Below are 61,798 nucleotides of genomic sequence, written 5' to 3'. Positions count from 1 at the left end.
GAAACTTAATTTAAGATCAAGTATTACTCTAATAATATTCACTAAGACAAGCCCTTTTGCGGCTCTATCTTAATTTGAACCATTAAATGGATGGTCAACTGAAATAACGATTTTAATAATAGCTACTAGAGTAAAATTCCACAACAATCGTATAGCAACTCATAAGAACAATCAAAAACCCATTTTGATTATTTGTCACTCAACTGCAATCAAATTTAGTTCATACTTTGAAAGAGACAAACAAACAACAAAATATTGGTCATGAAATACATCGATTTAATCAAAGAGTAAAGAAAAAAACAAGTAGAGAATGATGAAAATTGAATCCAAATAACTCTACTGGATTCTTTACTAATGCATACTTGGTTCCCTTGAATTCTGATTATTTTCTTCTTTTCCTCTCGATTTTTTCCAATGTTATTTCTTGCCGCCGTTTTATGTGATGTGCGCACCTTTTTATAACTGAAAATTAGGGTAAACCAAATCCAAGAGCGCGCATGAGTCAGATTAAGAAACTGCAGATCGTAATTCTGCAGATATCTCGCACTAGGTTTTCTCTATCGTTGTTCCAGGATTGCTACAACAATGGTTGCTCCAGCAACAACTACAACACCACTACTCTAGATTTTGTTTCAATTCTTTTGTGGCCATATTCTTCCTCCTTTTTGCCAGCCTATTGCATTAGCATTTCTTTCATGAATTACAAGCTTTTAGAAACCTACAATTACGCATACTATTTGAGCACGAATTACTTTAAATCAAGCAAAACTTATTAAGACTAAACTGAAATAAATGTTCATGCAAAATGTAACAAAAATGCAATGAAACACATCATTTGCTCTATAAGTATTATTGATTTAAGTATAACATTCAATGAGTTAGAGTTTCCATATTCAGAATTATTTTCTTCATAATCATCTTTTGTTCTACTTGTGTCTGATTCATCATTTGCTTAAATCTCTTTCTTCCATAAGTTTGGACTTCCTGACAGTAACAATGAAGGGTCATCATTAGTTGTCTCAACTCTAGTATTGTCCCCTGCATCAAATTCACCTATTCCCTTCAGTTCAGTCTAATTTTTTTCTTCAGATCCTTTGTCCAGTCAGTCCTCTCATTCTTCCGCCTTCTTAGAACTTGCTCAAACCACACAACCCATATGTCCTTCACAATCCACCCATCCAATGATAACCAGAGCAAAAGTTGGTATTTTTAAGCTTAAAACCTATCTTGCAGTCATTCAAGATCTTGAACCAACTAGTGTTAAGGCAACCTTATAAGACTCTAAATGGCACTGAAGGAAGAATTTAATGCATTACAAAAAAATCACACTTGGACTTTGGTACCTCCTTATGCAGCCACTAAAAATGTTGGAAATAAGTTGGTTTATAGAGTCAAATATAATACGGATGGAAGTATATCTAAGTACAAAGCTTGTTTGGTAGTTAAAGGCTATCATCAGACTCATGGAATTGATTTCTTTGAAACCTACCGTCCAGTAGTTAAACCATGCACAGTCAAGGTAGTTCTAAGCTTAACTGTTATGCAATCCTGGTCTATCCGGCAATTAAATGTCAATAATGCCTTTCTGAATGGTGAGCTTACAGAGGATGTTTTTATGCATCAACCAGCAGGTTTTATAAATTCTCAGTATCCTTCTTATGTCTGCAAATTAAGTAAGGCCTTATATGGACTGAAGCAGGCTCCAAGAGCCTGGTATGACAAGTTGAAGTGCTCCCTGGTTAATTGGGGTTTTAAAGCCTTCATCCTTATTCATTTAGCAAACTAATAAAAATGTCTCTCTCATTCTTGTCTATGTTGATGATATACTAGTCACTGGTTCAAATCCTAAGCACATTGAATTTGTTATTCATCATTTGAATTTAGACTTTGCTCTCAAAGACCTTGGTGAGTTTAATTACTTTCTTGGCATTGAAGTAACACCATCAATGGAAGGCCTACATCTCTTTCAGACCAAATATATTGGTGATATTCTTAAAAAGGCTAACATGTTGGATTACAAAGGATACTCGACTTCTATGAGTACCAGTGATAAACTTTATAAAGATAAAGGTGCTGCATTTGACAATGCTTCCTTATACAGAAGTATTGTTGGTTCCCTCCAATATGTTCTCTTAACAAGACCTGATATAGCTTATACTGTTAATAAGCTTAGTCAGTTTTTACAAGCTCCTACAATTCTTCATTTGCAAGCCTGCAAAAGAGTGCTACGGTATTTACAAAGCACAACACATTTTGGGATTCAATTTTTCCATTCAGGCTTAACTGCATATTCTGATGCTGACTGGAGGTTTGATCCTGATGATAAAAGGTCTGTTGGTGGCTATTGTGTGTTCTTGGGTCCTAATCTCATTTCTTGGTGTTCCAAAAAGCAACATATTATATCTAGGTCTTCAGCAGAATCTGAATACCGTGCCTTAGCCTTAACAACATCAGAGGTTTTGTGGCTTACTTATTTGCTGCAAGAACTTCAGATTTCTCTTACTAATACATCAGTTCTGCTATGTGATAATCAAAGTGCAGAGGCTTTAGCTAATAATCCAAAGTTTCATTCACGTACAAAGCATATTGAATTGGATCTTCATTTAGTTTTTGAACGTGTTGCATAGAAACAACTTTTTATTAATCATGTTTCCAATTTTGCTCAGCTCGCAGGCATTCTCACCAAACCTCTTTCATTTGATCATTTTACCTCTCTTCGTAGTAAGCTTAATGTCCTTCCCAGACCTTAAGGTTGAGGGGGGATGTTAAGGATAAATTAGAAATCAGCTCAATATCAGCTCAAGTCAGCAATAGCTCAGCATTAACATCAGCTCTATGTTAGTTCAGAATAACAAACTTTGATGATGTGGCTGCTGAGTCAGCAAGTTAGTTAGAATTAAGCAGAGCTGTATTTTCATTATGTTAGTTAGTTTGTTTACTTGAGCTTGATTAAAGCACATGCTATGTGCTTGAGTAGAAAGTTCCAGATATATGTATAAATAGGCTTGTAAATCAATTTTCATCCGAATGAATATACATTAAGCTTAGTAAAATTTTCTTTTTCAAGTCAACAATTTCTTTCAACTTTCTCAGTAGCCAAATAGCTTTGTTCTACAAATTAAACTTTGATTCTAACGACATTGATTAATATTAATAGATTTGGTTTTTTTTAAAAAAAACTCATACTCAATAGATTGTCTTTCAACATCTACAAATACTGAATGTGAAATGCCAAATAGAGCAGGTACTTGGTAATCCCAAAGCAACATTGTGTAGAGCACTTTTATGAGAAGCAATTTATCCACTTTAGTTTCTGCTTCTCTTGCCCAACATGGAGCTGTACAAAATTAATGTTGAAAATTTGGGATAATCAACTTCCAGATATGTTTTCTCGTTTTCAAAGTCTAACACAATTGATTCAGAAATTGAAATACATATTTTCAGCTTCTGCTCTCAGCAGCTCCAGCACCTAGAGATATGCAGTTATAGCAAAACACATCAAAAAATAAAATGGGCCACTTTCAACTTTCGTTCCTTTCTTGACTCGTTGAATTTGTGGAATGTCATTCTTAAAACTTTTGATAAAACCACCATCGTTTAGTATCATTCATTCATTGCAATCCACAAGGTCCTTCTCTTGTTTGCATCCTTTCATCTCAATTACAATTCGCCCCTGTTTATTGTGCACACTATTGCGCTGTTTGTTTCTCAGTTTTTGCCATAAACTCTTTTGAACTTTCAATCTTGTAATCTCAACAGCACTTGGCATCATTTGATCTCCAGTCTTGTTATTTAGAATTGCTCTGCTCCCTATCTAATTGTCTTGTTGTCTTCTCTGTTTTGTTATGTTCTGTACCCACTCTTGTAAATTTTTTTTTTACTTTTTTCTACCCTAGATTGTTGTAGTCACTTCACTTGTGTTTAATCTCTTAATGTCAGTTTGCTCCCTAACTAGTCAATTGTTCAATGCTCCACTTCTTGTATCTGAGGTTCTGTTTCTATGTTATTAGTTGTTTTGTTTCTGTGCTTTTAGCTTTTAGACTTATAACTCCTATTTCAATCTGAATGTACTTGTGTTTTAGACTTAAAAAGTCTGACAAGCTTCTGTTGTAGCAATTATGCCTTTAAGTTTCCATCTTGGGAAAGATTATTGATGAATGGTTGCCCCAATGTGAAGATTTTATGTGGAAGATAATTGAGCACAATCAAATTACACAAAGTAACATTGAACTGAGTTGATCGAGGACACTGGACTTGGCAGTGTGACCTCAATAAAACCACGCAACAGCAGTCTTAAAATAATGGCACATATTCATTAATTTACTAATTAATCAAGAGATATTCATTGAAATGTATTTTCAGTTTTTTACAATTTTTTTATTTTGTCAAATTGTAACAATTTCATTGTTTTGGTGTTATGCATATATTGGCTTATATTTGTTGTTGATGAATCAATATTCAAAACCAGAACGAAAACGCTGCGTTTGGGAGTGTCCAACTTTTGGAATTCCTCATTTGGGTCCTCACGTGCTTGCATTGCGTGCATAACGTATTCTAACCAAGTCAAAGGTCAGTTAAGGGTACGTTAGGGATTGAGGTTGAACAAATATAGCTTTTAAGCTATAGTAGTAAAGTGTTTGGTAAACATTAGCTGCTGTAGCTTAAGAGCTCTATTAATATGATTTTTTACTTATATAATGGAGAATCTATAATATCTTTAATAATTTTGTTAAAATTATTATTTAGAATTTATATTTACTCATATTATTAACTTTTATTATATTTACTCATTAATTTTGTTAAGCTAGGAGGCCATGACTCTGTCCCCTCGATCAATAATCATACTCTAAAATTGTTCTAAAATTTTCATTTCAATTGGTTGTAGGGTACGTATAACAAATACATTAATCTACGAGGTTACCAAAGTTCCTTAAGTTACAATCTCTTAAGATAGAAGATCTTGAAAAGATCACTAGTTTTTAGAATATTTGCACATTGAATTTCCATCCTTCAATTGCATCAGATTCTTCAGCTCAGGTTGAATAAGAAAAATGATATTTAGCCATAAAAAACATCGTCGTCATGACAGAAACAACAACGCTGTAACATGAATAATGTTATCATTTTGTTGTAACATGAATAATGTTATCATTTTGTATACTACAGTGGCATAAATAGTACTTTTTTTGTTTGTTTTGAAAGTACGTTGATGAGTGTTCAAATACAAGTACTTTTTAAATAATAAAGGCAATACTCATGACTTCATAATAGAAAATAATATAAAACAAAAAATAACTGTCCTCCTTCCATCACCTTCCCTACATTTAAAATGAATTTGGAAGAAAAATATCAACTTCACATTCACAATATTAATAAGGTGAAGAACTTGACCCACAAGAGTCGTAACACCCAGGTTTTACGCCAATGAACTTTCTTTGACTGTGACACAAACCAATATTCAGCATAATTAACCAATTGTTCAGTCGTAGTCTCTGTTCTGTTTCTATTTGCTTCCCTTCACATTTTCGAAAATTCATTAAAAAAAAAAATAAAGGAAAAGTTTGAAGATGGCGGATATCATTCTTTCTGTTATTGTAGAAGCTGCAAAGTGCTTGGCACCTCCTATATATCGCCAAATTAGCTATTTGCGTGAGAGCAAGTACACTAGGAATTTGCAGAATCTCAAGACTGAAGTTGGGAATCTGGAGGCTCAGACGTGAGTAAAGAGAGTGAGGTTGATGAGCCTAAAAGAAGAGAGGAAGAGATTGAAGAGTACGTTGAGAAGTGCCGTGCGAGCGTGAATGATGTCATTGATGAGGCAGAGAAATTTATAGGTGTTGATGCCAGAGCAAACAAGCACTGCTTCAAGGGGTTGTGTCCTAATTTGAAGACCCACCGTCGACTGAGTAAGGAAGCAGAGAGGCAGAAGGAGGCTGTTGTCAATGTTCAGGAGGCTGGAAGGTTTGATAGAATTTCCTATAACATCATTCCGGATGATTCATTGCTTCTGTCCAACAAAGACTATGAGGCCTTTGAATCAAGAATGTCCACTTTCAATGATATACTTAATGCATTAAAAAGCCCTGACGTCAACATGCTCGGAATTTATGGAATGGGCGGCATCAGAAAGACAACGCCAGCGAAGGAAGTTGCTATTAAAGCCGAGAATGAGAAGCTCTTCGATCGGGTGATTTTTGTCGAGGTGTCCCAAATTCAAGACATAAGAAAGATTTAAGGAGAAATTGCAGATAAATTAGGCCTAACACTTCATGAGGAGAGCGAATCGGGAAGAGCAAGAAGTCTGTGTAACCGACTGAAGAAAGAGAAGATGATCCTTGTAATCTTAGATAATATTTGGGAAAATCTTGATTTCCACGCTGTAGGAATTCCTCACGGAGATGATCACAAGGGATGTAAAGTACTGTTGACGGCCAGAAGTCTGGATGTATTGTCAAGGAAAATGGATTCCCAACAAGATTTCTGGGTTGGCGTTTTAAAAGAAGATGAAGCTTGGAGTCTATTCAAGAAGATGGCAGGTGATTATATTGAAGGTAGTGAATTCAAATGGGTAGCAAAAGACGTGGCAAAGAAATGTGCGGGTCTGCCAGTTTCCATTGTGACGGTTGCAAGGGCCTTAAGGAACAAGAGATTATTTGATTGGAAGGACGCATTGGAACAGTTGAGGTGGCCTTCTTCAACTAACTTTAAAGATATACAACCAACTGCATATAAAGCTATAGAGTTGAGTTACGTTAAATTGGATGGGGATGAGCTCAAGAACATCTTTTTGCTAATAGGATATACAGCCATAGCATCTATTGATGACTTGTTAATGTATGGTATGGGATTGGGTTTATTTCAAGGCATCAAAAGGATGGAAGTAGCACGAGCTCGAGTGTAGACATTGGTGCACAAACTCAAGGCTTCTTGTATGTTGCTTGATGATATAACAAGGAGCAACGAAGACTACTTTTCCATGCATGATGTTGTTCGCGATGTTGCCATATCAATTGCATCTAGAGGCATCTAGAGACCTAAATGAGTTTACGGCAATAGATGAGGTGGTTGATAGGGAATGGTCAGAAGTAAGTGCAATAAAACTTTACACTTCAGTCGTCTTACCTGATGTCAAATCTAATGTGCTTCCTGAAGTACTGGAATGTCCTCAATTGAAATTTTTTCATCTACTTGTTGATAGGGAATCTTCAACGTTAGCAATTTCAGACAATGTAAGTCAGAGTTATAGACTTGACTTACATGAATCTATTGTCACTGCCTTCATCACTTGGTCTCCTAACAAACCTTCAAACGTTGTGTTTGTATTACTGCAAATTGCAAGATACAAGTGTCTTAGGAGAATTGAAGATTCTAGAAATCCTTCGCTTAAGAGGTTGTGATATTACGCAGTTGGCTGTATAAGTAGTTAATGAATTAACCAGAGCGGGTTCTTCACAACTAAAGCATCTCTCTGTCCGGGGGCTTCGCGCCTCTGCCCCCAATCCGACAGAGTCCGAGGTACGGATCTTCCCAAATTTTTTGTATACCAAAATTTTGTCAAATAATAGAACAATTCTACCACAGTATAGGTCCTTAGCCTTAGGCTTAAACTAGAATTTTCTAGTGCATCAACGTTAACTTTGAAAGGCCATAAAAAATTGTTTTTATACTCATTCTCGAAAGTAATAAATTTTGAAAGATGTCCTGGCCTACCGTTTTTCAAACAGCTTAATTTTACTGGTCACCAGAGTTTGGAACCTGGGAATAAGATGGTGAATCAAGTGTTAACATCCATTGAAATGATGAAAGGGTGGAGAAAGTTGAGGTTTCTGATAAACAAGGGGGTTCACAAAGTTTTGCAGCTTCTGAATCAATGAGTATTGAAGGCGATGACTTTAGTTCTAAAGAGTCAGATGGAGCGAATGAAGTTCCTTGTTTAATAACTTGGAGAGATTTCCGGTTGATTTGAATATGGAAAATTTGACGATTCAGGTGCTAACTCAGAAGTTCTTGTGTGATCAAAGCTCAAAAGAGAAGGAATGAGAATCTTGATAATAAGGGTGAGGCAAAAAAAGAAAAAAAAAGGGTGCAAGGGCAGCTCCAACTCCAGTCTTTTCTAGAGGACGTAGTAAATCTATCATTATTTATCTACTCTAAACCGGTTACTCATTTTTTTTTAAAGTAATAAAGCTTCCCTTATTCTGCTGAGGTTAATTAAAGAAAATTAAGAGAATATTTATTTTTATCTAATTTAAATCAGTTACTAAGTTTAATTTTTCATATTTTCATATTTAAGTTAATTATTAATTTTTTAAATATCTTAATTAAGGAATATAAAATAATAAATTTAGATCTAGTATTGATTTGAGTTGTATTAATCATTTATTGATCTTGTGCCACTATGCATCCAAGCTTATATTCACAATTAGCTCATGCTCTAAACTCCAAAATGCTTTCAATGTCCAACAGGGACATAAGGAGTCGACAAATAATATGCGGTTAAACGGAATCATTGTGGAGGACAATATCAATATTTCTAAGGCACTTTTTCTTGAGAAGATTAGTTATTAATAAGTCTCAATAATTTTATTAATTCTTGAGAATATTAGTTATTAATAAGTCTCAATAGTTTTATTAATTCTTTACTTATTTTATTTTTTTGGTTCTATAGTATTCTAGTTTGTTAGCAGTAAATATGGACAAGAGTAGTAAATAATCATATTCCGTTTTCCAAAATTGTTCTAAATTTTTCATCCGAGTGTTGTGAGGTGCAGCAAAAACTTATTACTCTTATTATTATTAATTGTTAGTAAATACTAATAGTATGGCGTTATATAAAACAAATATTAACAGGGAGTTAACTTTGTGATGGCGCAGGTTGCATTACCGAAGTTGGAGACCGTCTGCTTGTCTTCAATAAATATTGAAAGGATTTGGCAAAACCAAGTTGCAGCCATGTCCTGTGGTATTCAGAATTTAAAGCGCCTGATTCTATTCAACTGTTGGAATTTAACCTGTCTATTTACATCTTCTATAATTAGCAGCTTTGTTGGACTCCAATGCCTTGAGATATGTGAGTGCCCTGTCTTGAAAGAGATAATAGTCATCGACCAATAAGAAAGCAAGAATAATATTGTAATGTTCCCTAAGTTACAATATCTAAAGATAAGAGATCTTAGAAAGCTCACAAGCTTCTGCACAGGAGATCTGCATATTGAATTTCCATTCTTGAAAGAAGTACAAATACTACGATGCCCTGAATTCTTGTTTAAAAATAAAAGAGCTGCTCATGAATTGACAAAAAAGGTACGTACAAGATTTTTATAATTAATTGTTCAATTTTTATTACATATTTGAACATATTTCTCTAGTTTTACAGGGTTTAGAGTTTTAATAGAAGCCATCAAAAACTTTGTTTTTGTTTTCATTTTCTTCACGTTGGTTCCTTAATTACTAGCAAAATTAAGCTGTCCACAACTCTGTTTTTCTTTTTGTTTTTGTTTTTGTTTGTTTTTCAAAGGTATGAGCGTGTGGGAAAAATTGGACATAATTTTTTACCCTGTTATCTTTTCTAAGATTTAAATTCGGGTGACCTGTAAGTGAAAACATATTAAAAATTACTTAGCCGGGCCCTTAGGGGCAATCAACAATTTTATTGTATACCTAACAATTGTTGATAGTTAAATGCCTCACTAGCATGGATGTACTGTTTGGGGGATATACTTCGACAAGACCAGCCATGATGATCAGATATCTGGTAGCAGAATTTCACAAACAGGAATATTCTGCTCGTTCACAAACGCACCCTTCACGGGGCCACAACGGGAGCCGACCTCCTACAAGGAGCATAAGGCCATTCCTGCTAGAAGTTGAGGTGAGGAGACCCGATCAATGACGGTTGGCAAGACGTGCACTCCTGCCCGAGAATCAAGGCACGAAGTTCATTCAGCCACAACTACGATAATGGAGCATCCACTTCTGAGAGTGGGGGAGGTGATGGACGTGGATTGTGGAATGCCTGGATTCAGAGGAAGCCTATAAAAAGGTAACCAACGAAGGTAAAACTGTTAGACTTTTTCAGATTAAAACTAAGATAAAAAAAGAGCTTTCGATTGAGAGATTAAAAACGAGCCATAAGATTAGTGGCCGTATTCCTAGGAAAACGAAACCTACGTTTCTGACTTGAGAGTCGGAGGGTTTATGCCGAGAAAACACCTGGCGTGCTCTGACTTGTTTCTGTGTACGTAGGAGTCTGTGGAGAAGAGGTCTTACGAGGAGAGATCCTGGTCGTGGTCGAGTTAGTTGAGGAGAGATCCTGGTCGTGGACGAGCTGAAAACCAGAATCTCGCATCAATATTTTGGCGCCGTCTGTGGGGAGCTGATCAAAAAGCTTTTGTTGATAAAGAGAAGAAGAGGAAAGGAAGTGAGGAAACAATGGATGTAGGAGGGAGTAGTGCACAATGAGGTGACTTGAGGCTTAATGAGTCCGTGACGTTGAGAGAGATAGCCAATAAAGCATGGGAAAAAGCCATGTATGAGCGGATATAACGATTGGAGAAACAGATGGAGACCCTAACAACCATCCTACACGAGCTGAGGAATAAACGAAGGGGAATTCATGAGGAAGGGGTGAGAAGTGGCAGAATGACAACAGGGCATGATAATATGATGAGAGGTCGGTCCACCAGAAGATTTGGTGGTGAGGGGGGTAACTCATCTCTACGGGGGGAAAGCCATAGAAGAGAAGATCAATCCCCAGGGAGACAGACCTTTAACAATGATGACGGAGTGGCGAATGCAGAGGAAAGAGAACTCCGGAAACACCTGCATGATGTTGAGCAAGAGCGAAATCAGGTTACAGCATGTGACCCTGGTCGTGCTGTACAGTTGGAAAAAGAAGTGCGCAAATTAGCGCAAATAATAAATGACATGCAAGGACGAAGTAGAGCACCAGGTTGGAGGATAATGTTGGACAGATAATCCTCGCTCTCAGCAGAAATCATGAGGGCGGTCATTCCAAGGGATTTTCACCTCCCAAACCTCATATATTCTGGGCGAACCGATCCGTTGGTGCACATAGAGCGCTTTAACGACATGACTGAGGTGCAAGGATTATCCCAAGCTCAAAGATGCAGGGTGTTCCCACTATCTCTAGAGGGACGAGCATGCGAGTGGTACAGGAAACTTCCTCGGGGGAGCGTTAAATCCTTCGAGCAAATGTGCCAGAAATTTACGAGCAGTTTCGTGGGGCAATGGCACCGGAAGATGATATGATGGAGCTGACGAGCATGAAACAGGGAGAGGAGGAAACCCTTCAGGAATTCATCAAAAGGTTCCATCGCACTGTCCTTGACTTGGGAGCCTTCAACCATCCTCATGCATTAAGGGGATTGAAAGAAGGGGTGAAGATAGGACGATTGTGGTACAATTTGAGAAGCTTAGCTATTCAAACATATTCAGTCGCTTAGGAACAGGCTAAGAGGGACACAGAGATTGAAGATGAAAATGCAGCACATATTAAGATAGACCAGCTAGAAGGGTTGAGGAGGAAAGAGAATAGAGCTCTACTAGGAAGTGGGCTGATTAAGAGGAAGGACCACCATGCCTCAGGCAGTGGTGCAGAAAGTCGGGTCACCTCTTACCAACCTCATCAGAGGCCACTCTAATATCAGCGCAGCAGGGCACAACCTCCTCGTTCACTAGCCAGAGATTCATAGAGAAGACATGACCCGACATATAGTCATCCTCATCCACACCCACACGGTGGTAGGGGAAGCAGACTAGAAGCACTGCTACCCCTTCCAGTTTAAAACGGCACAAACAGGGAAAGGGCGGTACACATGATCGGCCAGAGCCAAGACTATGGGAGATATACTTCCATGGCACCCACGGTCATACTACAACTGAATGTAGAGATCTCAAGACTCACGTTGAAGATTTGGTGAGAAATCGATACCTGGACGAGTTCGTAGATGGGACTTTCCCGATGATGACCTCGTCAGGTGAAGGGGAGCAGAGTGACAGGAACATGAGCCACGAGCACCCTATGGTAAGAGTAATTGTTGAGGGCCCAACATTGGCGGGAGATTCCAACAGATCAAGGAAAAACTACGCTAAATATGTCATGACTAATAAAGAAGTGTTCTTCAACACCCCAGCAGCCAAGCGAGCAAGAATCAGGCAAGTTCTGATCATGTGGGCAGATGAGGATGAAGAAGGGATTCTATATCCACATGAGGATGCCTTAGTTATTAAAGTCACCACTGCTAGCAAGAAGTTTGATTGAGTTCTGGTAGACACGGGAAGCTCGGTCGATGTTTTGTTCAAGTCAACTCTAGAGGAGATGGGAATAGCACACCTGAGGTTAAAGCATACCAATACCTCTTTGAAGGCATTTTGAGGAGGAAAGCTGGTTCCTCTAGGCGTGGTATAACTGCCCATCACAATTAGCAGCTCCTAGATAGAAAAGATTATAATACTGGATTTTGTGGTGGTCGATAAAGAAGGTCTTTACCAGATGATTCTAGGCCGCCCCTTTCTGAGAATGAGCAAAGCAGTACTTTCCAACCATTACTTAGCTCTCAAATATCGGGTAAATAGGGTGGTTGGAGTGGTACAAGGAGACCAGAGAATTGCCCGAAGCTATTACTCCACAGCAGCAAGGGAAGCAATGCAGATTACATCCCTTGATACTCGGGTGGGAGCTAAGAATGGCAAACAAGAACCCGTAGAGGAGCTGGAGATAATAAGCTTGGAACAAGATGATCTAGGAAAAACAGTCTGAATCGGGTCGAGGCTTAAAAAAGAGCAGAAGCGCGAGCTGGTGGATTGCTTACGAGTTTATACAGATGTATTTGCTTGGACACATGAAGACATGTCGGAAATCGACCCTGAGGTCGCATGCCATAAGTTGGCCATAAAGAAAGGTGTTCGGACAGTAAGGCAGAAAATGAGGTGCTTCAACTAGGAGAGGTATGAGGTTATAAATGGCGAGGTGGAGAAGCTCTTGAAGGCAGGGTTCATTGGGGAAGTTAATTATCCTGAGCGGATATCGAATGTGGTGTTAGTGAAAAAGGCTAATGGCAAATGGAGGATGTGTGTAGATTTCACGAACCTCAATAAGACGTGCCTGAAAGACAGCTTTCCCTTACCCAAGATCGACCAGTTGGTTGACTCAACAGCTGGACATGGCTTGCTTAACTTCATGGATGCATTTTCGGGATACAACCAAATCCCAATGTTTGAGCAGGATGGGGAGAGCATGGCATTTATCACTAACCTGGGTTTGTTCTGTACAGGGTAATGTCGTTCGGTCTTAAAAATACGGGGGCCACGTACCAGAGGTTGGTGAAAAAAATCTTTAAGCCGCTGATTGAGAGAACAATGGAGGTGCATGTAGACGACATGATAAGTAAATAAAAAATTTCGAAGGAACATGTTGAGCACCTCGAGGAGACATTTGGACTTTTGAGGAAGTACAAGATGAAGCTCAACCCGGAGAAGTGTGCCTTTGGGGTCGAGTCAGGTAAATTCCTTGGGTTCATGGTGAGTCATCAGGGGATCGAGGCGAATCCCGAGAAGATCCAGGCAATCGTGTAGATGAGATCTCCTCGTAACCTGAAGGAGTTACAGAGCTTTACGGGGAGGTTGGCGGCCTTGAGTCGGTTTATATCCAAGGCGACAGATAAGTGCCAGGCATTTTTTCAAGTGATAAGGAGAGGAAAGAAAACAACATGGACCCCTGAATGCAAAGAAGTCTTCTAGAATTTGAAATAATATTTGCAGCAAGCACCTCTGTTATCCACGCCGCGGGATGGGGACGTACTGTTCCTATATATGGTGGTATCAGATCATGCCACGAGTTCTGTTCTAATGAGAGATGAAGAAGGGCTCAATATCCAATATATTACACGAGTAAGGCCCTGCTAGATGCCGAGATCAGATACCCACCATTAGAAAATGGGCACTTGCTCTTGTGGTTGCTGCTCGGAAGTTGAGGCCATACTTTTAAGCATTCCCGGGCTCGGTAATAACAAACCAACCGTTATGGCAGACTCTACCCAAGCCAGATGCTTCTGGTCGGCTAGTGAAATGGGCCATAGAGTTGAGTGAGTTCGATATAAGTTATAAACCCCGAGCAGCAATAAAGGCCCAGGCAATGGCCGATTTCGTGGCAGAATTCGCAGAGCCGGAAGTAGGTTTCGACCAGCTAGATGCTACTACAATCAACAACGAAGATCGAGTATGGCAGGTGTCGGTGGATGGATCCTCAAGGGAGCAGAGGTCTGGAGTAGGAATTGTCTTGGAAGGCTCAGAAGGGGAGGAAATCTTAGATGCTGTAAAGTTGGAGTTCACAGCCACAAATAACCAGGCAAAATATGAAGCTTTAATAGCGGGCTTGGAATTGGCCAATGCAGTGAAAGCGGATAGGTGAAAATCCGAACTGATTCCTAACTGGTTGCAAATCATGTCAGTGAAAGATTTCAATCAAGAGATGGAAAGATGGAACAGTACTTGAAGAAAGTCAAGCAGATGATTGGGAAGTTTGAGGCGGTTGAGGTGATATAAATCCCGAGGGAGGAGAATAGTCGAGCAGATATTTTGGCCAAGATTGCAGTTGTAGCAGATACAAAAATGCCTAAGTCAGTCCCTTTAGAGGTGAAGTCTAGCCCTACTATCGAGCAGAATTTGGAGGTGATGCAGATAGAACATAAATGCTCGTGGATGGACCTGATAATCTCGTACATTAGAGATGGGGTATTACTACCAGGTAAGCTACGAGCTCAGAAGAACATAGCTCAGTCGTCGAGGTACACGATGATTGATGGGGTGCTATATCGGCGGGGATATACTCTACCATTCTTTCTGTGTCTGGATGAGGACGACGCGGATTACGTACTGAGAGAGGTACATGAAGGAGTTTGCAGAAACCATTCTGGCGCAAGGTCCCTTGCCCACAAGGCTCTAAGGCAAGGATATTTCTGGTCGACGATGCACTAGGATGCGCAGGAGAAAACCAGGAGTTGCGCGAGCTACCAGAGTTTTGTAAATTTCTCTACCCAACCACCAGAGAAGCTCACTTCTATGGCCTCGCCATGGCCATTTTCCTAATGGGGAATTTATTTGATTGGGCCGTTGCCAAATGGACGAGGAGCAGCAACACATGCAATATTAGCGATAGACTACTTCACGGAATGGATAGAGGTAGAAGCACTCAGCAGGATCACCGAGAAAAAGACGACTGACTTCGTATGGAGAAACCTAGTCTGTCGGTACGGGATCTCTTATGCCCTGATAACAGACAATGGCAGGTAGTTTGATAACCATAACTTCAGAGATTTCTACCAAAACCTCAGGATAGAGCTGAAGTATTGCTCACCTGCTCACCCTCAGTCTAATGGACAAGTGGAAGCGACCAACAAGATAATAAAGAGGCTTCTGAAAACCAGGCTTGGAGCAAAATATGATGCATGTGTTAATGAGCTACCAGGTGTATTATGGACATACAGGACAACCCACAAAACAACAACCGGCGAAACACCATTCTCTTTGGCCTTCAGACATGAAGATGTTATACCGGTCGAGATAGGGGTGACCATGCATCGGACAGACAACTTCAATGAGTAGGAAAATAACAACCAGATGTGCTTAAATCTGGATTTGCTGACAGAGAAGAGAGAGCTAGCATCGAAGCGATCAGCCGTTTACTAGCAGACGGTTGCTCGTTATTAAAACCAGAATGTGTGTGTACGATAGTTTAAGGTCGGCAACTAGATACTAATAAAGGTGAATCAGAACACGAAATACTCGACACAAGGAGTACTTGGACTAAACTGGGAGGGGCCATATAGGGTCAAGTAGGTAGCTGGATCCAGAGCCTACAAGCTTGTTCGCGTGGATGGCCACGAGATGAAACGCCCCTGGAATGCAACACTACTCAGGAAATATTTCTAGTAAGACCCAATCATGCTTTAAAAGTTATTTCTATTTGCTCTTGTTGTTATGTATTTTATGTTAAATCAATCTCATGTAAGTTGAATTCAATAATTAATAAAACGTTGAGGAATTTCAGTCAGTTGTAATGGAGTAAAGTTTCTAAGGCATACAAAGGCTAAATCTCAAAGCTTATTTTATGGCAAGACCAGAAGCCAAGCATGCCAGGATCTGCTTGACCAAGCGAAGGTGAGCAGACCACAAAAGTTCCAAGAATTTTCTAAGGCATTCAAAGTTCACTAAGCCTAAAAAACTTATTTTATGGCGAGACAAGAAGCCAAGCATGCCAGGATCTGCTCGACCAAGCGAAGGCGAGCAAACTCTCAAACGTAAGGCAATAGAAAGTCGAAATTTCAGCACCTACTCGACCACAATGTAAGTGAACAAAAAATAAAATAATATGCCAAGAACTCGAGGTGAAGAAAGTAAATAAGAACATTCTTATTAATCTGTCAGTAATTATGAAAAGCTGTTAGACTTAACATACAATGTTCTAAAAAAACAACTACAACACAAGATACATTCAAGAGGACGGCGGATCAGTAAGCTGGGCCCCCTCTACTGGCTGCTCCACCTCAGGAGCAAGGGGTTACACCAGTTGCCCCTGGGGGGGTACTTGCATCAGCAACATCGGCAGGGACTGCTCGGGGAAGAGAGGCTCCCTCCTCTGTGGCATTCGGCTCCAACTCTTCGATATCTTCTTTAGTTGCCTCCTCATCCATATATTGAGTAACACCAGCAGCAAGCTCGTCCATCTTCAGGTCAGGATGCTATTTCCCAAGGATGGCCATGATGCAGCGATAGGAATGCCAAAGCCCTTGGTTATATTGGTTGTCAGCTTCCTTCTCTAGGTTCTCGACTTGAGTCTGGTGGAAATCCTTGAGAGATTCGAGTTGAGCCTCGTAAGTAGCCTTCTGCCTCTGCAGATCCTCCTTGACCTTAGTCAGCTCTTCCTCAAGGGTGATTGCCCTTGCCTGCACGAGAGATTCTCGCTCTATCAACTTTAGATTCTCAAGGTTCAGATCTCCTGCTTTCTTCTCAGCAGAGTCAGCTTTGGTCTTGGCCGATTGAATGTCCTTTCTCATCTTTCGATCATAGCGACCGACCTTCGCCTTATAGTAGGTGGCCATGCAGCCGAGGTAAAAAGCATTATACTGCATAGCCCCCACCAGCTCGCCCAGAGTGCTGCCATCAAAGTCCTCTAAGTTCTTCTTGCTCACGAGCCTAGAAAACTCACTAATATAGGGGACCAGATGCTCTGCTCGATTGTCGGGCAAGTGAGGTTTCAACCCAACTGGTGGAGAAAAGGAAGCGGGGTCAGTGGCTGCTCCACTAGTTTCTCTGGCTTTGGTAGGAAGAGGTGGTAGAGTCCTCAAGGGGGGACCTGCTCCATGATGTTCACCCACTTCGCAGTGGGAGCATCCTTATTCGGGTCTCGCTTAGCAGCATGAGGTCGAGGACGTTTCTGATTCAGAGCCTCAATCACAGAATCCTCCATCTTAAGGTCAGTGCACATTAAACGAGATTCGAACAAGTTGTAAGTAGTTAACTCTCGGTTCGAACAGGAATTGGCCAACACAGCCTCGACCCGCTTGAGTGGCTCAGATTTAAGTTGGTAGTGCACACCCCAAGAACCTGCAATTCAAGCAGATATTGGGTTAGAGATAAATCAGCAAAATGAGAACAACTTGGGAGACAAGACATCTAAAGCGAGCAGGCAACCTGGGACCACGAAACGGGGTGGGACGCGATAATTCTTCTCGTCAATCTGTGCAACTTAACCCCAGGGACCCCCAGCAAAAAAGAATTTTTTCTTCCAATTCCCACCACCAGTTGGAAGATCAGTTATAGGTTTCCTAGTCTTGATACTTGACTATACCAGTCGGCGTCTTCAGGGCTGCTCTTTAGCTGGTACAGGTGCTTTACCCCATCAACTATGGGCTCGTTCTAGCAGCATCTGTCCCACAATATGAACAGACCAGAAAGTACCCTCCACCCATTGGGGTTAAGTTGACCAGGAGCTAAGTTCAACCCACTAAGCATTCGGGCAAAGTAGGGTTATAGGGGGCACCTCATCTTGAACTTAAAATTGTCTAGAAACAAAGTAACGTATCCCCTAGGAGGCCGGCTGGGAGTATCTTTTTTTCCTAGGATCCTAAAAGGTATATCATCAGGAATATCATACCTAGCCCGAAGATCATCGAGGTCGTTTACTGTAGTCTTGCACGTGATAAAGGCAATAGCGTAATGCTCCGATAAAGCCATACCTTCTACTTTGCTCTTCTTATCTGGTCGCGATGTTCCTGGTGAGGACATTTCACCAGAATCTTCTCCCTGGTCCTCACTCAAGGTGTCTTCCGAACCAGAAGATCCCTCGTCCCCACTGATGCTGGTTGAGGAGGTTATTTGGGGAGACATCCTCCTGGCACTAGTCCCAACACTAGATCTAATAGGTTTTAAGATGATCCCAGGGTCAAAGGCAGGATCAGCGAGTAGACTAGGCAAGAAGTCTAACTCCTTGTCGTCAATATCAATTACCTTCTCTTTGCTTTTGGACATTTCCTAAACTATAACCAGAGAAATATCACCAAACACTACCCAAGCAAAACAGAGAGAAAATAAATTTTCTACAACTATCCAAGACCGAGGAAATAAAAATAATACCTGCAATTGTGGCCCGGCCGGATAGAGACAAGGATAGTAGCTTTTACGCCGAGGGAGAGGAATCACTCAGTCGCCGGAGAGACAGAAAAAGGATAAAAGATGAGTTTCTCTTTTAGGGGTTTTGGGTTCCCTAATGAGGAACGAACTCTTAGGCTGCTAGCATTTAACGGAACGAATTCCAAGGGTTTCATAACCATCTGTTTGAAATTCAAATGGAGGGATAGATTTCTACCACATCATCTCGTCCGCAATTAAATACGACACGACTCCTCGAAACCTCTTCCTATCATGCGTGAGCCATGACTGTTGAATTTTTATTGTCGGTCCACTGTGTTATCCGACACCAGAAACTGAGGGACCGGTTTTTTGGGAATTTACTTCGACAAGACCAGCCAAAATGAGCAGATATCTGGTAGCAAGATTTCACGAACATGAATATTCTGCTTGCTCACGAACGCACCCTTCACGGGGCCACAGCGGGAGCAGGCCTCCTACTCAAAGCATAAGGTCAAATTCTACTAGAAGTTGAGGTGGGGAGACCTGATCAATGACGGTTGGCAAGACGTGCACTCCTGCCCGAGAATCAAGGCACGAAGTCCATTTAACCACAACTACGATAATGGAGCATCCACTTTCGAGAGTGGGGGAGGTGATGGACGTGGATTGTGGAAGGCTTGCATTTAGAGGAAGCCTATAAAAAGGTAACCAACGAAGGTAAAAGGGTTAGACTTTTTGAGATTAAAACTGAGATAAAAAAGAGCTTTCGATTGAGAGATTAGAAACGAGCCATAAGATTAGTGGCCGTATTCCCAGGAAGACGAAACCTACGTTTCTGACTTGAACGTCGCAGGGTTTACACCGGGAAAACACCCGGCGTGCTCTGACTTGTTTCTGTGTACGTAGGAGTCTATGGAGAAGAGGTTTTATGAGGAGAGATCCTGGTTGTGGTCGAGTTAGTTAAGAAGAGATCCTAGTCGTGGACGAGCTGAAAACCAGAATCTCGCATCAACATGTACTCTTAACTAATAGTGTTATTAATTTCTAAAAAGAAGGTGTTTATTGGATAAACTAGTGGTATACTTCAAACTGATTCTATTATATTTTGTTAAATTTTCTCTGTAAAAAATAGTTGGTGAAAGAAAGAACATCAACTCCATTTTGGCTTTTTTTTTTTTGTTTAATTGATCACCCTAATATTCCCTACTTTAGAAGGTTTGAGAGTTGACGCAAAGCACATGGCAACAATATGTCAGCTTCCAAAGGACTTCATTTGCAAACTTAAATGTCTTGAGATCATGTTGATGGGTCGACTACTACATCACTTGATTTCCTCCAAAGATTTCATACCATTAAAATTCTCCATATAGTAGGAGGGCAATATTATATTGCGTACTCAGTATTTGAAAAGGTTGAAAATGGGATGAAGGCAATCATAAGTGAAGTAAACAAGTGCTATCGTTTGAAGCACATTTTGAAACAACAAGATCCCTCCTCCATTATGGAAAATTTGGAATGGTTGGAAGTAATCCAGTTTGATAATTTGGTAAATCTAGTGCCATCCTCGACATCATTTCGAAATCTAACAACTTTGATGTTATGGAGATGCAAAGGATTGAGAAACGTATTAACACCCTCAACAACAAAGACTCTAGTGCAGCTACGACGCATGAGTATAGGATCATGCCATAGGGTAGCAGAAATAGTGGCTGATGATGATGAGGGAGATAAAGATAGTGCAGTAGTAGCAAATGATGAAATTGTGTTCAGTGAATTGAAGGAGTTGGAGTTTCGTTCTTTAAACGATCTCACAAGCTTCTACTCATGCATAAATTGCGCCTTCAAATTCCCTTCTTTGGATGTATTAACTGTGAGCTTTTGCCCCAATATGAGGATTTTCTCCGGAGGAGAATTAAGCACGCCCATTTTACACAAAGTATTACATGAAGATTTTGTTAGGGACTGTTGGGACATTAAAGAACGTTGGATTTGGGAGCTCGACCTTAACACAACCATACAGATGCTATATCTTCAGAACAAGGTACGTATTTGTTTAGTAATTGATTAAGAAATATTATTGATTTCGCTCAGAGGTAATTTGTTGTTGAAAATAGAGGAGGACTAAATTGCATAAAATTGAAACTGTGCGATAATTTTATGATTTACTAAACCTAAAGAATTTTATTGATATTTCACAAGAAATACCACACAGCTCACAGCTCACAGCTTACGCTTCTTATTTTTCTCTTATTCTTCGCATTTCACTTGATGCCTTTTAAGAAAGAGTCTGAAGGTACTTATTGTAACTTAAAACTAATACAAACCATGTAAATATTAAATTATAAAAATAAGACAACCACATTTTACAAATCTCACCAAGTATTCAAGAAATTTCTAAACTTTTATATTTTCACCACCATTTGATAGTTTTTTTATTAATGTCATCTTCTATTCTCTACACAATTCTTGAATCTTCCATCTATTGAGCTTTAAACTTAGGCTTGGACAAGTGTAATTGAATTGAATCATAAAATTTGGTGTTAGACTTTTAACACGTACTAATCATTTTGAAACACACAATTTCTATTTTGATTCTTGTGCTGCATGTGCACGCATTTATCAATTTTTTACTAATTAACTTCATTTTTAATCTGATTTTTTGTTTGATCATGGCCATATCTTTTTTTTTTTTAATGTGTAAATACCAGGAAGACAACAAAGAAGAGTATGACAATGAAGTGTAGGACGAGGAGGAAGATGCAGAAGGGCAATGATAACTGGTAATAAGTTTTGTCTGGGATGCTCTAATTTTTGTGATGACTAAGGTTCTGTTTAGTATTGAAGTGTTATAAATTTTACGGCACAACAGTTATAAAAAAAAGTTGTAGCTATGAAATAAAATAATAAAATGTAATAAATATAATTTTTAAATAATAATTTTTACAAAAATAATAAATATATTGTATGCGTTTCATCATATAACTATAGGATTAAGTCAACTTAACTTTCAAGTCATAACAGTTAGTGTTTACCAAATATAAATTGGCGATAAATAAATAAATAAATAAATATATATATTAATTTATGTCGAAATTTGTGCTTATCATTAATTGATAATTAATGTCTCTTTAGGCATTTTAGAGGGGCTGCCTTCCTTTAACCTACTTGGGTGTTCCAATTTTCAAGGGCTGTCCTATCCTAAACATTCTTATTTACAGGCCCTAACTGACAAAGCTAGATCGAAGCTAAATGGTTGCAAAGGAAAGCTATTATCCTTTGCAGGGAGGGATAGTCAATTTTGCAGCTAGTGATGCGGTTTTTGTGTTGTAATTAAAGGACCTTATATTGGCGGTTTGGGATGTTCTTAGGTATTCAAACAGCTTTTTATGCTGAGCTCATGGCGTTGATTTGGGTATTGCGCTTGCAGCGTGCTTTCAGTAAATGTGATTTTTTGTTGGTCATTAATGACGCTCCTTTCTAATCCTCCACTTGGATACTCCTTAAATGCTACGTAATCTTTGGTACAATTGTAGTAACCTTTTTTCACCGTATGAATTTTCATTTTTCTCACACCTATCCGAAAAATAATAGTATGACTGACCTCTTGATTAGTAAATATGGAGGTTCGTTTATTGTCTTTGTGAGGTGGGTAAAGTTTAGACGATTTGAATTTGGATAAATAATTAAATAAACCTGCTTGAAAATCACTTGATCATGCTTTTGAGACATATTATGGGTATTAAACACACCCTAAGTTATACATAAAGTACAGGTGAGCAGGTGAGACAAAGAACGTCGGACTTTGGGACCACAACCTTAGTAAAAACCATACAACAGCTCAACCGGAGGGGGGGGGGGGGAATACAATTAAGTGACAGACATTGATTGAAACATACAATTTCTGTTTTAATTTGAATTTGTTTTCTCGTCTACTCTCCTATTTCTACAAATAGAATTAAGATTTATGAGCTTGCTAAATAATTGAATGTGCTCAAAGTATAAAGCTTCTTAATTTGATTTCGACCAGCAAGTATTTCTTTTCAAACTTCTTTAATTTCGACGATAAATTTTATCGTGGGCGAGCGATTGTTTAAATTCTTGAATTTTGTTAGTATCATATTTGCGAATGTAATTTTATTATTTACTATTAGTTGTTCTTTCTTTACCATTTCATGCCTTTGGAATGATTTGTAATAATACATTTATAATTTAAAGGACAAAAAACTATTAAAAAAATTTATGAAGGTTGAAGCCAGGGTTTCGGTATTAACTCATGACTGATAAAAGGTTAGAAAGGCCGTGAGCCCGTGAAAGAAAAATGATAAGGGAAATTGTGATAATTAGCTTACTAAGTGTATTTTGGGTATTAACATGCGTTTATTAAGTAAAATATTAGATTTTAAATTTTAATAATGTATTTATTGAGTAGATGAATTTAATAAGAGTAGGGCTATTTGAACCCAGCAATGTACTCTCTACATTCTCTTTTTAGTTAAGAATTTTATTATATATATAATGTTTTGAAAAATAAATAATCTCTTCTTCTGTGTCTCTTTTCAATTTAGCAAATTCTCATTAATTCATTCATATATGTTCTTTTAACTACAAATAATTGATATCATTAACTAAGAGGAGCATAATCCACTATTTAAAAATATACATCAACAAATTTTTATTAGCCAAGAAATTTAATAAATATAGAAATTAATTATTACGAAACATAAAAGCTAATGAAAAAATAATTCTTATAAATAGAAAGCATGAAATAAAGATAATGGTATACTAGGAAAGACCCACAAAAAAAAAAAAGATTAAGAAAAGTGAATTTGAATGTTTAGTTTGTAGAATATAAGAGTAAAGAGAGAATACATAATTATAAGGTAGAGAGAAAGAGATTAGTGAGGGTAATTTAGAGATTTCCAAATTTTAAATTTTTAATAAATGAATTTATTTTTTTAAAATGGGTGTAGAGAGGAATTTGGTGGGTTGAAATAGCTTTACCTATTTAATAAATATTTTGGTGTTCAAATAGTCCCCTTTTTAGAATGACAATTTTGCCCTTTCGTATTTTAATGAATTTATATTATTGAGTTTAGTTTATGTACGAAGATATTTTCCCCTCTATTACACTAGCACGAAGTCAAGGGACAACTAACTGTCTTGATCAAAACATAAGAAAATATAAGATTTTGTAATTCTTTTAGTAATAAAGCTTTAGGATACACTACATAGTATTTGTTGCACCACATTGTTATTTTACAATAACTTAACGTTGTGAGATTAGTATTAAAATCTTGACAAAATTACCTAACCATTAATTTTGTCATCGTTATTGTTATTATTATTATTAGCAACAATTACAAAAATAAGAACAATAACAATAATATAATATATTAATATTTTAATAGAGAATAAGAGTGCAATTATGAAATTTTAGTGGGTTAAAATAGAGAGTTTAAGGAATGAAAACTTGATTCCTAATTTTTTATCTTAAAAATATGTGGATTCTGTATGTTTCATTCTCATTCTCACCTTTTATTTTAATAAGTAAACATTATAAATTATTTTTATTCTAGATTTTGACTTCGCAATGCAGGAAGTAAACGCTCCATAATAGCAGAGAAGGTAGGTAACTAAGTTGGCAACTTTTTCAATTAAAAATATCTACCATACTTACCTGAGATATTTACCATCACATACAATCATCAATAGAGTCACAAATAATCATAATTAAAGTTAGGGTCTTGCTTTCGAATTTGATTCAGCAAGTGATCTCCACCATTTGGATCGTTGTTTCCTAATCCGATGGACAACGATTAAACGGCCATAAAGCTAAGAAGATTAATTAATTCCAAAAGACATGACCAACATTGGCTTTCCAGCGGTACTTAAAAATGCAGAGGGGTCACTTTTAGTGAAAATAATACGACAAACCACTATTCTTCAAAGTTGACCCATTCTTGAGATCAATTTTTAATCAGTCTTTCTTCGCATTCATTAATTTTCAATCAACAAACCCTTTCCTTTTTTCCATCTTTTGATCAAAGCCACACTTTTCGTCTGTCTATTTTATTCATTGTTGTTTTGTTATTTAGCCCTTTGCCGTCAAATCTTTTGAATTTTCAATCTCAACTTTGATGTTATGGAGATGCAAAGGATTGAGAAACGTATTAACTTCCTCATCAACAACAAAGACTGTAGTGCGGCTACGACAAATGAGTATAGGATCATGCCATATGGTAGCAGAAATAGTGGCAGATGATGATGAGGGAGCTACAGAACCACCACAACTCGAGTTTGGCATATCCTGTAAACTAGAGCACACACAAACGTTAGAGGTGGAGCCAGTAGTGGCCGGCGACCGCACTTTCACACTCAAGTAAGATTTTGCACAATAAGAGATTGTCTCAAGGTAAAGAATGGACCTTCAAACTGATAAAAAAATTGGTGAAAATACTCTCTGCGTGTGCTCTGAGGAAGAAGATGAGAGCAATATTTTTGGGTGAATGAAAGTTGGTTACCGTTGGAGAGTGTGACTCGAGCATTTTAGGAGTTGCCTGAGGGTCTTTCCGTAATTTCGGATACCCAACGCTAATTGATTTGGTTTCCCTCCCTCGGCTGAGGGTATTTTAGAGACTGTAATTGTGGTCCCGAGATGGTGATGTACTCAAACAAGGGAGACAAAAAAACCAATAGCCACCCTCTTGCTCCTTGGTTTCTACGCGTGGCCTTTCCTCCAACCAGTGGTCCTGCTGGTTTTTTGACCACTGCAAGGATAACTGAGGTGGCAGCTCTCTTATTCCCTTTTTTGCTTTCTTTTCCCCCATTGGTTCCTTGCCTTCAGCAGAAGTAAGATATTTTCGATTTGGTATATGAAGCATGTACTGTTGACGCGTGATCTTATCCACCAAGGACATCGATTCTGACTTTGCCCCTCAATTGCATATGTTTTTACCAAAGCTACGGGAAGCTTATCTCCTATCTTGGCTTAAGCTTCCCAGCCTTCTCAATCTAGCTATCAGGTTTCACTAATTTAACCCCACTAATGCCATGTGTCGGCATTTCATTACCTCATGTCTGTACTCGTAATTCCTCCCAAACAACAGTAATGTAACAGCAACGAATGATGAAATTGTGTTCAGTGAATTGAAGGATTTGTAGCTTCATTCTCTAAAAGATCTCACAAGCTTCTATTTAGGCATAAATTGCACCATGAAATTCCCTTCTTTGGATGTATTAACTGTGAGTTTTTGCCCCAGTCTGAAGATTTTCTCAGGAGGAGAATAAAGCACACCCATTTTACACAGAGTATGGCATGAAGATTTTGTTAGGGACTGCTGGGACATTAAAGAACGTCGGATTTGGGAGCATGGCCTTAATGACCATACAACATCTATATCTTTAGAAAAAGGACTTTAATACAACCATGCAACAACTATATCTTCAGAAAAAGGTACATATTCGCTTAACAATTAATAAAGAAGTATCATTGATTTCACACAAGAGTAACGTACTCATCATTCCGAAACATATAGTTTCTCTTTTGATTCTTGTGCTGCATATGCACGCATTTAATTATCAAATTTTTGCTAATCAACTTCATTTTTAATCTGATTTGTTTAACGATCATTGCCATATCTTTATTTCTAATGGCTAAACACTAGGAAGACAACAAAGAAGAGTAGGATAATGAAGTGTAGGACGAGGAGGAAGATGCAGAAGGCAATGATAACTGGTAACAAGCTGTATTTCAGATGTTCTCATTTTTCGTGGTCGCTATCTAATTATATAGAATGACGTTAATTTGGGTGACATGAAATATTTTAAAGTTAGCAGTGGCACTTTTATCACTTAATAATTCAACTGAGATGCTCTCATAAATAATAAATAAAATATATTATTTCAAAAAAAATCATCAAAATTTTTCAAAAGCTAGCTGGGACACGATCCTTAACGGGTCCTCTGCTAGATCCGTCCAATCTTTTACATGATATGAATCTTCATTTCTCTAACACTTACTGAGAAAACAGTAATATGACTAATCTCTTGACTAATATGGGGTTCACTGCCAAGACTTCTTTTGTCGAGATTTTATATAAAAAGTTAGTATTCATTGGATAAATAATATTAGCTGGTGGTAACTAACTTTAAATTAATTCTCTTCTATTTTGTGAAATTTACTCCCCCCAAAAAAAAAGTACTTTATGAAATTGTTTGAAAGAACATTCAACTCCATCTTTAAATTCTTTTTGTTCTGATTGATCACCCAAGGCCAAGTACTAATAAAAAGGTTGAAAATGGGATGAAGGCAATCATATGAGGAGTAAATAAGTGTTATGATCTGACGTACATTTTGAAACAACCAGCATAGTCCTCTATTGCCATTGCAGACAAGCCACAAAAGTTCTACTGTTTACTGTCATCTTCAAGCCATTTCTGAATTCGTTCAGTGTACAGTACTTGTATTTTTTTGAATTTGTTTTCCTCATCTACACCTCTAGCAATGTAAATCTTCATTTGCTAAAAAATTTTATTGTTGGTAAAGCTTCTTAATTTGATTCCACCGACAATTTTTTTCTTCTGAAACTTCTTTAAATTCGACAATAAATTTTATCGTTGGTTAATCATTGTATATCCATCAACAAAAGAGCTTATATGAGACCTATTTAATTACTTGAATTTGGTTAGTATCCTAATTATGAATGTAATTTTATTATTAGTTGCTCTTTCTTCAACATTTCACGCGTTTCGAATAATTTGTAACAATATATTTATAATTTAAAGGCAAAAAACGTACTGAAAAAAATTAAAAAGGATGAACCTAGGGTTTGGTTTCAAAATCATGACTAATAAAGGTTAGAAAAGGTGCTGAAGGAAAAAGGATAAGAGAAATTATGATAATTAGTTTACTAAGGGTATTTTTGGGTATTAATGTGTATTCATACAAAAAAAATTTAGATTAATGATGTTTTTATCGAGTAAGTGGGTCTAATACATATTTTGGTGTTCAAATATTTTTTTAGAATAATAATTTGGCCCTTCATATTTCAATGAATATACATGAGTTTAGTTTGTGTAAAAGGACGCTTCGCCCCTACTACACTGGCATGATGCTAACGGTCAACTAGCAGCCTTGAACTAGCAGTCTTGGTGTTACGATATAGTATTTACACATGGTCTCAAGTTCTTGTTTTACAATAACTTCAAGGTGAGGTTATTGTTGATGCTGAAATCTGCTCGCCTTTTGACCGACCAGATCGTTCCATCAATGCTTGTGTGTTCAATGGAGAGGATAGTGCCCTTTGCCTCCTTCAGCAACTGTGAACGCTCCAGGGGTTGGAATCACCTTTTTTCCTTCTTTCTAATTTTGCACTCACAGAGATAGATCAGACACGCTGGTGGTTTTATCGGCGTAAACCCTCCAATGCTTAAGTTAGTGATAACTCTATGAAATGAGAGTTATCATGACACTTTATACTTAAATTAATATTACTTAGAGAGTAAATGATGTGTTTTCATTGCATTTTTGTTAAATTTTGCATAAATAATCATTTTAGTCAATCTTAATAAGTTTTGCTCAATTTAAAGTAATTTGTGCTCAAATTGTGTGCATAATTGTAGGTTTCCAAAAGCTTATAATTCATGGAAGGAATGCTATGCAATAGGCTTGCAAAAATAAGGAAAGAACATGGCTACAAAAGAGTTGAAACAAATCTGGAACAGTGCAGTTGCTATAGATATTGCTGAAGCAATCCTGGAACAACGACAGAGAAAATTCTGCGCGGGATAACTGCAGAATTGCAATCTGCAGTTTCCTAATCTGACTTATGCGCACCCTAGGCTTCCGTTTACCCTAATTTTCAACTATAAAAGAAGCACACATCATAAGGATACATAGGGGCCGTCACCCAAGGAAAAAAACACAAAGAAACAAAAGAAAAACAAGATTCAAGAGAGAGATAAAAGGCTGAACAAGAGGAGAATTTACAGAAATAAATCAAGAACTCAGTCCTCCTTATTCTTCTCTTGTTTTCTTGTTTACTATTTATTCATGGGGATGTGTTTCATGGCTGAAACTTTGTTCTTTATTTTTCTTTTGCGAATCATGAACTAATTTATTTGTAGTTGAGTGATAAACAATCTTGATGGTTTATTGACTGTAAATATATGTTGCTACATGTTTGCTGTAGCAGTTTGTTTTGATAGTATTTATTTTATTCATCATTTCGATTGATCACTCATTTAATGATACTAGCTAATGAAGAGCCGCAAAAAGGCCTATCTTAGTGGAACATATCAAAACAATACTTGATCTTAAATTGAGTTTCCCAGATTGAGTTTTAACTTGAGTCCTAAAAGGGTCATGCTTGATTTAAGATTAGTGATGAACTAGACATAGAGATTCACCTTGTAGGGTAAATAGAACCTAAGTGTGTAATGCTATATCTTATGTTGGCATAACAATTGATCACTGTTAGGTTGCATAAATATAAGATATCCAACATGCGATGGCTGAGGATGCATAAGGATTCTGCCAAGTGCTGTAGCAAATACTGCAGCAACCAAGCCAACCATTAGAAAATAGTCAAGACCATTAGGAGAGTTTATTCACTCAACTACTATATATTCCCATTAGTTTTATCCTTGAGCTTGACGTGATAGTTTACTTTGTTGCATTTATTTATTGCATTTTTATTTTAATTAGTGCATTAGTTTCATTAATTGCTTATTTTATTTGAGCACAAAATCTGCACTGTTAAGATTGTTGTAGCAAATATGATAACATCAATCCCTGTGGAGACGATCTTGAATACTCATCACTTTATTACTTGTTGTGTACACTTGCACATTGACACCAATAGCATTAGTATTTATACACCAACAATTAGCACAAGGTGTTTACGGGAAAACTATGTAATTTAGATTGTTTGATTTCTTGTAATGCTTTCTCAAACTTGTAAGGAATGTAATCGGGTTTCAATTTGGCAGAGTTTTCCATTTTCTCTCCATTTTTCTGTCCCCTTTTCCATTAGTCTCCTGGCTTTTTATAGTCGTTGTCCCACGTTTCCATGTATTCCTTATGCCCGCCATTTTCGGGTGATGGCAGACCCTCATGGGTCTCCAACTACCGGATCGTGGGTAAATGTGGATGCCATGTTTTTCCTAACAGTTCGGGTCAATACGAAACTGTCGTGATTTTGTGAGATCGTGTGTCCTTTCTTTGGGTGATGAGTATCTAGTCGGTATATGTTTCTGATCGGTGTACATTTCTAGTCAGTTCGTGCCACTCACCTGAGGAAACTCACTTCAGGTTGAGAGATGAGGACATGGCCGAGCTGGTACTTTTCCTTACTCAACACCAGTCCCCCAGTTTCTGGTCTTCCGAGTGAAATGAGTTGAGATTAGAAACTGAAAACTAAATTTTACCGACCTCGGGATGCATTTATTTGCTCCTTGTGTGATGGGCCCGAGGTTCCTTCTCTTGCTTAAAGAATTTTCGGTCTGAGTATGGGCCTCCCCGAGCGCGTCCAATATGTAGCTGGGCTGATGTCTCATCAGGCCCTTTTAACGGCCGGTGACGTGTCCCTTACTGTCCTTTCGTATTTGAAATTTGAAACGACGGCTTATCCGTCCTCGATACGTGGCGAGTGAGCTGGCATCCGTGTAACTGAAACGCTTCCATTTCCCCCTTTTTGTTTCAAATCCCTAAATTAAAATTGTCATCGCGTTTCGCTATCCGTCATTCCGCCGTAAGACAACTCCCTCTTTGGACTTTAATCACATTTTCTGCGTCGGAAACCTCCATTTGCTGGGTCCTTTCTCTATCACGGTAGCGCTACCATTGCCAGTCTATTTCAGGTATCGCCTTTAACTTCTTCTCTGGTTGTTGTTGATTGGGTTCTATATTGTGGGTTCTGTATTTGTCCTTTTTTTTGTACCCATATACTTGGATCTGCTGTGCTTTCCCTTTTAAGATTTCGATATGTCAAACCGAAAGGGAAAACTAATTGTAGATGAGAGTGATGAAGAGATAAAGGATTCATACCCCAACCTGTTTGGACCCACTGATCCCCTATGCTCTTCTCGTAGTGTAGGTCCTTCCTACCATATGGATACCCTTGAATACCCTCATCCCATGACCACTTTGCCTTCCCCTGAATTAGAACCCGTGGGAAACCGTGGTGGACCAACGTCGGGCTCTGGTGAAAATCATAGTTCTGGTGGGGTTGGGGTCCCTAATGAAGTGGGCGAAGGTGAGGAGAGTAGTTCCGAGCTGAGCAGAGCCCCTAAGAAGAGAAACCTTGGCCATATGATGGAAGCAGATATTTACCCCATCGATTATATAGCTTGTACCACCACCCACACTAACCTACTTAAGCTTAGAACTCTTTACAATATCCCTGAGGAGGTTCTCCTTGTAATCCCTAGGAAAGATGACATCCCTAGTCAGCTTCCGATGGGGTATGTAACGATGCATCTAGAGAGTTTCAAGTTAGGGGATCGATTACCTCTTCAGCCTTATTTTGCTAGGATATTAGGTGGCATGCATCTGGCTCCAGGTCAGCTTCACCCAAATGGGTGAAGGGTTCTCTCAGCCTTGTATGTGCTATGGGAGAGGCGTGGACTCGAGGAACCTTCCCTTACTGAAGTAAAGCATTTGTACCAGCTGAGGAGCAGCCCAAAGGAAGCAGGCTGGTATTACTTCATGTCAAGCTCTGCAAAGAGGAAGCCTATCACCGGCTTTCCTTCCTCATGTAAAAACTGGAAGAACAAATTCTTCTTTGCTAGAAGAAATTGGTGTCCAGCTGTCTATTCGCTTGGTGGTGATATTCACCTTCCAACACGTTTTATCACCCCTAGTCGTTTATTTTCTGCATACTTTCCTTCTCTGATCGTTACTTATTGGGTTCTTTAACCTTGTTTGTTCTTTCAGAGTCGTGGGGCCTGATCAAGAATCTTGACGACAGACCGTTGCTCCAAGTGGAAACTACTCTGGTGAACGTGTCTATCTATCAAGATCTCCTGTCAACAACAAATCTTGTCGGGTCACGGTTAGTGGACGTAGCTGTCGGGATGGACAACAAGATCCTCAACGCTTTGACAAGAAAACATGGTCGGGTTTTAGGCAGCTTCAGCAACCCCCCCTCCTTCGAAGAAAACCAATGTTGGTCCCTCCAAAGCTTCTGCTCTTGCTCTGCCTCCTCCTCCACCTCGGAAGAATGGTGGGGAGAAGGTTAGTGACAAGAGTCCCGATGTCAGCATTCAATCTGGAGACCAATACTCTCTTTTTCCGCCTCGAGACCAAGGTGACTATCTGACCCCGTACCAGAGGGATTATGAAAAATCGATGGGACCTAAGATGGTCAAGGATATTGAGAGCATGAACCTTAGTGAGTTAGCTGGTTCCGTTCAAAGGGTCTCCTTTAAGCTAACTACTCTGGTTTCTTGCTACAAGAATAGGTCAACGCGCCATAAGAGGAGGCTTAAAGCCGACAACCAGGACTTGAAGAAAAAGGCTGAGTCTGCTGACCGCTCGAAGGAGAAACTGCTCGATCTGCACAAGCAGATCATGGATCTGGAGGAGAAAGTGACCATTGTTAAGTCCAACTCCACCAAGCTTGAGGGTGAGTTGGGTGACTTGAAGTATGATCTCTAGGCTACTCAAAGTAAGCGAGATACTTTGAAGACGGCCCTCGAGGAGCAGATCAAGTATTTGAATGAACAGATAGCAGAGCTGAAGGGTAAATCTGCTGAGGTGGACGATCGGCTAGATGCAGAGTATAACTCTTGGCTCGCCTTTTGCTACAAGTGCATCATGTTTGTGCTTAAGGAAGAATATCATGAGCTTAACATGAGCAAGCTAGAGGCGGGAGTGCAGAAATATATGGCCGAGTCAGATCAATGGGATAAGGAGCAGGTTGACCAAGATCAGGTGGAGGCTCCTTCAGGTGGGGTGCAGGAGGAGGAAGCAGGGGATTATGCTCTTGAAGTAGGTCAGAGATCAGCACCGGCTCCCCTCAAAATTGTTGGTCTTCCCCTTTCTGAGGTTTCTGATCCTTCTCCTACCGAGGCTGCTGAACCTTATAATCCTTAGGCTTATTCTTTTTGTAAATTCTAGATTTCCATTTGTTTATAAACGTTTGGATGTTTATAAAATTTTAATGCTTTCTGATTATTTTCTTGCCATGGGATTATTTTTGCAAATTATCTTAAAAAGAGAATGTGTCTGCTTGTCTTTGAGTGGCCGAGGAAAAATAAGCAATTTCTTGCCTTAATGGTTTCATAGAAATTTGCCTGCTAGTCCTTCAATGACCGAGCAGGGGTTGTCACATGTTTGCCTTAGCTTTGCCTGCTGGTCCTTTAGGTGACCGAGCAGGTATAAGCACTTGTTTGCCTTAACTAAATTTACAAATTGGCCTACTGGTCCTCTAGGTGACCGAGCAGGATATGCACTTGCTTGCCTTAATAAAATTTATAAATTTACCTGCTGGTCCTTTAGGCGACCGAGCAAGATAGACACTTGCTTGCCTTAATAAAATTTATAAATTTGCCTGCTGGTCTTTTAGGCGACCGAGCAGGATAGGCACTTGCTTGCCTTAAAATTTATAAATTTGTCTGCTAGTCCTTTAGGCGACCGAACAGGATAGACACTTGCTTGCCTTAATAAAATTTGTAAATTTGTCTGCTGGTCCTTTAGGCGACCGAGCAGGATAGGCACTTGCTTGCTTTAATAAAATTTGTAAATTTGCCTGCTGGTCATTTAGGCGACCGAGCAGGATAGGCACTTGCTTGCCTTAAAATTTGTCTAGTAAGGGAAATTATGCCGAATTCATCTTTATTGAACTTTGCATGGATTATAAAAGACGAAATATATGCATGTGTCACAATTCATCATGCATTTAACAAAAATAACTTATTGAAATAAAAACTTGGTAAAGCACTTTACTTATTGGAAGTTCTTCTTCAAGTGCTCAGCGTTCCACGACCTCTTCACATCTCATTCATCTAGGTAAGTCAGCTTATAGGCTCTTGGGCCAGTTGTTCGTACCACTCTGTATGGGCCCTCCCATTTCGGGCCAAGAATGCCATGATTAGGATCTCTTGTGTTTTGGTTCACTTTTCTAAGTACCCAATCTCCTGCTCGGTACTATCTCATGCGTACATTTTTATTGTAGTAGCGCATGATCCTTTGCTGGCATTTGGCTACTCTCTACGAGGCCCCTTCTCTTTTCTCCTCCAGCAGGTCCAGGCTCATGCAGATCTGCTCGTCATTTTTTTTCTCGTTGAAATACTCTGTCCGATGTGTTCCCACCTAGATTTCTGCTGGGATTACTGCCTCATGACTGAAAGTTAAGGCAAACGGGGTTTCTCCCGTGGCAGTTTTGTGGGTTGTTCGGTAGGCCCATAACACTCCTGGTAGCTCGTCGACCCAAGCTCCCTTATTCTCCCCCAGCCTGGTTTTCAAGAGTTTCTTTATTACTTTGTTGGCTGTTTCTACCTGCCTGTTTGCCAGGGGTGTGCCGGGGTACAAAACTTCAGATCCACATCCAAATTTTGGCAAAAGTATCTGAAGTTGTGATTGTCGAACTGCCTTCTATTGTCTATAATGATAGCATAGGGGATTCCATACCTACAAATGATATTCTTCTAAATAAAATCCGTTGTCTTTCTCTCCGTGATTTGGCTGAGGACTCCCACTTCTACCCATTTAGTAAAATAATCAATAGCCACAATTGCATGAGTTGCGACTCCTCGGCCTTTGGGTAATGGGCCAATCAGGTCAACTCCCCATTGGGCAAAAGGCCATGGGGATGACATAGCGGTTAGCAATTCTAGAGGCTGAGCAGGAACCTCCGAGAAGTTTTGGCAGACTTTATAGTTTTTTGCCATCCTATTCGCATCCTGATGCATAGTCGGCCAAAAGTATCCTTGCTTAAGTGCATTGAAGGCCAAAGTCCTCGCCCCTGAGTGGTTGCCGCATATTCCTTCATGAATCTCCCTCAGCACATAATTTTCTTCCTCATTATCTAAACATCTCAAAAGGGGCAAGACGAATCCCCGGCGGTATAGTACCCCATCGAGTAGCGTATACCTTGCTGCCCGACATTTCAACTTTCTTGCCTGCTTTCTGTTTTTCGGTAAAATGCCATCGCGGATGTATGAGAGAATCGGGTCCATCCAGGATTCTTCGGTGCTCACCCGTATTACTTCTACTTTATTCCCTATGCTTGGCGAGGTCCTTACTTCTAGTGGGACTGACTTGGGTAACTTTGGATCTGCAATTGCGGCCATTCTGGCCAGCATATCTGCTCGGTAATTCTCATTCCAGGATATCTGCTTTATTTCTACCTCTTGGAAGAGCTTAACCATCTGCTTAGCCTTCTTCTAATAAAGCTCCATCTTCTCTTCTCTTGCTTGAAATTGATCACTGAGCTGATTACAGACTAATTGGGAATCTGCTCGGATTTCTACCTTTTCTGCTCGTAGTGCGTGTGCAAGCCCGAGCCCAGTGATGAAGGCTTCATATTCAGCTAGGTTGTTCGTGAGCTGGAATTCGAATTTCACTGCATAGGATACCTCGGCCCCTTCTGGATTTCGTATTACAATTCCTGCTCCGGATCCCTGTTCACTATGTGACCCATCAACCATTACCAGCCACACCCCTTTTGGTTTCTCCTGTTCCACTGGTTGCTCCTCTTGGACTTCCTCCTCTGGTTCAACACGGTCAACCATAAAATCGGTCAGGGCTTGGGCTTTAATTGCTCCTCGGGGTCTGTAGGATAGATCGAATTCGTTCAGCTTCACAGACCATTTAACTAACCGACCAGAAGCATCTAGTTTTTGGAGCATTTTTCGAAAAGACTGGTTAGTCATCACAACTATCGGGTGGACCTGAAAATATGGTATGAGCTTGCGTGCTACCGTTATTAATGCTAGTGCCCATTTCTGCATAAGTGGATATCTGGTTTCTGCATCTACCAGGGCATTGCTAGTGTAGTACACGGGGTGTTGCTTTCTTTCTTCTTCTCTGAAATCTGCTCGCCCTTTGACTGACCAAATCATTCCACCAACGCTTGTGTGTTCAATGGAGAGGATACTGCCCTTTGCCTCCTTCAGCAACTGCAAACGCTCCAGGGGTTGGAATCACTTTTTTTCTTTCTTTCTAATTCTGCACTCACATAGATAGATCAGAGACGTCGGTGGTTTTACCCGCATAAACCCTCCGATACTTAAGTTAGCACAAGGTGTTTACAGGAAAACTGTGTAATTTAGATTGTTTGATTCTTGTAATGCTTTCTCAAACTTGTAAGGAATGTAATCAGGTTTCAATTTGGCAGAATTTTCCCTTTTCTCTCCATTTTTCTGTCCCCTTTTCCATTGGTCTCCTGGCTTTTTATAGCCGTTGTCCCATGTTTCCATGTATTCTTTATTTTCGCCATTTTTGGGTGATGGCAGACCCTCATGGGTCTCCAACTATCGGATCGTGGGTAAATGTAGGTGCCATGTTTTTCCTAACAATTCGGGTCATAGCGAAACTGCCGTGATTTTGTGAGCTCGTGTGTCCTTTCTTTGGGTGATGAGTATCTGGTTGGTATATGTTTCTGATCGGTGTACATTTCTAGTCAGTTCGTGCCACTCACCTGAGGAAACTCACTTCAGGTTTAGAGATGAGGACATGGCCGAGCTGGTACTTTTCCTTACTCAACAGTTATTTTAATTTAAAGTTTTGAATTAAAATCTTAATACAAATTTATAACCACTGATCTTATTAACTCGTGATAGTATAGAAGGTGGATGAGTTGGTAACTTAAATAATAAAAGAATAATAAGCCTAGGGACAAGATGAAAGAAGAAAGCAAAGCAATGGTAAAGGCTCCGTTTTTCACTTTTTTCACTTCAAAATATCTACCATATCTATCTGGTTTATTTATCATCACATGGAAATCATCTTTAAGGTAACAAAGGGTCATGCTCTCAGCAAGTGATCTCCCATCGTTTGGATTTCTGTTCCCTAATCCGACGGACAACGGTTAACCGGGTAAGATGATTAATTAATCAACACTGATGTTTGCCCCAGGTCAAACCCCCGAAATGGCTGCAGAGGTAGTCGTTTCAGCTCTTTTTTTTTTAGTTTTGATTTATTTTTAACGACACCGTTTCTGTTAAATGACACCGCTTTTGTTTGTTGAGAACGAAGTCGTTTTGGTTAGGACACATAAGCTTCTTCTTCCTCTTCGTTTAACTCAGCTGCAGAAACCTTACTTCTTCCTCTTCATTCCCTTAACCCACCTGCAGAACCCTTAGATTGAGATGAATAAATTTTCTACGCCCTGATCTTAAGCATGGGAATTTTACCGATGAAGAAGATGAACTTATTATCAAGCTTCATAGTTTGCTAGGAAACAAGTAATTAATCAAGCTTCTCCTCTCTTTTTTCTCTTTTTCTTTTTAAAATTTGTAGTTGTTTAGGGGTGGGTTAATTTTAATTATTAGATCTAAATTTTTTTTTTGGGTGGGGGGTGTTTTGAATTTGTGTAATGTGGTTGTTGATAGCTGGAAGATTACCAAGAAGCACAGGTAATAAAATAAAGAATTATTAGAATACATACATCAAGCAAAAGTTACTTAACCGTGGCCTTGCTCTCAAACTCACCGCCCTCTCAACCAAATTCATAACCATAGTAATTTCAACAAATACATTGTTAATAATAATGAAGAAATAATGCATAGCAGCACCCATTATCAAGAAAATCTCGACTTAGAGCCAGTGGTGAAGCTAGTATTGTTTTATGGGGTGGGCTATTAGACTTATTTATTTTTTTATAAGTATTAATAAAGTTAAATTTATAAATTATACTTAACTTTTAAAAAAAAAAAAGCAGCCCGGGTTAGCCCACTCTTACCTTCGCTCCTGCTTAGAGCTATCCATTGGACTTGCTTCTTCTGAATCTGCAGACTCAATACCACTGCAGCAACGACAACAGCCACAGCAATAGAAGCAAGTTGTTGATTACAACAAATTTTTTGAAGTGAAGCAAGCAGTTTGTTTGTGTTAGCAACTGGGTTTTGGGAGAAGTGAACTGGGTAAGAATTGTACTCAAAATTCTAGTGTGGTGAATTGAAGAGGAAGAGAAAGCAGATGGGTTATGGCGTTGCTTTTGCCTTGGTGTGACGGCGTCGTTTTACCAAGAATGAAAACAAAAACAAAATAATAGATGAAACGACCTCGTTTTAGAGCCCTTTCGGGATTTGACCCGAAGTAAACATCATTTTCCTTAATTAATTCCAAAAGACATCCGGCTAAGATGATTAATTAATTCCAAAAGACATAGAGGGGTCGCTTTTAGTTTTTAATCTCATCATTATTCTCCGTTGTCTGCCACAACAAGAAGTTAAAAGGAAGTTGTTAAAAAGAATACGACAAAACTTTACTCTTCAGAGTTGAATCACTCCTCCATTATTGAGATCATTTTTTAATATCAATCTTTCTTTGCATTCATTCCCAGTCAACAAAACAAACCCTTCCTTACTATTTTCATCCCTTGATTAGAAACACACTTTGCTTCTGTTTATTGTGTTCATTGTTGTTCTTGTATTCCGCTTTTGCCGTCAACCCTTTCGAATTTTCAATCTTCTGATCTCAACAATATTTGGCCTCTGTTTGTTGTAATCTTCAGTCTTGGTATCTGGTTTTGCTCTGTTCTTTGTCTAGTCTCTGTTTTATTCTGTATCTACTCTTTCTATTGTCTTCTTACTCTGCCCCATCTTGTTGTAGTCAGTTGTGTTTAATCACTTAGTTTGCTTCATAACTGGGTCAATTATTTTTCAAAAATTCAGAAAAAGAAAGAGAGAGGAAAAGGACTGAAGATGGCTGAAATCATTTTTATTATTGTTGTAGAAGTTGTAAAGTGCATGGTTCCTCCCGCATATCGCCGAATTTGCTATTTGCGCAAGAGTAAGTACACAAGTAACTTACAGAATCTCAAGAGTGAAGTTGACAATCTGAAGTCTGAGAGGGTGCGTACAGAGCACCAGGTTGATGAGGCTAAAAGAAAAGGAGAAGAGATTGAAGAGAACGTTGAGAATTGGCTTGCAAGGGCCAACAATGTCATTGAAGCGGCAGATAATTTTACAAAAGACGAAGCCACTACAAATAAGCGTTGTTTCAAGGGGTTATGTCCTAATTTAAAGACCCGCTGTCGACTTAGCAAGGAAGCAGAGAGGCAGAAGGAGGCTGTTGTCAATGTCCGAGATGCTCGAAGATTTGATAGAATTTCCTACTGTACTGCTCCAGAGGATATACGGCTTATCTCTAATAAAGACTACGAGCCCTTTGAATAAAAAATGTTCACTTTGAGGAATATACTCAGTGCACTAGAAGATCCCGATGTCAATATGCTTGGGATTTATGGGATGGGCGGCATCGGAAAGACGATGCTAGCGGAAGAAATTGCTAGGAAAGTCAAGAGCGACAAACTTTTTGATCAGGTGGTTTTTGTTGAGGTGTCCCAGAATCAAGACATACGAAAGATTCAAGAAGAAATCGGAGATAAACTAGGCCTGAAGTTTCATGAGGAGAGTGAATCAGGAAGGGCGAACAGCTTATTTACACGTATAAAAGCAGAGAAGAAGATCCTGATAATTCTAGACAACATTTGGGAAAATCTTGATTTACAGGTTGTCGGAATTCCACATGGAGATGGTTATAAAGGTTGTAAAGTACTATTGACAGCCAGAAGTCAAGATGTATTGTCTGGGAAGATGGATTCTCGACCAAATTTCTCAATTGGTGTTCTAAACGAAGAAGAAGCTTGGAGTCTATTCAAGAAGATGGCAGGTGATTATATTGAAGATAGTGAATTCCAATCGATAGCAAGGGATGTGGCAAAGGAATGTGCAGGTTTGCCTATTTCCATTGTGACGATAGCGAGGGCATTAAGGAACAAGAGATTATTTGAAAGGAAGGATGCGTTGGAACAACTAAGAAGGCCATCCTCAACGAATTTCAAAGACATACAGCCAACTGCATATAAAGCAATAGAGTTGAGTTACAACAAATTAGAAGGGGAGGAGCTCAAGAACATCTTTTTGCTAATAGGATCTACAGCCATATTGATACAAATTTATATATCAAATTAGAGCCATCAGAGGGGGCGCAAGTGGAAAAGCTCAACTGAGAACCCATAGTCAGTCAACCCAAGGAGGACGTTCACCATGAGCCAGTGCAAGAGAATCAACGGCCCAAACAAAACAAGAAAATTCCAGACTGGCTACGAGACTACGTCGTTTAGGATGATCTGTTAAAGCATTGTGATTGGCTGCGTTTGTTTTGGATTTTTTTTTTGTCATTTTCTGTTGCGTTGTCAAATTGGTTATTTTCGATTGTCTGTTATATATTGCGGGATTTTGTCATTTTGGAAAGGCATGAAATGAATGGACCACTTTTCTTCCTCTCTGTGACTCTTTTTCTTTTCTTCTTTCTCATTTCTCAACTTCCAGTTCTTTCCTCTGGAGCAAGCACTTGCTCGAAGTAGTGATAATTTTGATATTGCTCAGTTTCACGAATTAAGAGCGTATCATTGGTGCTTTCATTGATCATGGCAAATTCTGAAATTCTTTCTGCTTTACAAACCCTTCAAGCAACTTTTGACGCCAAACTTGATGGGCAGCAACTGTCCATCCATCAAACAATCCAACAATTCATGACATCAGTTGACTCTCGTTTTGAGGAGTTACGTACAGAAATTCATGGGTCTTCCAACAAACCAGTTGGTTCCTCCAACCCTTCACAACCTTCATCTTCTAAATATGATGGCGTTCTTACTGGTTCTGAAGTTTCTCCAGTACTTCGTATGGATGTGCCCAAATTTGATGGGTCTGACCCCAATGGATGGATTTTTCGAATAGAAGAATTTTTTGACTTCCATGACACACCTGAGATCCTCCGACTACGGATTGTCTCTTTTCATATGGAGGGTCGTGCTGCCGCGTGGTATCAATTGATGAAGAACAATCACTTGCTCACTACTTGGCAAGAATTTTTAGCTAACTTGCGCTATCGTTTTAGTGCTTCTTTGTATGAAGATCCACAAGGTGATTTGTCTAAATTGAGCCAAACTACTACGGTTGTCGATTTCCAATCAGCTTTTGAAGACTTAATGAACAAGGTCACTGGAATTTCTGAACCCCTTTTAATTAGTTTTTTCATCACTGGTCTGAAACCCAACATTCGACGGGAATTGCTTTTCTCTAGACCATCTTCACTAATGGAAACTTTTTCCTTAGCTCGTGCTTTTGAGGCCAAATATGATGAAGTGAAACAGAGCTCATGCTCATGGCCTAAATGGCAGCAATCATATCCCCTTTCACCTGGTTTCCAAACCCAACCCAAACCCATTTATCCATCCTGATCACCTGCAACTGTTACCACAGCCATCACCCCTGTATCATCTTCAACTCTTCCCTCACAAAACCACAATACCAATAAATCAAACACTTTACCTGCATTATTACCGACACCAACATTACCAATTCGTCATTTGTCTCCGGCTGAACTTCGCGACAAATGCGAGAAGGGTTTATGTTACAATTGTGACAAAAAATACAGCAGCAATCATCGATGTTGCAGTAAATTTCTCCTTCTCATGGGCACTGATGATGAAGAATTGGAACCCACAAATAACGAGGAACCATCAGAATTGGTAGATGCTGGTATTACTGGTGACATCTCTAGCTTAAATGCTCTAGCAAGGCAGGCCAATCCTCGCTCTCTTCGTTTAATTGGAGAAATTGATTCGCACACTTTTCAAGTGCTGATTGATAGTGGCAGCACTCACAATTTCATAAAACCGGCGTTGGCGGATCGATTGGGGTTAGCCATTCATCCCACTACCAATTTCCGAGTGTATATTGGCAATGGGGACTTCCTGGTGTGTAAACAATTCTTTCCTCAAGTGAACTTAAAAATGCAAGGCACGGCTTTTATGGTAGACCTCTTCATTTTGCCAATTGAGGGTACAGATGTGGTCATTGGCATTCAATGGCTACAGAAATTAGGCAAAGTGTCCCATGACTACTCTGCCCTTACCATGGAGTTTTCTTTAAATAAGCAACCTGTGATGCTTCGTGGTGATTTGTCTTCTAATACTTTGATCACTTATAATCAATTGCAAGCATTGGTTCAAAGTGATACCGTGACCAGCCTTTGTGCCTTACAACCAGTGCCCACCATCGAGGCTTTGCCTTCATTCTCCATCACAGACACTTCCTCACTTGAATTTCCTTCTTTCATTCCTGCTCAATTTCTCAACCTTTTACAGCAATACAAACACCTATTTCTCCAACCTTCTAGCCTACCACCACACAGACCTATTGACCACAAAATCCATTTATTACCCAACACAACCCCCGTCAATGTTCATCCATACCGTTACCCACACTTCTAGAAATCTCAAATGGAAAAACTGATTAGGGAAATGTCGGAGCAGGGCATAATCCGTCCGAGCCAAAGCCCTTTTTCCTCTCTGGTTCTCTTGGTCAAGAAAAAAGATGGCACCTATCGGTTTTGTGTTGATTATTGTGCATTAAATGCTGTAACCATCAAAGACAAGTTTCCTATACCGACCATCGATGAGCTGTTTGATGAACTTGGGGGTGCCACCATTTTTAGCAAATTGGATTTGCGCGCGGGATACCATCAAATTCATGTCCACAACCGCGACATATACAAAACGGCATTTTGAACACATGAGGGCCATTATGAGTTTCTCGTCATGCCATTTGGGTTGACAAATGCCCCATCCACTTTTCAAGCCACAATGAATCAGATTTTTGCAGCTCATCTCCAGAAATTTGTGATCTTTTTTTATGATATCTTGGTTTATAGCTCCTCCATGGCCGAGCATTTGCTTCATCTTGAGAAAGTATTAGCTTGTTTACATCTTCATCAATTTTTTATTAAATTATCCAAATGTTTGTTTTGCCAGGCCACTATTGAGTATTTAGGCCATATTGTTTCAGCCTCGGGAGTACAAGCCGACCCCAAAAAGATTGATGCCATGCTTAACTGGCCAATTCCATGTTCTATCAAATAGTTGAGGGGTTTTCTTGGTCTCACAAGATATTATAGGCGCTTCATCCGTGGTTATGCTTCTTTGGCAGCCCCACTCACTGATTTGCTGTGAAATGATGCCTTTCAATGGAGGCCTTTGAAGCTCTTAAACAAGCAATGGTGCAAGCTCCAGTCCTTCAGTTGCCGAATTTTGCTTTCGAATTCGTCATTGAGACCGATGCTTCTAATGTAGGCATAGGAGCAGTACTTACACAACATAGGCATCCGATTCCTTACTTCAGCTAGAAGTTGGGTCCCAAATTGCGGGCTTCTTCCACTTACATCAAGGAGTTGCATGCAATTATGGAAGCTGTGTATAAGTGGCGGCAGTATTTGTTGGGTCGATTCTTTGTTATCCGCACGGATCATAAGAGTATCAAATAACTCCTTCAACAAGTGATACAAACACCAGATCAGCAAGTTTATCTCCGCAAATTATTGGGTTTCCACTTTCGAATTGAGTACAGACTAGGCCGTACCAATAGCGTTGCTGATGCCCTATCCCATGTCCATGAAACAGCCCCTGAGGATAACATCAACATCTCCTCCACTTGCCTTTCTTTCAACAGCCATCTTCATTTGAATTGCTGCAGTCATTGCTTAATGAGAATACCACATTACCTGATTTAATATCACTTCACCAGCAACTTTTACAAGGCAAACTGTCAGCTGACTTCTCAGTTTAAAACGGATTTCTTCTCCACCGTCAGCGTTATTACATCAGTCCTACCTCCTCTTTAAAAGCCGTACTGTTGCAAGAATTTCACTCTACGCCATTGGCAGGTCATGTGGGTGTCACTAGAACCTTAATCAGATTATCTTCAACATTCTATTGGCCTAAGATGCGTCATGATGTGGAAACATTTATCCAAGAGTGTTTAATATGCCAGCAAACTAAGTATTCAACTCAAGCCCCTGCTGGTCTTCTTCAACCATTGCGGATACCTAATATGGTTTAGGATGAGGTCACAATGGATTTCGTTACAGGTCTTCCATTAACACAAGGTTTCTCGGTCATATTGGTTGTTGTCGATCGTCTTACAAAATTTGCCCATTTTGGTCCGTTACCCTGTCAATTTACTGCCCTCAAGACAGCTGAACTCTTTGTGGACATGGTCATTAAAATACATGGTTTTCCAAGTTCAATTATCTCTGATCGAGACCCAGTGTTCTTAAGTAATGTTTGGAAACAATTATTCCTCTTAAGTGGCACAATTCTTTGTCATAGCACGGCATACCACCCTCAAACGGATGGTCAAACGGAAGTGGTGAATCGAGGATTGGAGCAATATTTACGAGCTTTCACTCAAGACAAACCACGAAAGTGGGTTTCCTTATTGAGTTGGGCAGAATTTAGTTATAATTCTCATTTCCACAGTGGCTTGAAGATGTCTCTTTATCAAGTTTTATTTGTCCGATCGCCTCCAACTATTCCTCATTATGCTAAGGGCTCTACTTCAATCCAAGCTTTGGAGGACATTATCCTTGAACGTAATACTCTTCTCCAATCTTTAAAAGCTAATTTGAGGCAAGCACAACATCGAATGGCTCAGAAAGCTAATACTCATCGCCGTGAAGCTCACATTGAAGTAGGGGATAAAGTGCTGGTTAAATTACAGCCATATCGACAGACCACTATAGCTTCTCGTGCCTGTCAGAAGTTGGCCAAGCGATACTACGGGCCATTTACTGTACTTGCTCGAGTGGGTTCTGTAGCTTACAAATTGGAGTTACCCAGTACTTCCAAAATCCACTCGGTATTTCACATCTCTGTCCTTAAGCCTTATCATGGCAACGACCCTGCTATTTCACATCCTTTACCAGAGTTGAGTGTGGATAACCATCCTCTTTTGCTACCGGCTGCCATTTGTGCTACCCAAATAGTGTTGCAACAGGGGAAGCCAACGCCTCAAGTGTTAGTTCAATGGACCGACAATTCACCGGAGAATTCATCTTGGGAAAACTTTGACGCCTTTTGTACGCTCTATCCAGCATTTCACCTTGAGGACAAGGTGTGTTTTCAAGAGGGAGGGAATGATACGAATTTATATATCAAATTGGAGCCATCAGAGGGGGCGCAAGTGGAAGAGCTCAACCGAGAACCCACAGTCAGTCAACCCAAGGAGGACGTTCGCCATGAGCCAGTGCAAGAGAATCAACGGCCCAAACGAAACAAGAAAATTCTAGACTGGCTACGAGACTACGTCGTTTAGGATGATCTGTTAAAGCATTGTGATTGGCTGCGTTTGTTTTGGATTTTTTTTTGTCATTTTCTGTTACGTTGTCAAATTGGTTATTTTCGATTGTCTGTTATATATTGCGGGATTTTGTCATTTTGGAAAGGCATGAAATGAATGGACCACTTTTCTTCCTCTCTGTGACTCTTTTTCTTTTCTTCTTTCTCATTTCTCAACTTCCAGTTCTTTCCTCTGGAGCAAGCACTCGCTCGAAGTAGTGATAATTTTGATATTGCTCAGTTTCACGAATTAAGAGCGTATGACATATCATCCATTGATGCCTTGTTAATGTGTGGTATGGGATTGGGTTTATTTCAAGGTGTCAATAAGATGGAAGTAGCACGAGCTCGAGTACTGACATTGGTGCACAAACTCAAAGCTTCTTGCATGTTGCTAGACCATATAAGCAAGAAGGAAGAGTTCTTTTCCATGCATGATGTCGTTCGCGATGTTGCCATATCAATTGCATCTAGAGAGCAAAATGCGTTGACAGCGACAAATGAGCAGGTTGATGGTTTCAGGGAATGGTCAGACGAAAGTGCAGTAAAGCGTTACACTTCGATCGTCTTACATGATGTCAGGACTGATGTGCTTCCTGAAGTAGTGGAATGTCCTCAACTCAAACTTCTTTTTATAAGTGCGGATAAGGAATCTTCATCATTAACCATTCCAAATAATTTTTTCAAGAGGATGATACAGGTCAGAGTTATAAACTTGACTTACATTAATCTACTGTCATTGCCTTCAACACTTGGTTTTCTGTTAAACCTTCGAGCACTGAGTTTGTGTTATTGCAAATTGCTAGATATAAGTGTTATAGGAGGCTTGAAGAAACTAGAAATCCTTTATTTAAGAGGCTCTGACATTAAGCAGCTGCCAACAGAAGTAGGTCAATTGACTTGGCTAACCTTGCTTGATTTGAGAGAATGTAGGAAACTAGAAGTTATCCTACCAAATGTTTTATCAAATTTATCCCATTTAGAAGAACTATACATAAGTTGTAGAAGCTTTCAAAAATGGGAGGTGGAGGTGGAAGGGGTTAAGAATGCTAGCGTTGAGGAGTTGAAGCATTTGCCTAACTTGACCTCTTTAGAATTAGACATCCATGATGTCAACACTCTGCCCAGAGGCTTGTTCTTGGAGGAGCTGGAAAAGTACAGAATACGTATTGGAGATTGGTATTGGGAGAGCACCAACACTTGGCGTAGAGAATTCAGACTCAGGCTGAACAACAAGATTTGCTTGAAGGATTGGCTGATCGTGCAACTGCAGGGAATTGAAGACCTTGAATTACGTGAATTGCAAGAGCAAGATGTCAATTATTTTGCTAATGAATTAGCCAAAGTGGGTTCTTCAGAACTCAAGTTTCTCAGGATCCATGGTTGCAGCGATGCCCTCAATCCGCCGGCAGAGTCAAAGGTATGATCATTCCTAATTGAAATTATTGGTATGAAGGAATTTTTCACTTGGAATCTAATATTCAAAATAATATAATATAACATCAAGTACTTTTTTACTGTAATCATAAAATTTACTTATAATAGCTTAATAACTTTTACTATTCCCCAACAACAAAATCTTGTTGACATCAGACTTGGATGACATAAAATAAACCTTTAATAAAGAAGCTCAAATAAAATCGTAATTGTACTTTATTCTTTGTGTAGAGTTCTCAAATTTAGATCGGTAATTTTATTTTAAATTAAAACTTTGGTCATTCTTTCCTAGCTTAATTGATCTAACCCTTGAATTTAAACCATTTTTCAGACCTTAAATCATACCCAAATATCATAAGACATGTATGTAGCATCATAAAAATATTTCAATCTGGAATTTTAAAATGCGGGAACGTCTGAGAAAATGCATAAACCGTGCGGTTTACGCATTTCAAGTTGTAAGCCTTTAAAACTCTGCAATTTTAAAGTTTTCTTTTCCCGCACTCTAAGATCTTAGACCAGAAAACTACTATGTAGCATCATATTTATAAAAATTATGATATCGTTTTGTCAGATTATAAGTTACAATAAAAATAGAAGTTTCTTGTGCATCAAAGTTAATTTTTAAAAATCATCAAATGTTATGTTCATGCTCATTTCCAAAGTAACCAATTTTGCTAAGTCTTTAATGTTTGCAACTAAATTAATATTTAAATCTTTTAGCTTCAGGATAAAACCACAAATTTATATATATATATATAATTAATTGTCTTATATTTTCCATACTCTTTGAATAATCATATTAAGAGAATATTCATTGTTTATCTAATCTAAATAGGTAACAAGTTTAATTTTTTATATTAACTCTGTTATTATTATAATGTTTTCTAACAAAATCTCAAACATGCAATCCAAAATATCGAATTTCGATCTAGTACCAAATTAAGTTGTACTAATTTTTAAAGGTGTTGTGTCACGTTGTATTAAAGATTGTGCTCACAATTAAATTTATACTCTAAAATCAAGATGCCTTCAATGTTGACAGAGACAGGAGGAATCAGCAAATGATATGCAGTCGAATGAAATCATTTTGGAGGACAATATTTCTAATACACTTTTCATTGAGAAGGTTGGTTACTAATAACCCAATGGCCTTTTTAATTCTCTGATTTTTGCTTTTTCATCCTTCCATATTCTTGTTTTTTTGCAGATATGGCAAGAGTAATTAATAATTATATGATTTTTAATATCAACTGTTGTAGGTGTAACAAATACATTCTCCGAGAAAATAATTGGTACTCTTGACAAACTAAATGAATTGATAATAATAATAATAATAATAATAATAATAATAATAATAATAAACATATGTATTAGGGAATACCAAATATGTTGTAAGGAAATTTTGACAAAAAAGTGGGTTTTTAAATTTTGACAAAAGCATGAAAATACTAAAATGCCTTGACAAAAAACAAGTTGATTGATAACTACCCAGATATTGACAATCTTTTTTTGTTTTTGTGAAAATTTTGTAACTCAATTTTTTGTCAATTTAGCATTGTTGATCTTGTAATTCCTAATAATGAAAATGTATTTTGACTGATAAACTGATTAGCATTTATGACTTCACATTTTCTTGAGTATACATCTTTAGAGTACCTATCAAATTAGTGAGGAATAATTTGGAAAATTCGATTGATGCTTGTTTGTATGAAAGACTGAAGAGAACTGTAACATGACAAAGGGATTAATTTTATTGATTTGTCCATCAAGCAAGAAGTTAATTTTTTGATCGACCAGGTTGCGTTACCAAAGTTGGAGAAGTTGGCGGTGCGTTCAATAAGTATAGAGAGAATTTGGCAAAACCAAGTTGCAGCCATGACTTGTGGTTTTGAGAATTTAACGCACTTGACCCTGTACAACTGCATGAATTTAAGATGTCTATTTTCATCTTCTATGGTTAGCAATAACATCTTTGTTCGACTCCAATACATTGAGATAGAAAAATGTCATGTCTTGGAAGAGTTAATAGTCATGGACAACCAAGAAGAAGAAAGGAAGAATAATATTGTAATGTTTCCTCAGTTACAATATCTGAAGATGTATGATCTTGAAAAACTCACAAGCTTCAGCACAGGAGATGTACATATGCTTGAATTTCCATCCTTGAAAGAATTATGGATATCTCGGTGTCCTGAGTTCATGGTGAGATTTAAAAGAACTACTAATGACTTGACAAAAAAGGTACGCACAAGAAATTTAAAATTAATTTTTTAACTCTTATATATACTTTCTGCATGTTAGGTGTATTATTATTACTATTTTCCAAAAGGTTAATATTTATTGGATAAACATATCGTATTAGATAGGTACGTGAAATTTAAAATTAATTTTTCAATTCTTGTATATACTTTCTGCATGTTAGGTGTATTATTATTATTTTCTAAAAGGTTAAAATTTATTAGATGGACATATTGTATTAGCTAGTGGTAACTTCTAATTCTTTTCTATTTTGTTAAATTTCCTCCAAAAAGCACCGTACTAATTTTGTGAAATTGTTAGAAAGGATATAAACTTATCCATTTTGCATTTTCTTTGTTTGTTCTGATTGATCACGCAAGTGTTTCCCAATTTGGAAGAGTTGATAGTAGATGCAAAGTATATAATAACAAATAAATTTATATTTTCAGAAGACTTGCTGTGCAAACTTAAATGCCTTGATGTTGTGTTTGTTGATGAGTTGACTACTATTTTATCGCTTGATGATTTCCTCCAGAAATTTCACACCCTGAAAGTTCTCCAAATAGAAGGAAATAATGATTGTTTGCCAAAAGAAAAGGCTGAAAATGGGATTGAGGTAATCATAAGAAAAGCTTTCAAGTGTTATGATCTGAAGTACATCTTGAGACAAGAGTCCTCCTCTATTATGAACAATTTGGTTATTCTACATGTAACGAAGTGTCACCGTTTGATCAATCTAATGCCATCCTCGACATCCTTTCAGAATCTTAAAACTTTGAAGATATCGTATTGCGACGGATTGAAAAACATATTAACATTCTCAATTACAAAGACCCTGGTGCGACTCAGAGAAATGAAGATAGAATCATGTGTTATGATAACAGAAATAGTATTGGCAGATGATGACGATGATCATGATGCAGCGAAAGATGAGGATATTGCTTTCAGCGAATTGAAAGAGTTGAAGCTTTTAAATTTAAAAATTCTGAGAAGCTTCTACTCTGGCAGTCGTGCCTTGAACTTCCCATCTTTGGAAAGATTACTGGTGGATGATTGCACCAATATGAAAATTTTCTCTAGAGGAGAATTAAGCACACCCGTGTTACACAAAGTGCAGCTAAATATGTGGGATGAAGCATGTTGGGCTTGGAAGGAGGGCTTAAATACAACCATAGAACAGGTAAATATTAATGAGGAAAGCTTCCTCAAGAAGCGACGTGAAGCTCCTCCATCCCAGCAATTTCTTTCTTTCGCTCCTGCCCCCAATCTCAATCTCCAAACTAGGTTGGAAATTTTGCCCGCGATGGTTGCTGGCGTTTGGTCAGATGACAACAACTTGCAGCTGGAAGCAACTACTCAGTTCCGGAAACTGCTTTCAAATGAGAGGAGTCTACCAATTGAGGAAGTCATAAAATCTGGCGTTGTCCCGCGCTTTGTTGAGTTTCTTATGCGGGAAGACTATCCGCAAATTCAGTATGAGGCTGCTTGGGTTCTTAAAAACATTGCTTATGGAACTTCGGAGGACACTAAGGTGGTGATTGACCATGGTGCTGTTCCAATATTTGTGAAACTACTTGCTTCTCCAAGAGATAATATCCGGGAGAAGGCTGCTTCGGCATTGGGAAATGTTGCTATTGACTCGCCTAGATTCCGTAATCTTGTGCTTAGTGAAGAAGCTCTAATTCCATTGTTAACACTGTTAAATAACCATGCAAACCTTTCAATGAAGAGAAGAGCCACACGGACGTTGTCTAATTTATGCAACGGCAATCCACGACCAATATTTGAACAGGTGAGACCAGCTCTTCCGGCGCTTGCGCAGCTTGTTCATTCAAATGATGAACAGGTCTTGACTGATGCTTTTCCGGGCACTCTTCTGTCTTTCTAGTGATCGTAAGAATGACAAAATTCAAGCTGTGATTGAGGCAGGTGTCTGTCCACGACTTGTTGAGCTCCTTGGTCATCCATCACCCTCAGTGCTTACTGCTGCCCTGCAGACTGTTACAAATATTGTGAGGGGAGATGATTTCCAGACTCAGTGTATAATTAACTGTGGTGCACTGCCGTACCTTTTGGGCCTGTTGATCCATGATCATGAAAAGAGCATTAAGAAGTTTGCATGCGGGATTATTTCAAATATCACAGCTGGAAACAAGGAACAGATTCAGGCGGTAATTGATGCTGGCTTTATTGGTCCCCTTGTCAATCTGCTTCAAAATGCTGAATTTGATATAAAGGAGTGGGCCGCACGGGCAATTTCAAATGCCACCAAGGTTGACACTCATGAGCAAATCAAGTACCTCGTGAGAGAGGGGTGTATAAAACCATTGTGTGATCTCCTTCTTTGCGCTGATCCAAAGATCGTCACTGTTTGCTTACAAGGATTAGAGAACATTTTGAAGGTCGGGGAAGCTGAAAAGAATATGGACACAGCCATTGGAGATGTTAATCAGTATGCCCAGTTGGTTGAAGAGGCTGAGGGAATAGAAAGGATAGAAAATCTACGAAGTCATGACAACAACAAGATCCATGAGAAGTCAGTAAAGATTCTCGAGACATACTGGTGTGGCCGTGTGGTTGGTCCTCAGCTTGGTTAACTGTATGCAGGGAATGGGGAGGAAGATGCACTGGACAATAATGTGATAACCAATGGTAAGGTCTATTAATTATTATTATTATTACTTCGTGTCGGCTTTCACAATATAAAAAAACAACGCTCATGATCTTGTTTCTTTCACTTGATGATTTCAGGTTGAATGGTGGAACAGTCCTTTATCCATGTCGTTGCAGGATATACGGTAGACAGATTCTTTTCGTAGCATTCATTATGTTACCAAATTTCAATTTGTAGGCACCCCCAAAGACTTTTCAAGTACCATATTTTAGTTAATTAATTAAAGATGCATGTGTGAATCAGTAATCATGCTTGTGCGTGCGTGCCTTGAGTTAAAATGCATTGGAATGCTCGAGTGTTTTGGTTGTTATAATGATGAAACTAGCCATTAAATGCGAACATTATTATTTAACATTGTTATAATTTTAACATTATTATTTAACTATTACGCCACACTCATACTCCATATGTTGTAACAAGTTTTTTGGACATTTAAGAGAGTCCAAGATCTTGAACTGGATAATTTCTCATCTATGATGTTTACTTGCAAAAGAATTATTTTTATTTTTATTTTCTAAGTACATTAGTCTTTTTTATTTTAAATGAACCAATTTATGACTAAGGTCCAATCTAAAAGGTTACTGAAAAAATTAAAAATTTATTCCTTTATTAACTATTAAAAAATATCTATTTTTTCCAAAAAAAATAAAAAAAAAAACTTCGGGCTTGAAGTAGATCAATCATGTTATAGACTTAGATATCTAAGTTTATGGTTCTAAAGTTGAGATAAGAGGTTACGAGTTCTAACGACGTTGATTAATAAAAAAAAATCTCATACTCAAAAGATTGTCTTTGCACATTTACAAATACTGAATGTGAAATGCCAAACAGAGCAGGTACTTGGTACTCCCAAAGCAACATTGTGTAGAGCACTTTCATGAGAAGCAATTTATCCACTTTATTTTCTGCTTCTCTTGCCCAAGATGGTGCTGTACAAAATTAATGTTGAAAAGATTTGGGATAATCAACTTCCAGATATGTTTTCTCGTTTTTCAAAGTCTTAACACAATTGATTCAAAAATTGAAATATATATTTTCAGCTTCGGCGATCAGAAGCTTTCAGCAGCTCCAGCACCTAGAGATATGCAATTATAGCACAACACCTAGAGATATGCAATTATAGCACAACACATCAAAATAAAATGGGTCACTTTCAACTTTCGTTGCTTTCTTGACATTTTGAATTTGTGGAATGTCATTCTTAAAACTTTTGGTAAAAACCATCGTCGTTTAGTATCATTCATTCATTACAATCAACAAAGTCCTTCCCTTGTTTACATCCTTTGATCTCAATTACAATTCGCTCCTGTTTATTGTGCTCACTATTGCGCAGTTGGCAGTTTTTGCCATAAACTCTCTTGAACTTTCAATCTTTTAATCTCAACAGCACTTGGCATCATTTGATCTCCAGCTTGTTATTTAGAATTGCATTGCTCCCTATCTAATTGTCCTGCTGTTGTCTCTGTTTTGTACTGACTCTTGTAATTTTCTTTTTTCTTTTTTTTTTAAACTTTTTTCTACCCAAAATTGTTGTAGTCACTTGTGTTTTGAAACTACCCGTCCCGTACCCCCAGGACTAGTCTATCTAAACTCGTCTAATCAAATCGATAATAAATCTAATATTTAAAAATTTTACCAAAAATTCGGCAGAGTCTCCCCTATAAGTATAACAACCTCAAACCTGCAATTTACAAAATAACACTCCCAAAATAATTCAATATCCAACCATCCTCCATAACCAACTTCTCAAATCAACATACCAAATATCACCCACATCATTCTAATATTAAAATACAATGGTTTTCCTTAATTACAAAATATAACAAATAATACAATTCGCGATATCCTGAATATAAAAGAAATTTACAACTTCTAGCACCATCACGTGGCCATAATATCTAAATAACTATTGTTACTGGGTCGACTAATGTACCTGCAAATCTCTTGTTTGGGGGCGGGGGGATATAATAAAAATAGAGTGAGTATAAAAACTAAATGAGTTCAGTGAATGGATAGTAGTTTTTAAAAATAAAAAATTTTAAAAAAATAATTTAATCTTTTTCTAAACAATCTCATCAAAATATCATAAGAACTTAAATAAAACTTATTAATTCAAACCATGTACTTGAACAACAATGTCACATAAATCTGCATAAAATCAATGAAATCATAACACTTGTAATATCAAATACTGAATATTGATAACTATTACCAAACAAGTACCCAGGGGAATAATCTCATCATATTTGAATCTCGACGGACGGGCAATCAGGGAACCATCATGCCCCGGAGCTACAACGCATAGACGGGGAAATGTCATCTCATATCTCATATATCTAATCATATCTGTGCACGTATAATCTGGTTCCCAAAAGACAAGACACCCAAGTACATGGCCCAAAGCCTCTGTGTGTACTCAGACGGGCCCCAAAGGCCTAAATCACAACTGTATCATCTGTATCTCTGTAATCATCATACTGCATGCATATACCCCCAAAAGGCAAAAGCGCCCAAACATACGGCCCAAAGCCTCTATGTATATTCAGACAGACCCCAAAGGTCTCTCATCTCATATTATCTGTATCATTGTATTCATCTCATATCATTTGTATTACTGTATCTGAAGGGGAAGGGTACCGTCTAATGATTTTCCAAACAACCTTTAATACACATGTACATAAACATATAATCACATATGAAATCTCATTTTATTTCCACGTTACATACTTCAAATCCACTTTATTCTCTTTAAAAGTATTACCATGCATTTACTCAAAAACGATAATAAAATCATCAATCAAATTCATTTTTAATAATGATAAATATCAGCATGTAGAATAAAATCCATTTCTAAAAAATATTAAATTAGAACATTATATACTTATTCATCAAAACATGTTGTACTGTATCGTAAAATCAGAATATATAATGAAAATAAATTTTGTATATTCCACCTACAGTGACGGTGTCCAGACTCGGTATCACCAACATTCGTAGGTTGATTGTCGCTCGCGGGTCCTCCTAATCAAGTAAACAACAAAATCATTTTCTGTAAACATGAAATGCAACTAATTTTATGCAATAGAGCTCAAAACCAAATATTCATTTATAATCAACTATTCTCTATGCATCAAATTACCAAAATACCCTTGCGTGCCAAAATTACCAAAATGTCCCCGACATCAATATTTACCAAATTATCTTCAGAATCTTCAATTACCAAATTGTCCATAATTCAGATCACAAAAATAAGCACAATGTCATAATTTAGAAAATTGCCCTTGGAGTGTAAAATTCCCAAAATGCCCTTAATAACTTAAATCACTGAATTACCCTCGAAATCTCAAATTACCTCACTGCCCTAATATAAAATGATCAAATTATAGACCATTTCCATAAATTACAAATTTACCCCTAAGTTTTTGTGAAATTACCGAATTGCCCCTGCCGGTCAACGATGACTGGACTTCAGTCAACGACGACGGAAAGCTCAGGTCTGATAGTTCAGACCTCGGTGAGTCCAACAGTGCCGGCATTGACAACCCACACGCGGCGACGGCGGTGGATTGAAGCTCCAAAATCCGTGAGTTTCCCGGTGGTCGTTAGCGGCCAAACGGCATCTGCGGTGGTCGTGGCAGGTCGGAAAGAGATGAGCGTGAGTTGAGGAACAAGATCCAGGCGGTGGAACGGCTAAAATCCCGCGAGATTGACGGCGACAAAAGCGGGTTGAGCGGCAGGGTTTTTCAAGCTAAATTGTCGGCCTTCTAGCCGTTTTCTGGAGACGAGGACAGCTGGCGTATGACGGTAGACCATTTCCATAAATTACAAATTTACCCCTAAGTTTTTGTGAAATTACCGAATTGCCCCTGCCAGTCAACGATGACTGGACTTCAGTCAACGACGACGGAAAGCTCAGGTCTGATAGTTCAGACCTCGGTGAGTCCAACAGTGCCGGCATTGACAACCCACACGCGGCGACGGCGGTGGATTGAAGCTCCAAAATCCGTGAGTTTCCCGGTGGTCGTTAGCGGCCAAACGGCATCTGCGGTGGTCGTGGCAGGTCAGAAAGAGATGAGCGTGAGTTGAGGAACAAGATCCAGGCGGTGGAACGACTAAAATCCCGCGAGATTGACGGCGACAAAAGCGGGTTGAGCGGCAGGGTTTTTCAAGCTAAATTGTCGGCCTTCTAGCCGTTTTCTGGAGACGAGGACAGCTGGTGTATGACGGTCGGCTTTCAAGCTTCATATTGGTACGTTGCTCGGCTGGTGAGGTGGCCGGAATAGAGAGATCTGACCGGGTCAAGGTCGCGGGTCAGATCCGGGTCGGGTCAAACCCGGTCAACTTCTTCCTCTCTCTCTCTCCTTCCCCCCTCTCTCTCACAATTTATAGAGCCAGCCCCTTTTTTTTCCCTTCTCACTTAAGCTTAATACAAATTAAGCTAATACCGAACCCGTGACGAAAATAAAATCTGACTACCCGAGTTTTTAATCGCACTCGATTTGTCTCGATTTAATGTTGTGACAATTTTAAAATAATTCAAACATGATCTAATTAATAAATGCATCAAAATTACTCATAACAAGTTGTAACTAATTTAATCACTTAAAGCAAACGTCGAAAGAAAAAATATAATACACTCAATTAAAGAAATCGAGGTGCATATATTACCAGCTGCTGCTTTTGCAGCTGTTGAGTGTTAGAAAATGCATATTTATAAAGGAGAAAACTGTCATTTTACATTTCAAGTCTTACTAACAACCCTTACTTTTATGTATTTAACATTCTTGTGATTTAATTACGTGTGTTTTATTTTAATTAAGTAATTTATGTATTTTAGGGGCATTATAGTCATTTCACAATAAAGGAGAGATCAGACGGCAAAACGGACATCACTTTTGAACTCAGGACGGTCGAAAACCTTAGGAGGAGCATAAAAAGAAAAATGGCACTATTCACACGAACGGTACTATTCACATAGACGGATCAATGACGTGGCATTGACCGATGATGTGGCATTGACTGATGAAGTGTCACGATCCTGTTGGACTAAAGTTCTTATGTACTGTTGGTGGTGACGTGGCAGCATATCAGTGGACGAGAAATCTCGCGTACGGTGCATGCATCACACAAGATTATTTTCAACCAAACCGTGGACTGTTGACTGATGACGTGGCGCAATCCTGAGCGTCCAAACTGTTTTTAATCCGATGGCCATGATTTACTTCATGTATCTATAAAAAGGGGGCCTTCCCCCTAATTTGATATCTCTGAATCCATTTTTGGGATCCATTTTCTGTAATTCCTTCTCCATCTTGTATTTTCTTCGTATTTTAATAAATTTTCATTTTGCCCTTAGTTCAATTATGAGTGGCTAATTTTCTTTCAAGCTTAGGTTGAAGGTGAAGTCTCAACATGTGTCATGGGCTTAATTTGGTAAATTTATTTTCTCTTCCCCTCTAGTTTTTGTGGATGTTTTGACTTCTTGTCGACAAATAATAATAATCTTGTCTAGATACCGCCTTGGTTACACCGGCTCTCTAGTATAAGGTTATTATTATTTGGCACGATAAACCCTTAGCACCATATTGATTAGAGCGTGGTTCATGAGGTGTGGATTCCCCCCTCATGATTTAATTGGCATTAATACGGATTATTTAGCCCATGATGCATGTTGATACGGATCTAGATACCCAAGTGCGTTAATTTAATAGAATTTCTCTTCAATTTATTCTCACTATTTCAATTTCAATTTTAGAATTTATTATCGCCATTTCAATTCCAATTTTAGGATAATTTAAATCACTTCCACCACAATTCCAACCACCTATTTACAAAATTAATTCTATATATAATTAAAATCCACCTCCTCGTGGGATCGACACTCGTCACCATTAGTCTATACTACAATAGATTCGTGCGCTTGCGAGTACATTAAAATTTGTACAACAAGTTTTTGGCGCCGTTGCCGGGGAGGTAAGTAATTTTAATTCATAGAATTAATTTTTGTGAATAATTTCTTTTAAATTGTTTTCTTGTATTTTTTTATTAAAGAAAAAAAAGAGTGAATTTACATTTTGAGTTAAGAATTTTTTTTCTTTTTTAAAATTCTATAATTTAATTTTCAATTTATTTTTTTCTTTGTAATTTTTTTCTTATTAATTTACTTTTAGTTAATTTATTTCACGTATTTGTTTTAGTGTGTTTTTTTAGAAAGGTTGTAATAGCGCAATAAGGTTAGTATCGTAATTTCTCTCTCTTCTTTATTTTTATTTGTTTTGTTCTCATCTTTATTTTTATTTGTTTTGTTTTGCATGCATGGTCGTAGGTCATTATTTCCTAATCTTGAACCTATAGACCTTGAATTAGAAAAAACACTTCGCACACAAAAGCACATTAAAAATAAATTTGGAATGGATTTACAAGCACCACAGGAGAGGCCATTTAAGGACTATTTTAGTCCCTTAGCTAATTTGAGCACATCATGCATAAGATACCCAAATGTAGCTGTTAGGAGTTTTGAACTAAAACCTAGTGTGCTAAATTGTCTCCCCACATTTTATGGCCTAGAAAATGAGGACCCATATAATCATTTGAATGATTTTCATGCCATTTGTCAAACATTTAAATATGAGAATTTTTCAGATGATGATGTAAAGCTTAGATTATTCCCATTTTCTTTAAAAGATAGAGCTCGTTCATGGTTAAATACTTTGCCTGCTAATAGCATTTCATTATGGGAACAAATAGTAACTAAATTTTTGAATAAATATTTCCCAGTGTATAAAATCAATGCTATTCGTAGGGAAATCTCGGAGTTTACCCAAAGAGAGGACGAGCAATTTTTCGAAACATGGGAGAGATTCAATGGGCTACTCTTGAAGTGTCCACATCATGGATACGAGAAATGGCACCAATGCCAATACTTTTTAGAGGGTTTATTGCCGAATGTGCAACAATGGCTAATGACAACAAGTGGAGGAGAGTTAATGTCAAAAAGTGCATCAGAAATTTGGGAGTTTTTCCAGCGACAAGCGGATAATTCCCAACAACAGAGTCGATTACTCAGGAATACTAGAAGAATTAAAGGAGTGAATGAGATTCACATTGGTGAGTCAAGTTCAGAAATCAAAGAAGTCAAAGCAATAATAGAAGGTCTCTCTCGACAAATAGCATCGTTATCGACTGCTAAATCAACGGAGCCACATGACCATGACTCATACTCAAATCAAGCCAATGCCATAGGTGTAATGAGAAAACCATCTAATTACAACCCATACTCCAACACATATAACCCTGGATGGAGAGACTACTCCAATTTTTCATGGTCTCAAGGATTCCAACAGAATGGACCAGCAGCTCCAGCTCCACTAATGCAACAAATTCCTCAAGTTCCTCAAGCCTCTCAGCCCCCATTTAGACCATACAATCAGAACCAGAACTACTCTCAACCCAGACCATGGGAGGATGCATTCCAAAATTTCAAGAATGTTACTCACTCCACAATTGAGCAACAAAACCGCACCATTGATGGACTACGAAATGAGTTGAGAGCAGGTTTCAATTCACAAGCCCAATCAGTTTCAAGTCTCGAGAAGATGGTGGGACAACTTGCTTCTTCAGTTCAGACCTTGGCAATAACTATTGAGAAAGGCAAATTTTCAAGTCAACCAGTGCCTAATCCTAAAGGAGTACATGAAGCAAGTACCAGTTCACCACAGCAGCATGGAGAGGTCAAAGCAGTCATGATCTTGAGAAAAGGAAAAGAAGAAACCAACCCACGAGAATACGTTCCCAAAGCTCCATTCCCCCAGAGGTTAGCTAAAGGCAAGAAGGGAAAATCCACAGGTGAGATTCTCGAAATCTTCAAACAGGTAAGTGTTAATATCCCTTTGCTTGATGCGATTAAACAAGTTCCATCTTATGCCAAGTTTCTTAAAGACCTTTGTACTAAAAAGAGAAATATGCATGTTCAAAAGAAGGCATTTTTAACTAAAAACGTTAGCTCTATACTTCAACATAAAATTCCTTTAAAATGCAAAGACCCAGGCTCCCCCACTATCTCATGTAGCATAGGGAACCACACAATTGAGAATGCTTCGTTGGATTTAGGAGCTAGTGTAAATTTGTTGCCTTATTCAGTGTTTGTGAAACTTGGACTTGGAGAATTACACCCAACCCCAGTGGTGTTACAGCTTGCAGATCGGTCCACGAAAATACCTCGTGGTATTGTGGAGGACGTGTTTATCCAGGTAGACAAGTTTTATTTTCCTGTTGATTTCATTGTAATTGACACTCAACCTATACAGGATTCAAGGAAGCACATTCCCATTATCATAGGCCGACCTTTCTTGGCAACTGCGGATGCTCACATTCAATGTAGGACCGGAAATATGCAGTTGTCCTTCGGCAATATGACTATGGAGCTGAACATTTTCAACATTGCCAAACAACCTCACAATGCAGATGATGGAATTGTTGATGTGGATTTAATAGAAGCATTAGTTAATGACACTTTTATTTCAAACCTTAGTGATGATCCTTTACAGACATGCTTAACTCACTTTGGTTTTGATTTTGATATTGACAGATCGGTCGAAGAGGTCAACGCCCTACTTGACTCAATACCATCTATGGACACTAATCAATGGAAGTCAAGAGTTGAACAACTAGCGCCATCAGAGAAGAAACTCATCACATCATCAGAATCACCACCGAAACTTGAGCTCAAACCATTGCCCATAGCAGACATAAAAGGTATAAACCATGCAGATTGCATGCATTATATTCACCTTGATGAAAATGCTAATTCTACTAGGGAAATGCAACATCGGTTAAATCCTAACATGAAAGAAGTTGTTAGAACTGAAGTCCTTAAGCTATTAGACACAGGTATCATTTACCTAATTTCTGATAGTTCATGGGTCAGTCCTGTGCAAGTTGTCCCCAAAAAGTCAGGAGTCACAGTAGTTACCAATGCTGATAATGAATTGATATCAACTAGATTAACTACAGGATCATGCTGCTCTTAAAATAATTATATTCACAAATCATGCTGCTCTTAAATATCTTCTTACAAAGAAAGATGCAAAAGCTAGACTAATTCGTTGGGTGTTACTTTTGCAGGAGTTCGACTTGGAATTTAAAGATAAGAAAGGCACAGAAAATATTGTGGCAGACCACCTCTCTCGTCTCCATTTTGACACAATTACAGAGCCATTAATATTGAATGAGTCATTTCCAGATGAACAATTAATGAGTGTGGAAGTATTACCATGGTATGCTGACATTGTTAATTATCTTGTTACAGGTAAACTTCCAGAGCATTGGACCAAGCAAGACAAGGCTAAATTCTTTGCAGAGATAAAGAATTTCTTTTGGGATGACCCATATTTGTTCAAGTATTGTGCAGACCAAATTGTTAGACGATGTGTCCCAGAAAGTGAAATTCAGAATATCATTTCATTCTGCCATGAACAAGCTTGTGGAGGCTATTTCAGTGCTACGAAAACAGCAACTAAAGTTCTACAATGTGGTTTTTATTGGCCAACTATATTTCGAGACGCTTACACTTTTTGTTCTTCATGTGATAGGTGTCAACGAATGGGGAGCATTACACGAAGGAACATGATGCCACTAAATCCAATTTTAGTGGTTGAGATTTTTGACGTATAGGGTATCGACTTCATGGGACCCTTTCCCCCTTCTTTTGGCCATCAATACATATTGGTTGCTGTTGACTACATATCGAAATGGGTAGAAGCAATTCCATGCAGAACCAATTATCACAATGTGGTGATAGGATTTTTGAAAAGCAATATTGTTTCGCGCTTTGGATTCCCTCGAGTAATAATAAGCGATGGTGGTGCCCACTTTTGTAATAAAGCATTCAAAGCTCTTTTGACAAAGTATTCAATCACACACAAAGTGGCGACTCCGTATCATCCGCAAACCAGTGGCCAAGTTGAGATATCCAATCGAGAAATAAAGCACATATTAGAAAAGACGGTGAGGCCGGACAGAAAAGATTGGTCATTAAGACTTGATGATGCATTATGGGCATATAGAACGGCTTTCAAAACCCCGATTGGGATGTCACCCTACAGGCTAATGTATGGAAAAGCTTGCCACCTACCTGTGGAACTCGAGCATCGTGCATATTAGGCTATCAAGAAATTCAACTTTGACATGCAGCAAGCCAGCTCAGAAATAAGATTACAGTTGGCAGAACTTGAAGAAATTCGCAATGACGCATACGAAAATGCCAAGATTTACAAGCAACGAATGAAAGTCTTCCACGACAAGCAAATTATGAGAAAATCGTTCCCTCCAGGTCAGAAAGTGCTTTTATTCAATTATCGCTTGCACCTATTCCCAGGTAAGTTACGCTCTTGATGGTCTGGTCCCTTTATTGTTCATACTGTTTTTCCACGTGGGGCAATTGAAATTA

The 61,798-nt window shown here is 38.5% G+C and overlaps 3 protein-coding genes and 2 pseudogenes across 3 annotated transcripts; all 5 read left to right on the top strand.

Annotated features, from left to right (window-relative positions):
• Positions 1-20,032: 20,032 nt before the first annotated feature.
• Positions 20,033-22,011, top strand: LOC102629447 (uncharacterized). The gene is made up of 3 exons (XM_052442417.1): positions 20,033-20,692; positions 21,360-21,431; positions 21,793-22,011. The coding sequence occupies exons 1-2, from the start codon at positions 20,075-20,077 to the stop codon at positions 21,393-21,395; spliced, it is 654 nt and encodes a 217-aa protein (XP_052298377.1). The 5' UTR covers positions 20,033-20,074; the 3' UTR covers positions 21,396-21,431; positions 21,793-22,011.
• An 8,623-nt stretch (positions 22,012-30,634) lies between these two features.
• LOC107177121 (uncharacterized) lies at positions 30,635-32,746 on the top strand (annotated as a pseudogene).
• Positions 32,747-38,997: 6,251 nt separating this feature from the next.
• On the top strand, positions 38,998-39,792 carry LOC127902359 (disease resistance protein At4g27190-like). Its single transcript, XM_052441266.1, has one exon. The coding sequence runs from the start codon at positions 38,998-39,000 to the stop codon at positions 39,790-39,792; it is 795 nt and encodes a 264-aa protein (XP_052297226.1).
• Positions 39,793-43,734: 3,942 nt separating this feature from the next.
• Positions 43,735-47,661, top strand: LOC127902358 (uncharacterized). Its single transcript, XM_052441265.1, has 4 exons — positions 43,735-44,775; positions 45,184-46,419; positions 47,482-47,565; positions 47,647-47,661. The coding sequence occupies exons 1-4, from the start codon at positions 43,735-43,737 to the stop codon at positions 47,659-47,661; spliced, it is 2,376 nt and encodes a 791-aa protein (XP_052297225.1).
• Positions 47,662-49,525: 1,864 nt separating this feature from the next.
• Positions 49,526-51,814, top strand: LOC102616558 (importin subunit alpha-1a-like; annotated as a pseudogene).
• Positions 51,815-61,798: the final 9,984 nt, after the last annotated feature.

The sequence above is a fragment of the Citrus sinensis genome, chromosome 5, assembly GCF_022201045.2.
Source record: "Citrus sinensis cultivar Valencia sweet orange chromosome 5, DVS_A1.0, whole genome shotgun sequence".
NCBI lineage: Eukaryota > Viridiplantae > Streptophyta > Magnoliopsida > Sapindales > Rutaceae > Citrus > Citrus sinensis.
Note: the sequence above shows the minus strand (reverse complement) of the source record. Positions and strands in the feature narration are given on the sequence as shown.

What these genes read in the sequence shown, in the direction of transcription:
- LOC102629447 (XM_052442417.1), top strand. Translation starts at nt 20,075, where the DNA reads ATGAAGGCAATCATAAGTGAAGTAAACAAGTGCTATCGTTTGAAGCAC. An exon ending in TGCTATATCTTCAGAACAAG is followed by an intron (nt 20,693 to 21,359) that starts GTACGTATTTGT and finishes TGTAAATACCAG; the next exon opens with GAAGACAACAAAGAAGAGTA.
- LOC127902358 (XM_052441265.1), top strand. Translation starts at nt 43,735, where the DNA reads ATGGATTTCGTTACAGGTCTTCCATTAACACAAGGTTTCTCGGTCATA. An exon ending in CATTTCACCTTGAGGACAAG is followed by an intron (nt 44,776 to 45,183) that starts GTGTGTTTTCAA and finishes CTCAACTTCCAG; the next exon opens with TTCTTTCCTCTGGAGCAAGC. An exon ending in ATCCGCCGGCAGAGTCAAAG is followed by an intron (nt 46,420 to 47,481) that starts GTATGATCATTC and finishes CAATGTTGACAG; the next exon opens with AGACAGGAGGAATCAGCAAA.
- LOC127902359 (XM_052441266.1), top strand. Translation starts at nt 38,998, where the DNA reads ATGTTCACTTTGAGGAATATACTCAGTGCACTAGAAGATCCCGATGTC.